Source organism: Lepidochelys kempii, chromosome 2 (genome assembly GCF_965140285.1).
Source record: "Lepidochelys kempii isolate rLepKem1 chromosome 2, rLepKem1.hap1, whole genome shotgun sequence".
Classification (NCBI taxonomy): domain Eukaryota; kingdom Metazoa; phylum Chordata; order Testudines; family Cheloniidae; genus Lepidochelys; species Lepidochelys kempii.
Genome location: NC_136381.1, coordinates 2,891,898 through 2,952,845, shown reverse-complemented (window position 1 = coordinate 2,952,845; position 60,948 = coordinate 2,891,898). Strand labels below are relative to the sequence as shown.

The 60,948-nt window shown below is 51.6% G+C and overlaps 1 protein-coding gene across 6 annotated transcripts; it reads left to right on the top strand.

Annotated features, from left to right (window-relative positions):
- Nucleotides 1–777: 777 nt before the first annotated feature.
- On the top strand, nt 778–47,594 carry ZFTRAF1 (zinc finger TRAF-type and ring finger containing 1). 6 transcript variants are annotated; one of them, XM_073329896.2, is made up of 4 exons: nt 778–1,175; nt 33,489–33,727; nt 36,182–36,393; nt 40,009–47,594. In XM_073329896.2, the coding sequence occupies exons 1-4, from the start codon at nt 849–851 to the stop codon at nt 40,398–40,400; spliced, it is 1,170 nt and encodes a 389-aa protein (XP_073185997.2). In that variant the 5' UTR covers nt 778–848; the 3' UTR covers nt 40,401–47,594. The 6 variants fall into 6 exon arrangements, with proteins under 6 accessions (XP_073185997.2, XP_078707519.1, XP_078707518.1 ...); XM_078851393.1 differs by lacking the exon at nt 778–1,175 and adding an exon at nt 2,550–2,573; XM_078851392.1 differs by lacking the exon at nt 778–1,175 and adding an exon at nt 3,354–3,378.
- The last annotated feature ends 13,354 nt before the right edge of the window (nt 47,595–60,948 follow it).

The following is a 60,948-nucleotide window of genomic DNA, read 5'->3' as shown; positions in this document are numbered from 1 at the left end:
TCCCCATTTAGCCCCGCCCCCTCCCCCTCTAGCCCCTCCCTCTAGCCTCTGCCCTTCCCCTCTAGCCCCCCCTCCAGCCTCTTCCCTTCCCTCTCTAGCCCCTCCCTTCTCCTTTAGCCTCTCCCATTCAGCCCCTCCCCCTTTAGCCCCGCCTCCTCCCCTCTAGCCCCTCCCTCTAGCCTCTGCCCTTCCCTCTCTAGCCCCTCCCTTCTCCTTTAGCCCCTCCCATTCAGCCCCTTCCCCGTTAGCCCCGCCTCCTCCCCTCTAGCCCCTCCCTCTAGCCTCTGCCCTTCCCTCTCTCGCCCCTCCCCTTCTCCTTTAGCCCCTCCCATTCAGCCCCTTCCCCGTTAGCCCCGCCTCCTCCCCTCTAGCCCCTCCCTGTAGCCTCTGCCCTTCCCTCTCTCGCCCCTCCCCTTCTCCTTTAGCCTCTCCCATTCGGCCTCCTCCCCTCTAGCCCCTCCCTCTAGCCTCTGCCCTTCACCTTATAGCCCCGCCCTACCGAGCCCCTCCCGCGAGCCCCGCCCCATCTGGCCCCGCCCCCGCTGTTTTGTTCCCTTCTCCGGGTTCGTGAAATTTTCACTGAAAAAAAGCCAGTGGGCGCGGGGCGGGGCCTCCCCAGGGGCGGGGCGACGACCTTTGTGCTGGTAGGTCGATGGCCCGCCGGGCCCGCCCCCGCTGCGCGGTGATTGGCGGAGGGCGTGGAAGGGGCGGGGCGGGGCGGACGAGGGAAGGAGGAGGAGGAGGAGGAGGAGGAGGCGGCGGCAAGCAAAGATGGCGGCGGCGGTGGCGGGGTGAAGCGGCGGCGGCGGCGGAGTCTGGGCCGGCAGCAGCGCGGGGCGGGCGGCGCCATGTCCGGGGCGGAGGAGCGGGAGCCCGGCGGCGGGGGCCCGGCCGCCGCCTCCTCCTCCGCGGCGGCCTCCTCCTCCTCCTCCTCCGCGGGGCTGGGCGAGGCGGCGGGGCCGGCGGCGGCGGCGGGGCCCGAGGAGCCGGGGCTGCTGCTCGGCGGGGCCCGGCCGCACGCGGAGCCCGCCGCCGACCCGGACGCGCCGCCCAAGAAGCGGCTGAAGGTGGCGGGGGCGGGCGGGGCCGAGGGCAGCGTCAAGCTGGAGGAGCGGCTGTACTCGGTGCTGTGCTGCACGGTGTGCCTGGACCTGCCCAAGGCCTCGGTCTACCAGGTACCGCCCCCCCGAACCCCCCCGGGGCCCCCCATGTCCCCTACAGTCCCCCGGGCCCCCCCACTGCCCCGCCCCGCACGGTGTGCCTGGACCTGCCCAAGGCCTCGGTCTACCAGGTACCGCCCCCCCGAACCCCCCCGGGGCCCCCCATGTCCCCTACAGTCCCCCGGGCCCCCCCCCACTGCCCCGCCCCGCACGGTGTGCCTGGACCTGCCCAAGGCCTCGGTCTACCAGGTACCGCCCCCCCCGAAACCCCCCCGGGGCCCCCCATGTCCCCTACAGTCCCCCGGGCCCCCCCCACTGCCCCGCCCCGCATGGTGTGCCTGGACCTGCCCAAGGCCTCGGTCTACCAGGTACCGCCCCCCCGAACCCCCCCGGGGCCCCCCATGTCCCCTACAGTCCCCCCGGGCCCCCCCCACTGCCCCGCCCCGCATGGTGTGCCTGGACCTGCCCAAGGCCTCGGTCTACCAGGTACCGCCCCCCCGAACCCCCCCGGGGCCCCCCATGTCCCCTACAGTCCCCCGGGCCCCCCCACTGCCCCGCCCCGCACGGTGTGCCTGGACCTGCCCAAGGCCTCGGTCTACCAGGTACCGCCCCCCCCGAACCCCCCCGGGGCCCCCCATGTCCCCTACAGTCCCCCGGGCCCCCCCCCCACTGCCCCGCCCCGCACGGTGTGCCTGGACCTGCCCAAGGCCTCGGTCTACCAGGTACCGCCCCCCCGAACCCCCCCGGGGCCCCCCCATGTCCCCTACAGTCCCCCGGGCCCCCCCCACTGCCCCGCCCCGCATGGTGTGCCTGGACCTGCCCAAGGCCTCGGTCTACCAGGTACCCGCCCCCCCGAACCCCCCCGGGGCCCCCCATGTCCCCTACAGTCCCCCCGGGCCCCCCCCCACTGCCCCGCCCCGCATGGTGTGCCTGGACCTGCCCAAGGCCTCGGTCTACCAGGTACCGCCCCCCCCGGGGCCCCCCATGTCCCCTACAGTCCCCCGGGCCCCCCCCCACTGCCCCGCCCCGCACGGTGTGCCTGGACCTGCCCAAGGCCTCGGTCTACCAGGTACCGCCCCCCCGGGGCGCCCCATGTCCCCTACAGTCCCCCGGGCCCCCCCCCACTGCCCCGCCCCGCACGGTGTGCCTGGACCTGCCCAAGGCCTCGGTCTACCAGGTACCGCCCCCCCCAAATCCCCCCGGGGCCCCCCATGTCCCCTACAATCCCCCCGGGCCCCCCCACTGCCCCGCCCCGCACGGTGTGCCTGGACCTGCCCAAGGCCTCGGTCTACCAGGTACCGCCCCCCCGAACCCCCCCGGGGCCCCCCATGTCCCCTACAGTCCCCCGGGCCCCCCCCCACTGCCCCGCCCCGCGCGGTGTGCCTGGACCTGCCCAAGGCCTCGGTCTACCAGGTACCGCCCCCCCGGGGCCCCCCATGTCCCCTACAATCCCCCCGGGCCCCCCCCCACTGCCCCGCCCCGCACGGTGTGCCTGGACCTGCCCAAGGCCTCGGTCTACCAGGTACCGCCCCCCCGGGGCGCCCCATGTCCCCTACAGTCCCCCGGGCCCCCCCCCACTGCCCCGCCCCGCACGGTGTGCCTGGACCTGCCCAAGGCCTCGGTCTACCAGGTACCGCCCCCCCCGAACCCCCCGGGGCTCCCCATGTCCCCTACAGTCCCCCCGGGCCCCCCCCCACTGCCCCGCCCCGCATGGTGTGCCTGGACCTGCCCAAGGCCTCGGTCTACCAGGTACCCGCCCCCCCCGGGGCCCCCCATGTCCCCTACAGTCCCCCCGGGCCCCCCCCACTGCCCCGCCCCGCACGGTGTGCCTGGACCTGCCCAAGGCCTCGGTCTACCAGGTACCGCCCCCCCAAACCCCCCCGGGCCCCCCATGTCCCCTACAGTCCCCCCGGGCCCCCCCCCCCCACTGCCCCGCCCCGCACGGTGTGCCTGGACCTGCCCAAGGCCTCGGTCTACCAGGTACCGCCCCCCTGAAACCCCCCGGGGCCCCCCATGTCCCCTACAGTCCCCCCGGGCCCCCCCCCCACTGCCCCGCCCCGCACGGTGTGCCTGGACCTGCCCAAGGCCTCGGTCTACCAGGTACCGCCCCCCCGAACCCCCCCGGGGCCCCCCATGTCCCCTACAGTCCCCCGGGCCCCCCCCCACTGCCTCGCCCTGCACGGTGTGCCTGGACCTGCCCAAGGCCTCGGTCTACCAGGTACCGCCCCCCCGAACCCCTCCGGGGCCCCCCATGTCCCCTACAGTCCCCCCGGCCCCCCCCCCACTGCCCCGCCCCGCATGGTGTGCCTGGACCTGCCCAAGGCCTCGGTCTACCAGGTACCGCCCCCCCGAACCCCCCCGGGGCCCCCCATGTCCCCTACAGTCCCCCCGGGCCCCCCCCACTGCCCCGCCCCGCACGGTGTGCCTGGACCTGCCCAAGGCCTCGGTCTACCAGGTACCGCCCCCCCCGGGGCCCCCCATGTCCCCTACAGTCCCCCCGGGCCCCCCCCCACTGCCCCGCCCCGCACGGTGTGCCTGGACCTGCCCAAGGCCTCGGTCTACCAGGTACCGCCCCCCCGAACCCCCCCGGGCCCCCCATGTCCCCTACAGTCCCCCCCGGGCCCCCCCCCCCACTGCCCCGCCCCGCACAGTGTGCCTGGACCTGCCCAAGGCCTCGGTCTACCAGGTACCGCCCCCCCGGGGCCCCCCATGTCCCCTACAGTCCCCCCAGGCCCCCCCCACTGCCCCGCCACGCACCGTGTGCCTGGACCTGCCCAAGGCCTCGGTCTACCAGGTACCGCCCCCCCGAACCCCCCCGGGGCCCCCCATGTCCCCTACAGTCCCCCCGGGCCCCCCCCCCACTGCCCCGCCCCGTACGGTGTGCCTGGACCTGCCCAAGGCCTCGGTCTACCAGGTACCGCCCCCCCGAACCCCCCCGGGGCCCCCCATGTCCCCTACAGTCCCCCCGGGCCCCCCCCACTGCCCCGCCCCGCATGGTGTGCCTGGACCTGCCCAAGGCCTCGGTCTACCAGGTACCGCCCCCCCCCGAACCCCCCCGGGGCCCCCCATGTCCCCTACAGTCCCCCCGGGCCCCCCCCCACTGCCCCGCCCCGCATGGTGTGCCTGGACCTGCCCAAGGCCTCGGTCTACCAGGTACCGCCCCCCCCGAACCCCCCCGGGGCCCCCCATGTCCCCTACAGTCCCCCCGGGCCCCTCCACTGCGCACGGTGTGCCTGGACCTGCCCAAGGCCTCGGTCTACCAGGTACCGCCCCCCGAACCCCCCCGGGGCCCCCCATGTCCCCTACAGTCCCCCTGGGCCCCCCCACTGCCCCGCCCCGCACGGTGTGCCTGGACCTGCCCAAGGCCTCGGTCTACCAGGTACCGCCCCCCCCGAAACCCCCCGGGGCCCCCCATTTCCCCTACAGTCCCCCCGGGCCCCCCCCCCCACTGCCCCGCCCCGCACGGTGTGCCTGGACCTGCCCAAGGCCTCGGTCTACCAGGTACCGCCCCCCCCGAACCCCCCCGGGGCCCCCCATGTCCCCTACAGTCCCCCCGGGCCCCCCCACTGCCCCGCCCCGCACGGTGTGCCTGGACCTGCCCAAGGCCTCGGTCTACCAGGTACTGCCCCCCCGAACCCCCCCCGGGGCCCCCCATGTCCCCTACAGTCCCCCCGGGCCCCCCCACTGCCCCGCCCCGCATGGTGTGCCTGGACCTGCCCAAGGCCTCGGTCTACCAGGTACCGCCCCCCCCCGAACCCCCCCGGGGCCCCCCCATGTCCCCTACAGTCCCCCTGGGCCCCCCCCCACTGCCCCGCCCCGCATGGTGTGCCTGGACCTGCCCAAGGCCTCGGTCTACCAGGTACCGCCCCCCCCGAACCCCCCCGGGGCCCCCCATGTCCCCTACAGTCCCCCCGGGCCCCCCCCACTGCGCACGGTGTGCCTGGACCTGCCCAAGGCCTCGGTCTACCAGGTACCGCCCCCCCGAACCCCCCCGGGGCCCCCCATGTCCCCTACAGTCCCCCCGGGCCCCCCCACTGCCCCGCCCCGCACGGTGTGGCTGGACCTGCCCAAGGCCTCGGTCTACCAGGTACCGCCCCCCCGAAACCCCCCGGGGCCCCCCATTTCCCCTACAGTCCCCCCGGGCCCCCCCCCCACTGCCCCGCCCCGCACGGTGTGCCTGGACCTGCCCAAGGCCTCGGTCTACCAGGTACCGCCCCCCCCGAACCCCCCCGGGGCCCCCCATGTCCCCTACAGTCCCCCCGGGCCCCCCCACTGCCCCGCCCCGCACGGTGTGCCTGGACCTGCCCAAGGCCTCGGTCTACCAGGTACCGCCCCCCCCGAACCCCCCCGGGGCCCCCCATGTCCCCTACAGTCCCCCCGGGCCCCCCCCACTGCCCCGCCCCGCACGGTGTGCCTGGACCTGCCCAAGGCCTCGGTCTACCAGGTACTGCCCCCCCGAACCCCCCCGGGGCCCCCCATGTCCCCTACAGTCCCCACGGCCCCCCCCACTGCCCCGCCCCGCACGGTGTGCCTGGACCTGCCCAAGGCCTCGGTCTACCAGGTATTGCCCCACACCCCCCCTTGGGGTCCCCAACACCCCCTTGGGGCCCCCCAACTCCCCCGCCTAGCATGGTGTGCCTGGACCTGCCCAAGGCCTCGGTCTACCAGGTATTGCCCCACACCCCTCCTTGGGGGCCCCCCACACCTCCTTGGGGGCCCCCTATCTCCCCTGCCTAGCATGGTGTGCCTGGACCTGCCCAAGGCCTTGGTCTACCAGGTACAGCCCCTGCATCCCTGGAGCCCCCCAACTGCCCCACCCCGCATGGTGTGCCTGGGCCTGCCCAGGGCCTTGGTCTACTAGGTACCTCCCCCTGGAGCCCCCCACATCCCTCCAGGGCCCCCCCAACTGCCCCACCCCCACACGGTGTGCCTGTACCTGCCCAAGGCCTTGGTCTACCAGGTACCCCCCGTGCCCCCAACCCTCCCCGGTGGCCCCCTACAGCCCCCCTGTACCCTTCCCAAGTCCCCTGCCCCACACGGTGTACCTGGACCTGCCCAAGGTCTCGGTCTACCAGGTACTGCCCCCCTGTACCTCCAAACCCCCCGGAGCCCCTCTGGGGCCCCCACATCCCCTACTGCCCCGCACGGTGTGCCTGGACTTGCCCAAGGTCTCGGTCTACCAGGTACTGCCCCCCTGTACCTCCAAACCCCCCGGAGCCCCTCTGGGGCCCCCACATCCCCTACTGCCCCCCTAGGACCTCCCAAACTCCCCCATCCCGCACGGTGTGCCTGGACCTGCCCAAGGCCTCGGTCTGCCAGGTACTGCCCCCTGTACCCCAACACCTCTGTGGGCCCCATGTCCCCTACACTCCCCTAGAACCCCCCAAACTCCCCTGCCCCGCACAGTGTGCCTAGCCCTGCCCAAGGCCTCGGTCTACCAGGTACCGTCCTCCTTTATCCCCCAACACCCCCGGAGCCCCCTTGGAGCCTCCATAGCCTCCTGGGACCCCCCCAAACTCCTCTCCTGCACACGGTGAGCCTGGACCTGCCCAAGGCCTCGGTCCAACAGGTACTGCCCCCTGGGACCCTCCCAATCCCCCACAGTCCCCCTGGAACTCCCCAAACCCCACCCTGCCCTGCACGGTGTGTCTGGACCTGCCCAAGGCCTTGGTCTACCAGGTACATCTCCCCTCCCCCGCACAGTGTCCCTGGACCTGCTCAAGGCCTTGGTCTGGCAGTTATCCCCACCCCCCCCGGGGACCCCCATAACTCCCTTGGGACCTCCAGGACCTCCCTGCACAGTATGCCTGGACCTGCGCAAGGCCTTGGTGTACTAGGTACTGTTCCCCAGGGCCTCCCACCCTTATGCTTTGACCTGCTTAAGGCCTTGGTCTATCAATACCATCTTGATTCCCCTGGGATCCCCCATTTGTGGTTTACCAGTACCACCATCCCACCCCGATTCCCCTGGGATCACCCATAGAATCATAGAATATCAGGGTTGGAAGGGACCCCAGAAGGTCATCTAGTCCAACCCCCTGCTCAAAGCAGGACCAATTCCCGGTTAAATCATCCCACCCATGGTCTACTAGTTCCAGGATCTCCAGGACACTCCTGCTGACATTCCCACACTGCATGGCATGACTGACTTGTCCAAGGCTTCAGTCTAACAGCTACCCGCATCCCCCCAGGATCCTTTCAGGATTCCCCTGGGAGCTTACCACCTTGCACGGTGTGCCTGGACCTGCCCAAGGCCTGGGTCTACCAGGTACCCCTAGGAACCTCCACCGCACTGATCCCTGAACTCCCCCATACCCTCTGTAACCTCTCTGTATGGTGTGCATGGACCTTCCCAAGGCTGATCTACCTGGTACTGGCCCCCTGGACCTTATCCCGGCTGGGATGAGACCCTCCCTTCCCCTGCATGGTGTGCCTGAGGGACTGCTCAATGCTTCTGTCTACATGGTACCCTCTACCTGTCCTCCCTTCACAGTATTCCTGGATCTGGCTAAGGCTTCATCTACCAAGTACCCTCAGATCTGATCCCCTATTCTCATACCCCTGCACAGCATTGCCTGCACCTGCCCATGATCTTGTTCAACCAGGTACCCACCCTTGGGACCTCAGTCCACTATATACCTTCCTGGGACCTCTTCTCCGTCTCTGCTACCACTGCATGGATCTGCCCATAGCATCTGTTTTCCTGGCCCCTCTCCCAAGCAGGACCTCCCCCGGCATCCTCTGGATGGTGTGCCTGGATCTAGACAAGCCTCAGTCTTCTACAGAACCCCTCTGCCAAGGGCTGACGCCTCCTGTACCCAGAAGACCTTATCTCCACCCCCCTCATGGTGTCTAGCCCTGCCCACGGCCTTGGTCTGCTAGCTTCCATTCTCCAGGGAATGGGACCATCACACTGCAACGCTGCTTCTGGGGAGAGGGGAGCCCCCTCTTGCTCTGGGGACTGTGCACTTGAGCCTGCCCAAGGCCTCTGTTTCACACCTGCACTCTGCCTCCGATTCCCCTTACCAAACCCAGCCTCCAGCCCTGTATCCTTGTCCAGCCCTGTTCTGGGTTATCGCTTCCTCTGCCTCTCTGAGGTTTGAGGACTAGGCTCTGCTACTGAGCAAAGTGATTCTCAAAGAGAAGATGAAGTGAGTCATTTCTTCCTCAGTCTGCTGATCACTAAGGGGGCAGGTGTTTTCCCATGGTTGCTCCCGAAGGGCCTTTCCCCAGATAGCATCTGAGATGTGCTCCTTGCTTTTTCTAGGTCACCTGGTACCAAAGTCAAGGCAACTTCACTTCACCCTCCTGCAGGGTGTATTCCCTCCCACTCCACGGCTCCTGGTCACCAGCTCCCAAAATACATAACATTCTGGGGAGGAATGGGCTTTGCAGAAGAAAACAGGGATCTAGTTGAACTCCTATTGAATGGAGCAGGCTACAGTGCCTCTCCCTGGGGATTGTCAGCTGGTCAGGGTTTGTTTGCTCCCTCTGGGAGACTTGTGTTCCATGGAGGGAGGGGTACCTTGTTTTAGTCAGGGAAGATCCCACCCTGTTTTGAATCTTAGTGAAATAACTTGATCCCATTGAATGGCTCCAGTGACTGGTCCCTTAGCCTGAAATAGCACCAGGCCAGAGAAAGAAGGCAAACTTCTATGGAATAGAAACAGAAATACTCGTAAAAAACCAAAACCCCATCTTACTTCCACCTGAGTGTGCTGGTGGCTGGGATTGGTGGAAAGCAATGATCGCGGGCTCGCTGCCAGCTGCATGTCCCACACAGAGACTCACATCACAGTGAGGGTTTCATTGAAACAGCACAAGTGGAGGTGCCAGAAACTCCAGGGCATTATGGGACCAGTTATGTAAAATATGTGTGGATATGTGTGGTGTTGACAAGACTCAGATCTGCTTTTTATTTTATCACCTCTTCTACAAGCAGACAGTTCTCTCTTCGCTCTGCAAAGCATACACTTCTCCTTGTAATCGTGCTGCAGGAACGTGCGCTAATCTGCAGACGGTTGTAAGTGGCCTCAGTATAGCCAGTGTCCATTTTGTGGGATGCTGACCTTCTAGCGCTTTTGAGGCTTCACGTGTAAGGCAGGGCTACCCATCACTTTCTAGATCTGAGGATGACTGAGAAGTGAAAGAGTTGGATAGCCCTGTCAGTTCATTCAAATCTATCTTTGAGCTGGGATAGTTGATCTTCCTGGGGTATGCTAACCATTCTGGCCTCTTCAGGCAAGCAAGAGGAAAAACAAAATGGACTTCGGCCTAGCCATTCCTCAGCTTACAGTTTCTATGCTGCACAGGCTGGCTGGTTAGAGGAATTTAGACATAGGGTTGCCAATTTTGGATGTATTCCTGGAGATTTCATCACATGACCATCTTTAATTAAAGATTAATCTTTCATTCCTGGAGACTTCAGGACAATCCTGGAGGATTGGCAACCCTGTGCTTTAATTCTCCTTCCCAGTCTGGTGTTTGGAAGGTTCATATGACTCGCATTTAATCACAGAGCTGAGCTGTGAAGCAGAGTGTGAGCTGAAAGCCCTGAAATGGTAGGAGTGAGAGACTTGAATTAGCCAAGAGCTTAAATGCAAAGGTCATTGCCTTGGTGATGTTACACTTTGCTGATCAGACCCTAATAATTTCGGCTGCACACTGTTGCTAATGTGAGAGTAGCCTAAGATGGCAGAGCTGTGCTGTCTCAAGGAAGGGAGCTATGTTACTGCGAGGTTTATTTCATGTGCAACTCTGTCATTCATGGTAAGGTTTACAGGCTCAAGGGATCGTGTAAAATGGCTGCTTGCTCTGAGGAAGCAGTGTTCTTAGGAGCAAATCTGTTAGCAGAAATGTATGGGTACGCACTTAAACTGAATCCGAATGACTGGTGATAAACCAATGGCTCTTGCCTTGGTATGTGTGCCTGCAAAAGAACTGGCTTTCTTTTCTGAGCCTTTGTAGGTATTAGGCTTCATTGGGAGAAAAGTGTTGTGGGAATTGGGGTCAGATGCTGATTCTAAAACTAACTGCCACTTTCCCTCCTCTGGGCCCTCTTCCAGTCATGTTTGTCTGGTGCCCTAGAATTTTTTTCCCTAAAAGAAGACGAAATAATTGAGTTTTAACTTCCTTCCCTGCAGAGAATAGGTAAACCAGGACAAGCTGCTGCTGGCTGCCATGCTGTGGGAGCTTTGGCAGCATCGCACAATGGTCCCATTATTGATGAGGGCACTCAAGGTTTTGGATTGCCACAAAATTACTGCTGCTTTTACAGGCTAGCAAAGCAAACATGATTGTGATTTTTGGAAAGGCTGGTGCAAGCCAGTCTGGCGCTTTGGTAGCTGTGGAATTCCCTGGGCAGATTCAATTAGGAGCATTTAAAATGTTTTGGGAGAAACGAAAACAGCCATGAATAGCAAGAGGTCTTCCTGTATCTGTAGAGACCCACAGAGTGAAATCGGTGCTTGCTTGTTAATGTTCTCTTGAGTGGAGCTTATGCGGTTTAGTTGCTGTTGCTTGATTTGCTTGTGCTAGCTTTGTATGTGCTGGCAAAGGCATCTAAATAGTGCCACAAGGAGCATATATGTTTTTTTTTATTCCTCTTGTATGCCCTCTTCCCTGAGGTGTGTCATACATCTCTCTAGCCGCCTGGCTGAATTTGAGGGAAAGGGTGACTTTGTGGTTGAGACAACGAACTGGGTCTCTGGTGGAGGTGGGAATTGAACCCATAAGCTCTGGATTTACTGTGACAACTTGGGCTAGCCCCTCGCTCTCCATGCCTTGGTTTCCTCATCTCTAAACTAGGAGTCCCTGTGTGATAGTGTTGAGCATACATTTATGAATGCTTGCAAGGAGCTCAGATGATGCAGTGACTTGGTACATGGGGAAAAGTTGGAGCTTTCTGACATGGAATGCCCAGATCTTGTCTAAATGTGGGCTGTATTGCAACTTACCAGGAAGAGCAGACTGCAGCTACCCTCAGTTCTGAGACCTGCAGGTAGCTGCTTAGGGATCAAGGTGGTGCATGGTCTGTGATTATAGACTGCTCCTCTATTAAAGGTGAAGGTTATTCTGAATGAGGAAGAAAGGTCTTGTGCTTAAAGCACTGGGCTGGGTCCGGGTCCTGGTCCTGGCAGTACTACCAGCTTTCTGTGTTATCCTGGGGAAGGCACTTATTCTTTGTGCCTCACTTTCTCCACCTGTAAAATGGGGATATCCACCTAGCAGAGTGTTGAGCCCTAATTCATTATTTGTAAAGAACTTTGAGGTCCTGGGTGGAAAGTGTTGTAGATGGGTGTCCTATGCAGTACTGTACAATTCTGTGGGTTCTCTTTGGCCATCCTTCGTTACAGTGTAATAAACTTGAAACCCTTATTAACCAACTAGACTTGGCAAAATGTCCTGCAAAGCAACTTTAGAAAAATCTACTCTCCCATCCTACCTGGTCCATTCTCTGCTTGCCTGGGCTGACTACCCTTATTTGTTGTAACTGAGGAGCAAGCTAGTCATTTGTAATCCCTGTTCGTGAGGGAGGTGGAGGGGAAGGATAGATATGCTTTGTGCCGAGGCTGCTGTAAGGATTCTTAGGGGGGACCTAATACTAGACGCAGGAAAGCCAGTGCAAACCTTCTCTTGGAGTTGATATGAGGTACACATTAATGTCTGAAGCTTTTTATTTACAGTGTGTCTTTGTTCAGGTGTATAGATGCTGATGAAATCTGATGAACAGGAGAATGAATGGAATTCCAGATACCTTGCTCTTCGGTGTTTTTATATATATAATTTTATATATATAAAAAAAAATTAAATAAAAGGTAGTTAGCCCAGGCAAGCAGAGATTGGAACAGGCAGGGTGGGAGAGTAGATTTTTCCAAGGTTGCTTTTTGCAGGACATCACAGGAGAGGTGTCTGGAGAAGGGAGTAGTGCGTCTGCCTTGAAACAAACTAACTGTAAGCAATAATAGTGTTAGCACTGATATGCAGCCACCCCATGTTCTGAGTGCCGCCCATCCCTTTGTGCATGTTGTGGAAGGCTGGGGTTCCTACAGGCAAATGAATGGCCTAGCAGGGTGGATAAGGTGGAGTGCTGCATGCGTTTTTCTTCAGTAATGGTGGCCCTGGGATGGCTGATTTTGTGGTTGAAAGCAGGAAATAGATTATCCTGAGTATTTTAGCTGCTGGTAATTTTTATAGTTCTCAAGGGTTTATCTACATGGGGATGATCAGGAAAGTTAGGATGAATTAACTAAAGGTGTGATGTTAAGTCACTTTAACCCAGGGGTCTCAAACACACAGCCCGCGGTGTTATTTGTTGTGGCCTGTCAAGCTCCCCCCGGAGTTATTTCCTGTGGCTGCCAAGGTGCTTCCCGCACCTCCAGGTGCTTCCCGCTGCCAGACAGCTGTTCGGTGGTGCTTAGCGCTTTCTAGGAGGGAGGAGCGGGGAGCTGTGTGCTCAGGGGAGAAGGGGCAAGGATTTGGGGGAGGGGTTGGAATAGGGGCAGGGAGGGGGCAGAGTTGGGGTGGGGACTTTGGGGAAGGGATTGGAAAGGGTGGAGTGGGGCTGGGGGCAGCGGGAGGGGGAGGAGACGGCTTTTGTACCTTTATACGAAAAGGTGTCAGTGATGCGACCCGCAGGCCAATGTACTAGTCCTCATGTGACCCTCATGGTGATTTGAGTTTGAGATCCCTGCTTTAACCTCTGTATGCATGCTTTCATTCAGGGAATTAAGTTAGAGTGAGCTCAAGTCCTTTTATGTCTGATTGAGAGGTCCACACAGGGGATAATGAGCTTGTACTCCACAGCTTTAGTTAATTCATCTTAACTTTCCTGTGTAGACAAGCCCCAAGCATGCTGATGCTTCATGGTATGAAGAGGAAATGGTCCCTCCCCTGAAGGCCTTACAGTCTAATTCTAGACATGTAACAACAAGCTGTGTAACCGAGTAGGGAGGGACGGGCTGAGGGGAAAAGCAACATCAATAAAATAATGCAGTTACTGTGTAGGGTTTACAGCTTGATGGTTCAGCAAGCTGTTTCCCCATAATTATTGGCTCACTTTGTGAGCATCCCAGGGGAGGTGTCTTAGGGAAGGAGTAATACAGCTGCCTTTAAACAAACTGATTGTATGCGGTTATAGCGTTTAGTGTCTATATGGAGCCATCGCCACGTTCTAACTCTGTTCTTTGCGCTGCCCGTCGCTTGTGCTTAATAGGAATCCCAGCCTTCCTTAAGTATCTAATCCATAAATACACAACAAGCAGGAGTTTCCTTAGCACACTGTCTCCAGTATACACTATAGGGTGCATTTCTAGTGTCTTGGTAATATGTTCTAGTTCTCTCTCCTTTCCCTTGCTGGATCATCTGCTGTTGGTTGGACTTTTTGAGGCCTACAATGAAAATCCCCAATAAGCTGCTGCAGGGCAGCCCGAACAGCTGTAATTGTACATTTGTACTTCTAAGGAATGTCACTTTCAGTGTTCTTAAGAGAATTTAGCTGTTTTGCCCACTCCTTTGGTTCAGTTGCCAACTATATCTGGCTAGTCAGTTTAACGATATTTTTAATATAGCAAAATAAGCCGTGGAAGCCATTTGCGGTCATGTTCCTTCACCAGACTCTGTAGTTGCACTGGTGCATTGTAAGTCAGCATGGATCACCTGTCCAGCCTCCATGTTCCCCTAATACGCTATAGGCAAACATTAAATAGGGGATCTGTACACTGCAGACTTGAGAGTTTTTAATTAGCACATTAATCTGGGATTGTGGTGTTAAACTGAGATCCTAAAATAAAACATCTAAAATCTTACACAGTTCTAAAGAGCTACGGGTTGAACGAATATGTATTAGTGTGCCCAGATAAAGCCTTAACATTGCTCAAGGGATATATATAAAGGTAATATTTACTGCATAACCAGCATTACCATTAAAAAACCCCAAACTTAAGCATTAACTCTGGAAACAACAAGTTAACAAAATATTTCTATAAATTACCTTATCTATAAATAAACTTTTGTATAGGTTGTCAACATGAGATGCTTAAGGTTAATGTTTGTTCATGATGACCATACATACTCCAGCTTTTGAGATCATTACTAATGTACTTTATATAGTTGGATGCACTCCTCGATGTGATGAGTTTATAAATAGGTATTTGTTCAGTTCGGTCTCTTGAGGATGTCTGTAAGGTAACAGTATCGGTAACTGAATGTACTGTTGAATGCATCCTGTGAAGTGAGTTGTAGCTCACGAAAGTTTATGCTCAAATTGGTTAGTCTCTGAGGTGCCACAAGTCCTCCTTTTCTTTTTGCGAATACAGACTAACATGGCTGCTACTCTGAAACCTGTTGAGAGTTGTTTCGGTGACTTTAGTAGAGCATTTCCATGCTTCAGTGCTTTGGTTTTTAACGGGGACTCTCAGATACTGTATAGCCAAACAGTCAAGCAATCGCTTGAACAATCTGAACTAAGTTAGTCTGGGGAGGGATTTCCTAGCTTTTTAAAGAAAAGGGAGGAGCAAAGTAGTTTCTAGCTGAGCTAGTTGCATGTTTAGACAACTGAGTCTGTAAATGTTGGTGTTTAACTGGCTCAGCTGTTAAACTGGTTTGGTTCTGGTTTTATGAACTCTTAATACCTCCATAAGGACCATGGCCACCCTCAGTTTAGTGCACCCCAGGTACTCCGCTCTCCTGACCCCGTGTGGTTTCATGCCTTCCTCAGAGAACTTCACAGGACAATGAGAACTAACAGGGTAGGGAGCCCAACAGCCCCCCTCTAAAGCACTAAGGGCAGCTGTACCTCGATTCAGCAGCTCAGTTGAGTGGGGCTTGAAGGAAATGCTTCCCAGCTGAGTCAGTTTAGTGCATATGTTTAACCCTTTAAATGCTTAGTCCCCTTTGGTGGCTTCTGTAGTAGAGAATGGTGAGTTAAAATCTAGTTAGACCAGTGCAAACCACTGGATTTTCATAGTTGAAAAACTGAAAACAAGTTAGGAAGATCCGTCCCAGGGTTCCCACAGACACTGACTAGGCTTTCCTGCGCTTACATGGTACACTGGGGTCCTGATCCTCATTGCAGCATCCAGGTGTTACTGAACTACGTGTGCTTAAAATGTAGTCTGAGACTTCTGGATTCCCAAGCCAGAAGGGACCACCATGATCGTCCAGTGTGACTTCCCGTGTAACACAGGCCTGAGCCCTGCCTCCAAATCATTCCTAGAGCAGAGCTGTTAGAAACACAGCCCATCCCAGTTTAAAAATGGTCTGCCTTGGAGAATTCACCACCACCCTTGGGAAATTTTCAGTGGTTAATTACTCTAAAACTGTGCCATCTTTCCAGTCTGAATTTGTCTTCCAGCCATTGAATCGTGTTATACCTTTCTCTGCTGTCTTTCTTACTATACCCAGGAACATGTGCATTTCCTAGATACGCGTTGTGGTTCAGTAAGCTTCTGTAGGGAGCTCTGGCTTTTGACATATTAACCCCTTCCCCCACTGCATTTTTTGCATTTTTTAGTCTAAAGTAGAAAATATTGGAGAACTTTAAATGTGATCCTTTTCAGCTAAACATCCTGAGTGTAGGAAATACTGACTGGTAAGCAACACTTCTTTTGAGACTAAGGGCTAGGTTTTCAAAGGTGTTTAGGCACCTAAAGATGCAGATATGCAGCTATATAGGTGCTCTGGATTTCAGGCACCCATTTGCCACCAGTGTTTTTCTGATACTGAAGATGACCCTGTGCCTGCATTTAGGAGTTTACAACCTAGAGGTCTGACCCATCAGCATCCAGACCTTGCTGCAGTACAGGTCTTGGATGGCCAGGGCTTTGGAGGTCAGGCCGTAAATTAGGTAAAGAAATGAGACCGTGAGGTAGAAGAGTGGTGGAAAGGAGAGCCATGCACCAGAGAAGAGTGCCCTTCTTGGGGACTGCATGTGTTTTACGTCCTCTGACTGGGCTTCATAACAGGTGTGGATTTATATGAAGGGTACATTTTTAAAGTTTAGACCATCTATCATTAACCTTTTATAAACAGGTTTAGATCATAGTATATTAGAGAATGTTGGACTCTAACAATCTATAACTATATTTAAATATCAATTTATTAAGCCTTTAACTATAAATGTAGTCTGATAATTTCAGAGAGGAAATCAGTGGTGGAAAGACGTTTGGAGGACGAGAGAACGGTGGTGGTGGTTGCAGAAGACAACTGTCTATTCATGATTTCTGTACACTGCAGGGGTCTCTTTGGTACATGGCTTTTTTTAGATGTCGTCTTTAGGGCAAGAGTCTCATGTTTTACAACACTCTCCTTCTGCCCTGTTGTCTGTGCTCTTGATCTACAGAAATAATATTTACAACCTTTCAGGGTTGGGACAATGATTTAAGCAGATATCACCAATCATCATTGTGGGATCAAGCCTTTCCAATCTCCCTTTCTGCTGTAGTGAAAGATTAAACTGCTTCCATAGCACTCATGTGATTGCTGTAGGCGAGAGCTTTAATTCCTCTTGGCTGACCCACTGGCTTGTGTCTTATTGTTGGCTCACTGGCTGAAACTTTAGAACTGCGTTCTTTACTCCCTGCCTTCATCCTCAGAGCTTACTTAGGAGAGAGCAATTCTTAGCAGGTGAGAGTAAGAGTGAAGGTTAATCTAGGTTGTCCAAACTCACTGCTGATGGCTCTTCTCATGAGGCCGTTTGACAGCTGTGAATATGATGCCTGCTTCCGCTTAAAGTTTGGAGAGCACCTATGGTGAAATGGGTACGCTTCTCCACAGTCTGCAGATGAGCTGGCAAGCTGCAGACCTACTCTTCATTACTTGCTAAGGTGCCACAAGTACTTCTTTTCTTTTTACAGATACAGGCTAACACGGCTGCTACTCTGAAACTCTTCACAGCATGTCTTTCTCTTGTCTCATGGATTCAGTAAGCGACTTGGTCTGTGCAGCTCTGAATATTTCACTGCTGTCACCAGGTGAGACAGCAGGACAAGAGTGAATGTGACTTTAAAGTGCTGCAAAAGGATTTACTCTAAACGGTGGTTACCCAGATACTTTTACAGACCGTTCCATAGATGATCCCTTGTGAGTCACTTCTAACCCTTAGCCACCCTCCCAACTGCTGATCCTCAGTGTCCTCTCTTACTGACCATTAGGGAGGACTCTATGGGTTACTAATCCATGGACCACAGTTCGAGAACCACTGCTCTAAGACCTTAGTGGTGTCTTCAGAGGGCTGTTCATGGCCTTGAGACTTCTTGAGTATTTGCCTTCAGGGGTGGTGTGGAGCGGAGGGAATATGGTGCAGCTGTAGCTGTATTGGACTTCACATTTCAGAAGCTTTGGCAGTGGGTGTGTGTGTTACCTGTCAAACCATAAATGCATCTCTCTCCACATTGATCCTTGTGTTGTTCAGGGCCTTTTACCAAACAGAAAATGCACCTGAAGGCCTGGGTGAGGATCAGGTCCCACTTCTCCTGTTAATGAACACTTCCAGACAAGCTGCCGTCCTTGGTAGACAGTAATGAAACTTGGGCTGTAGAGCCTGTTTCAGGGGTTTGTAGATTCCAAGGCCAGAAGGGGGACCATGGTGATCCTCCTGTCTGGTCTCCTGTGCAATACAGGCCAGAGACCTGCCCCCAGATCATGCCTAGAGCAGAGGAGTTAGAACATCCAGTCTTCGAGTCAGGGCTTTTAGAATTCTGTTACCTGGACAATGGCACAACTTTCACAGTGGACGTTTCCACACTTAACCTGGGCCCAGGCACTTCACTCTGTATTTGGACTTCGTTGCACAAGGCTGGCTGTTTGTCTCTACACCCTGTCCTGCCCCTGCCTGAGCCTGTAATGTAACCCTCCCTCTGTCATACCACCCATCCTGGCATCCCCCTAGATCTTCCCCCACCATATCCCCAGCCCTCACTTTACGCACAGAACACCCCACCCCTGCATCCCATGCACAGTGTGTGTAGGGGAGGGGGGGGTTGAGAGGGCTGTGATTTTTCAGGAGCTGTTAGCTTACCACCCCTCCCCTAGACCCATCTGCCCCATATTCTTCCCATAGCCCCTCCATTGCATCTGCACATTTCTCTGCCCCACGACTCCCCCTGCATCTGCCCCCATATGCTGGGGATGGCAGTTTTCTTTGGCCTCGGCTCATTGCCCTTCCCTGCAGTTGCTGGTGGAGAGTATTCCCTAGCTGGCCAGTGTCTATTATTTTAGCTCCAAGCCCCAACAGGGGTCCCTGGGGGGTGGAGCTTTGGGTCTGGGGCTGTCTCTGGGCTGCGCCAGGCCATCAAGGTTTAGAAATGGGTCCTGAATTAGAATGACTGTCGTAGTGTACTGATAGAGAATTGAACAACTAGCAGAGATGGGCATTGCCAGGAGCAGCAGGCAGTGCTGTTAAAAGGCAAATGGTCTTAAGGTCACAGTGGGAAACTTGCTCATTGTACAATGAACTGTATCAGATCTCTGGGACTGACTCTTCTGCCGAGCCTGATATGCTAATCCTTTTGGCCACAATGTTGCATTAAGATCTCATGTTCAGCTGGTTATTCACCCTGACCCCCAAGTCTCTTTCAGGGTCACTGCTTCCCGGGAAAGTATGGTTTACATTCTTGGTTCCTAGATGTTACTTTACATGTGGCCGTATCAAAATGCATTTTTTTATTTTATTTTTTTTTGCACCCAGCTTACTAAGAGGTCCAGCTCACTCCGTATCTCTCCTCTGTTGTTTACTATTAGCCCATGCTTTGTCATCTGCAAACTACCACTAATGATTTAACTCCAGGTCCCTAAAATGTTAAACAGCATAGGGCCAAGAACTGATCCCCCTGGGACCCTATAGAAACACACCTGCTTGCTGATGACTTCCTGTTCATGATTACAGCCTGTTGTTAGGCCCCTGAACTCAGATTCCTGATGGAGAGTGATTTTGTATTCTTGTTTCTAAGCAAATGGCGGCAGCACCAAGCAAAATCCTTACAGAAGTCTTAATGTCAATGCCCACACCATTCCCTTCATATCCTCATCTGCCTTATGGTTTTGTCAGAAGAACGCTGCTTAGGGGGCCTCTATACACCAAGGGAAGAGGTGATGGGGACTGGGGGAGGATTGAGTTTTGGGATCGCTTTGGGAGGGACCCAGAATCCTGAGATGTCAGCTGAGCCACTTATGCTTGAGGAAGAATTGGGGGGACAAAACACTTCAGCAGGCCTGCAGCTTTTTATTGTACAGCTGGGACTTATCATGCAAGTCCATGGAAGAACTGGGTGCATTCTGATGTATGCTGCCTGTGGTGTTGGTAATAGGGCCATAATACCACCTTGCCCCTGTTCTGCTGTGCCTGCAGACTCTCTCCCCCCTACATTCGCTGCTCCTGTTTCTTGGGCTGCTCTTAGCTGTCAGGGTAGAAGTGCCTGACTCCTTCACAGAGTATCTGTCTGAGCTGGGCCATGTGGTCAGACTTGATGATGAGAAGCCATCAAAGAAACAAACCTCCACTTCGCAGAATTACAGTGAGCACTAGGGGCAAAACATTGCTGTTACATGGTGTGCTTATCAGGCCATCTGCCTCCAAGGTGCACCTAGAGATCATGGTGCAGTGGGCCTTCAATCAAGTCTTTATTTAATGAAGTGCCGCCCCCCCCCCCTTCCCAAGTGTGTGTGAAGGGTAATGGATTCTAAGTAAGCAGGGGAAGTCAGTGCTGAATTGAAATTGCTTTGATCGCTTTCCCTGGGATTGAGGGGATGCGGCTGCGACCAACTCCCCTTGTTTTAAATTGTAGTCCTGCAGCCTGGACAGTCCATTGCAGGCACAGGGTGGGGGTGATGGCATTCCAGTTTTGGGACCTCTTAAAAATATGAGCTGAAGGAAGAGGAAAATCCCACCGGTTAGTAGCTGCATTGAGTGCTCCAGTCTCAGGCACACAAGAGGAGGGCTACTACTATACAGCAGGATGCAAAGTTTGGAAAACTCCTGGAAAGTCAGGGCTAGTGCAGGCAGGAGGGCCAGGCAGCAATGCGTATGGCGTACGAGGAAGATACCCAGCGAGGATAGACGATGCCAATGGGAGTTCTGTAACAAAAGGAGATACTGCTGCTTTGACCCTGAGACTGGCAGGAGCACCGCCTGCCCAATTGCTGCGTATCTGTTAGAGCAGTGGTTCTCAACCTTTTGTTCTAGTGCCCCCTTTCACTCAGCAAGCCTCGGAGTGTGATCCCCTCTTATAAATTAAAAACACTTTTTTATATTTAACACTATTATAAATGCTGGCGGCAAAGCGGGGCTTGGGGTGAAAGCTGACAGCTCGTGACCCCCTGAGAGGTCCTGACCCCTAGTTTGAGAACCCCTGAATTAGGGCAGAGCAAGAGCTATTACCCTTTCTTCTAAAGCATCCTCACAACTGCTTTTGCAGGCACCTTCTGCAAGAGCAGGGGAAAGAAAAGTGTGTCTGGAAGAAGTGCTCTTGCTCTCATGCATGTTAGGTTTTTTTGATATGGGGGCAGGCCTGCGAGCTTGTCTGTGTGTAATAAACTTTCTTGAAAACAAATCTTGTACCCTTTACATATCACAGTTACTGTTTACTGCCACTACACCTACACTTCAATCCTCTGTCAACTCCCTTGTACTAGAATATAAAGCCCACATCTGTGAAAAGTACAGCACCTCCATGTACTTTTTCCCATACAAATAATAAAGAATGTTTAATGCTTACAAAAACCCCTTTGCATCTCCCCATGGAATAAACTCCATTAAAGTTATTCATTTCACTGATGGGTGCTCCAGTCCCTCATGAGTTTAAAAGTGTGTTCTAACATGTGCTGTCTGTGCTAACAGCTTCATTGGTTAATGCCAGGCTGGCTGCCTTGATACTGAACTCTTCTGCCGTGCTGCATTCATTAGTTGTGGAACTGCCATGGTGGGTCAGGAGCTCTCTCATCCTGCTTTGTCTCATGCATGCTCACTCTCTCCATCTGCTGCGTATACATGGGAGTTGCTGTGTGATTGGGGTGGTGTCCCGACGCATCACGCTAACAGCAGACCCATCAATGTACCATGGGAATCGTCCTCTTTGGCCTGCACATGAAAGTTTAGTATCTCTGGTCTGTTAATAAACTGCTGGGTGGGGTTGAGGCTCATGGCTTCCAGCAGGGGCTCTGGACTAGTGGCCACCTTGATCACACACCCCATTAGCAGTATGCGTACTGCCCTGCATGACTCCCAACAGTTGTGTTTGCTGGGGTGTACTGACTGTGCCGAGGAGTTGGCCACCAGATAGCTCAGGCGTTCTCAATCAGCATTGGGACCCACAGGGGGTCGCGAGCAGTCAGCCTCCACCCCGCTTTGCCTCCAGCATTTATAACGGTGTTCAATATATAAAAAAGTGTTTTTAATTTATAAGGGTGGGCGGTCGCACTCAGAGGCTTGCTATGTGAAAGGGGTCACCAGTACAAAAGTTTGAGAACCACTGAGATAGCTGGTGTAGCCAGCTTCCACAGAGCAATCTCCACTCTTCTCTGGGGAGGGGAGCTCTCCTTGTCATGGTCTGCTCTAGTGGTGAGGCCAGGTGGGTTTGCTTCCTCGTTCTGAATGCGTGCAGCTGTTGGTCCTCATCTCTGCTGTTAAACGTCTCAGCCCACTACTCCATGGCTTACTGTCTGGAGCCAACATCAGCATTGCAGGAAGGGTGTGGAGACAGTTCCGGCAGCATCTGCAAGAACAGTAGGTGGACCTGGACAGCGGGGCTAGCGGGACGCTCTGGGTACTTGAACCCCTGAGAGAGCAGCACAGATGAGGCCTCGGAATGCACCCGTCAGGCATTCCAAATAACTCACAAGTCACCCAGGATCTGCTGGGAGCAGATTACCAGCTCCAGCCTCTCTCCATCTTCAATGGTTACACCCTTCAAATAACTACATTGGTCAGGTATCCTCTCTCCCTGAGTCAACAATTAACTAGTGCCCCAGAGTTTTCAAAGGATCCTTCGGGGGGTGAGGCACTCAACTCCCATTGAAATTCAGTGGTACATGGGAGCTTCTCTTTGGCTTCTGGTTTCAGAGTGGTAGCCGTGTTAGTCTGTATCAGCAAAAGAAACGAGGAGTCCTTGTGGCACCTTAGAGACTAACAAATGTGTTTGGGCATAAGCTTTCGTGGGCTAAAACCCACTTCATCAGATTCATGAAGTGGAAAATACAGTAGGGAGGTATAAACACACAGCACGTGAAAGGATGGGAGTTGCCTTTGGCTTCTTTGGTGAAAGGATGGGAGTTGCCGAGGTTTCAGCATGGATTCACCAAGGGAAGGTCATGCCTGACTAATCTAATCGCCTTCTATGATGAGATTACTGGTTCTGTGGATGAAGGGAAAGCAGTGGATGTATTGTTTCTTGACTTTAGCAAAGCTTTTGACACTGTCTCCCACAGTATTCTTGTCAGCAAGTTAAAGAAGTATGGGCTGGATGAATGCACTATAAGGTGGGTAGAAAGTTGGCTAGATTGTTGGGCTCAACGGGTATTGATCAATGGCTCCGTGTCTAGTTGGCAGCTGGTGTCAAGTGGAGTGCCCCAGGGGTCGGTCCTGGGGCCGGTTTTGTTTCATATCTTCACAAATGATCTGGAGGATGGTGTGGATTGCACTCTCAGCAAATTTGCGGATGATACTAAACTGGGAGGAATGGTAGATACGCTAGAGGGCAGGGATAGGATACAGAGGGACCTAGACAAATTGGAGGATTGGGCCAAAAGAAATCTGATGAGGTTCAATAAGGATAAGTGCAGGGTCCTGCACTTAGGACGGAAGAATCCAATGCACAGCTACAGACTAGGGACCGAATGGCTAGGCAGCAGTTCTGCGGAAAAGGACCTAGGGGTGACAGTGGACAAGAAGCTGGATATGAGTCAGCAGTGTGCCCTTGGTTGCCAAGAAGGCCAATGGCATTTTGGGATGTATAAGTAGGGGCATAGCGAGCAGATCGAGGGACGTGATCGTCCCCCTCTATTCAACATTGGTGAGGCCTCATCTGGAGTACTGTGTCCAGTTTTGGGCCCCACACCACAAGAAGGATGTGGATAAATTGGAGAGAGTCCAGCGAAGGCTCAGTGGTTTGAGCATTGGCCTGCTAAACCCAGGGTTGTGAGTTCAATCCTTGAGGGGGCCATTTAAGGATCTGGGGCAACAATTGGGGATTGGTCCTGCTTTGAGCAGGGGGTTGGACTAGATGATCTCCTGAGGTCCCTTCCAACCCTGATATTCTATGATTCTATGATTCATCTATGAAGGGCAACAAAAATGATTAGGGGTCTGGAACACATGACTTATGAGGAGAGGCTGAGAGAACTGGGATTGTTTAGTCTGCAGAAGAGAAGAATGAGGCGGGATTTGATAGCTGCTTTCAACTACCTGAGAGGTGGTTCCAGAGAGGATGGTTCTAGACTATTCTCAGTGGTAGAAGAGGACAGGACAAGGAGTAATGGTCTCAAGTTGCAGTGGGGGAAGTTTAGGTTGGATATTAGGAAAAACTTTTTCACTAGGAGGGTGGTGAAACACTGGAATGCGTTGCTTAGGGAGGTGGTAGAATCTCCTTCCTTAGAAGTTTTTAAGGTCAGGCTTGACAAAGCCCTGGCTGGGATGATTTAATTGGGGGTTGGTCCTGCTTTGAGCAGGGGGTTGGACTAGATGACCTCCTGAGGTCCCTTCCAACCCTGATATTCTATGATTCTATGATTCTGACAGTCCCAGCCATAGCTCTGCTTGCACATGGGCTTGCTGTGGTTCTGGGATCTTTAGCCATAGACGCCTGCTGAGGAGGGCAGTATAGCAGTCTACTGCTGGTGGGTAGTTTGGCAGTTTTGGTTGGGGCCTTGTCAGGGAGTGAACAAACCATTTATTTCTGCCTTACATCATGTTGACGGTCCTATGTCCTCCACAGCCCAGTCAATCTAAGCTTTGCAGCAAAAGGCCAGGAACCACGGCCCTACTGCCAGTTCAGTACAGCATCCCTTGTGTGAACGTAACATAACAAATGTATTTTGCTCCACATACAAATGTTTGGTAACTGCAGAAACTGTTTGGGGCAGGGAGGCGGCTGGGTGCTTTGAAAGCCTTCTCCTGTCTTATGGGTGGGGGCTTTGGGTGTCCAGAAGTGAGGGAGGTAGGCATCTGTTTGGGGTGTTGTGGAACACAGTAGGTAGGTGAGGTTTTTTTCTTGCTGCTGTTTCTCAGCATTACAATGTATGTTTCCCTTTCCCACAAGGGTGGGTGTGACTTTAAATGTGCTGGGGAGGGGAAGGTTTGTTCCTCATTCCTCTCCCTGGTGACTCTTGCCAGTAACTAGCCCTTGCCCCATCACTGCACTTAGCAATGGGTAAATGTGTTAGGTTAATGTTTATCCCAAAGTGCTCTAGCCAGGGCTAACATGTGCCCTTTGTCATAGCTGTTCTGGGCTGTCTGCAGACCCACAGAGATATAACGTGAGTTTAAATCTGCTTCAAGGCTTGTTTTCCCCAACCAAAAGGACTAGAGACTCTTTTACAAAACTGGAAGCATAGTTACTGTATTGCAGTTAGGCAGCCTGTATTTAAAAGGGGAGTGATGTGGCTATTTTTGCAGCCAATAATCACATTATTCATGGGGCTGTGGTCATGTTTGACTCGAAGTGCTTGTGAACCTAGGTTCTGGCTTCCCCTCCCTGTCCTGTGGGTTTAGTGTTGCTATTAATTGTGCTGCTCCTGACCTCTGTTTAGTTTATTGCTGTGATGCACTGCATAATGAATAGGGCTGGGTCACGGAGCTCCGGCATGCTTGCCTTTCCCCCGACTGTTAATTAAAAAAATTTTAAAAAGTCAAACTTTTCCTGAGGTTTGCTGAAGCTTTCCAGGCTTTTTGGAAACTTTCATCTGAGCCTTTTAGTGCTGCCCCTTCTGCAGAGTGCTGCCCGTGGTTGGTAACTGTTCCACTTGAGCTCTAAACCCTGGGGTGAGTAAAGACCAGTCCTTTGAGAATTACCCAACTCCTGGTGATTTTTGAGCTGCCTGCAGTTTCGCAGGCTACTCCCCAATTCCCAGTATTTTTGACATATCAGTGGAGAGCTAGACCCTGCCTTGAGCTCTTTGCACTGTTCTATCACAGCTGTTGGTGTGGAATGAATGAAGAGTATGTTGCACACTGGGATTAACAGGAATGTCAGTTTCCTGTGTTTTAAGCGTTCTCCTGGGAAGTGGAAGAGAAGCTCCCCTGACTTTTGATCAGCTGACCTGAGCACACTGTGGGGATAGGCTCCGGGTGTGGAATCTGAAGGAGCCCTTCTCTTCTGGATTCATAGCTAGAGCTTATGTTCTGAATCAATCCAAACGATCCATGTCTATGAGCCCAGCAACCTGAGTGATCAATGGGAAGTGCTTTGTCGGACTCAAATTCCAGTTAATATCGAGAGTGAATGACTTGGAGGAGAATAGATTTCTCCTGTCTAAAGTGTTCTTGTGTCAGCAGCCTTTCTGTCAGGCTCCTGCCCAGGAAGACAGGATATGGGTGTCTGGAGATTGTGGAAAGAGTTTATCACCTTGGAATGCAAGTGTTAGAGTTTGTTTCCTTAGAAGACCACACTCGTAAACTCTTTACCTTCTGAATAGTGTGCATTTCAGTGGGGGGGGGGCAGTGTCCAAGTTCTGAGACTGTCTGGTATCTGCTCACCGTGGTATCTGAGCACCTGCTTTGCCACACACCATTCTTGGGATTGGCGAGTTTTTCCGAACGGTGTCTTCAGCTCTTGTCCTAAACAGTCAGGCTTGGGCTCAGTCTTCTCTCTTCTGGCAAGGAGTTCCAGACCCAGTAGGCCTGCTGCAGAGACTGCTCAGCCAGAGCTGGGCTTACTTCCACAGGGCTTTTCAAACCTACCCCCTCTGTTGCTACAAGCCTGCCCTCCAACCTGTCTGCACAATGATCACATCACTATGCACCGGGGGCGGGGCAGCCTTAGGGCATGGGGGAGGTTCAGAGAGGATTCTTTGAGAACCACACCTCAAATGTTATTGATTCCTCTTACCATTCGTATGGATCATTAGGTCTCTCCCAGTGTCCTGTTGTAGAAATCGAGGCCAACTGGTTGTGCAGCATAGTTACAAATATCTAGAAAACTTCTTGCAAAGTCCTCAGGTTCTTGTTCTGTGCTTGTTGCCATGTATGTAAGCGGTATGGAAAACCTTTTGGATGGGGTTGAGGGTAGTCTTGATGGCTTATCCTTGTTGGAGTGGGTCTGAGTGACTGGCTTCTCCCTGTTTACATTGGTTCCGCTGGCATGGTCCAGCAGGATCCTTAGAGTATTTGGGATATACATAGGGTTATTCCTGTCTTTGATCCTTCTCCATTTGTGTTATGTGTGTGTGAAAGAGTTCTGATACATTTGTAGTGTTCTGTTCTTGGGGATCGATCTTCCACACAGGCGTGGCTGTTTTGTCTTTATTCCATGACAACTTTTAATTGGAAGTCGCAGACAGAGGAGTGATGCCAGCTACAGCAAAGCAGCGCTGAGCGGTATCCTGTTTCTCAGCCTGCGAATGCTGCAGTGTAGAATTCCTAGTGGATTAACCACATAGCTGGTTCCACTCAAACTCCATTCACTGAGAAGATCATGTGAGTCGTTATAGTTCATGATGCTACATGCTTTTCATGAAAGCAGGAAGTTGTATTATGTTACACAGTCCTGTTTCTGAACACAGTGGAGCTGCAGATTTGTGAAACATGTTTTTTTGTATTGGTGAACCCAAAAGTGCCTTGCAAAAAATAGTGTTTTTTTTCCCTCTCTGATTTATGACATATAAGGCCTGATAGGGTCACCTTTTTAGGAACTGTAGGAGTTGCCAGACTGCATAAGACCTGAGGTCATCTAGTCCAGTATATATCTGTGACAGCGGCTAGCATCAGATGCTTCAGAGGAAGGAGCGAGAAACTTCCCATGAGGCAGGTGTGGGATAACTTGCTCCCCACATTAGGTCTTGTCCTAATCCCCAATAGTTACAGATTCGTTTCAGTGTGAGTTTTAATCTCTTCCAGAATGTGGACGCATTAACTCTGGATACTTGTGTTATGCGTATGACTGTCCACTCCGTTTTGAACCTTGCTAAGTTCTTGGCCTCATCCTTTGTAATGAGTTTGTATGGGTTTCGAATTTCCCACCTTTTAAAAAAATTTGTTGACTGTCCCCTTATTCTTATGTTTGAGATGGAGACCAGCAGCTCCCGGTCTACCCACTACAGCAGGGGGGCCTCAGCCTTTTTCTTTCTGAGGCCCCCCCAATATGCTATAAAAACTCAACAGCCCACCTATGCCACAACACCTGTTTTTCTGCATATAAAAGCCAGGGCCTGTATTAGGGGGTAGCAAGCCGGGCAATTGCCCAGGGCCCCATGCCACAGGGAGCCCCATGAAGCTAAGCTGCTCAGGCTTCGGCTTCAGCCCCAGGTGGCAGGGCTCGGGGTGGTGTGGCTTAGGCTTTCTGCCCTGGGCCCCAGTGAGTGTAATGCTGGCCCTGCTTGGCGGATCCCCTGAAACCTGCTTGCGGACCCCCAGGGGGCCTTGGACCCCTGTGTTATAACGCTCCTCTAGACCACTTGTTTTATGTGCTTTTAACATATCCCCTCTTACGAGTCTCCTTTCTGAGGTAACATTTACTCTTCATAGGAGAGATTTTCCAGGCTTTTGAATGGTCTTTTTGCTCTTCTCTGAACTCCCTCCAGCTCTGCAATATCCTTTCTGAGATGGGGTGACCCCTACTGCACACAGTATCCAGACAAAGCCTCGCCATTGACTTATATAAAGGCTTTATAACGTTAATCTTTATTCTACACAATCCCAGTCCTGATACCTTGTTTTCTTTTGAGCTCAGCGCTTCCTTGATCTGTCTACACTGATGTCTTTCCTGAACTGGTTGATAGGTTAGACGCTTGTGTGGTGTGTGAGTAGTTGGATTTTTTGCCCCCAGTGTGCCTTACTTTGCGTTTATTAATATTGAACTCTGTTTCACATTATGTTGTGCATTCACCTAGCTTGGCTAACTTTCTCTGGAGCTTAGCATGGTCCTTTTCTAGTCGTTTTGTGTTAGATGTATCAGCACTCAGCTTCAGCTTCCCTGGTTTTGCGGGCAAAATTGGAATGAAGGTTATTACAAGGTGAGACTGAACCCAGGATAATGGGAAGAGAAATGTTTTTTTTTTAGTCAGGCAGTTTACAACTTAAAACAAAAAACAACCCCGGGGAGAAAAACTCTTTGTGAATGATCCAAACCCCGTTCCCTTCTGAGTGCTGAGAAAACTTCCACCAACATTTTGCTGAAAGAGTGTTTGGAGCAGGGTGGACAAAAATCGATGATTTTAAAAAATAAAATAAATCTGATTTTTTAAAAAAATTGAAATTAGATTTTCTGATTTGTTGAAATTATAAGTTTTTAATTTTTAAAAACAAACCTGTTTAAACTAAATAAATGAACATGCTGAATCCATGGGCCTCTATTAAAAACTTGGAGTTAAAGGCTGCTTTTCTATATAAAGAAAGAATGGGGGGAAAACATGTAATTTTTGAAGTTAGTCTTTATAAATCTGGCATAGCAGGTCATGTACTGCATTAAGGGCTTGTTTTGTTTAACAAAAATAAATTGTATATGCTGTTTTGTGTGTTTAATTAAATTCTAGTTACCATCCTCATGCAGCTTGACATAAACCATGAGCAAAAAGTTAATAATCTAGTTAATAAGCAATATGTCATTCACTATTTTCTAACATACTAAAATGTACAATTAGTTAATAAGAATCTGAAAATATTAAGCTATGCAATTGCTTAAATAAATATATATTGTTCTAATGTACGCTCCTAGTAATAACAAGATGTACCAAATCTAGTGTAAAGGCTCTGGTTAGTTGTAATTGTAGTTGTAACATGGTTCACTGGTTATATTAACCAGTGAGAATGCACTTTTCTTTAGAAAATAACTGAAGTGCAAATGGAAAAATTGATTAAAATGGATGATTGAAATCGAGGCTTTCCACTTGGTGATTAAATCATGATTTAAATTGCTTCTTAAATCACCTTGATTTAAATCAGTCTGCCGTGATTTGGCGGATTAGAGAAAACGGTGACTCCCAATATTGCTAATGTAAGAAACAAGCAGAAAAGTGTCAGCGTTAGCCCTTTATCTACCACGCAGGAGCAAAAAGGGCACAGGCACAACTTGTATTTGTAGGTCACTCTTACATCAGAACGAGTGCTTAGAAGTACCTTGCTGAAACAAAGGCCTGTACCTTAAGGAAGATGAGATATAGGGCATGTTAAAACCTGATGCAGAACTGACCAGCTGTTGAGCAGGGCTCAGAGAGTCGAGGAATTCATGCAGTTTTTAGCCCCAGGGGAAATTGGGGGGCTTTGGCTGCAGAGGCTTCATGTTCCATTATTTCTGTTGCAAATGACACTCTTTGGCATGTAGCTCCTCAGCTCTTGTGGACGGTGGTTTTAGAACTTTTGTCACAGTTACGCCCTTATATTTTCTGGAACGTGGGCCATTGCTTGAGAAATATCTTTGCTGTCTTTAGTATAGAACAAGCCAGCAGCATGTTGTAGTGAGCAGAGTCTAGGAGACATGTACTTTTTCCTATGGAAAGTCGGGGCAGAGAGGAAAAATGACCCTCAAAGGCAAATCTGTAACTAAACTTTGTGTAGAAACATTGTGACTTCCTCATCAGCACCCTGACAGTCAGAGGAGAGCCCTCATCTGAGAGTCCATATACTCTAGGCTTGGAAAACTGGCCAGAAGCAGACAAACGGCGGTTTAGAATTTGGTCACTCAGTGTCATTGGTTGGGTCACTCATCTTTCCAAGTGCAATGATGCAAACACAGGATGGGGCAGGTTTTAAAAATGCCCTTGTTACTGGAAATTGGGATGCTTTGCCAAGGAGGGGAGGGAGGAGTAGCTAAGCCATCAGTTTCTGCAGCCGCCTACATGACAGCTTTAAATGAGCCTGGATAATGAAATTGCACAGTATTAACTGTGGGTTTGATTGTGCCATTGTTCTCCTACATTAATGTTTTCCTGATAATGGAGGCAGCTGCAGATTGAAACTCACGAAGACTAGTGAATTTTATATTGTTTCTACCACAAGGAAACTACCTGTGGGCAGGAACTCAAGTACTAACTGTCAGGCTATGCAAGGCTCCCAGTGCTATTGGCAATCTGATTATTTACAAGCATGTTAAAACAGGCTTCTTCCCCTCCCCACCCCAAACCAATTATTTGGGAGTCATTTTCTCTTCCCTGGACTGAGGGTGGGCGGTAGGTAAGGGTTGCCCTGCCACAGACAATTAAACTACAAACCTGCCGAATCCAAGCACTCATGGGCTGGCCAGAATGCAGTCATGTGTCTCTGCTTTAAAGTAAGCACCGGACACCCTGGAGAAACTAGTCCTGTCTCTTGTGACCTTTGACTTGCTAGTTTCCAACCTGCTTTGCACTGGGTTAATAGAATCAGGGCTGTGTCAGCTGGTTGTTGTCGGAACTCCACCCAAAAGGAGTATAAGGTTCTCCTTGGACGATCTTTCTCTTCTGCTGATTGGCTGCTTGCTCGGACTACGTTTTGGTCTCATTCCCCTTGCCCTGTGTGGGTCCCCTTCATCCTTCCCTGGCCTCAGTGCCCACTCTTCCTGCCTTTGTGGTGGTTGCTGTTCAACTGACCCCTTTGTGGCTTCCCTCCTCTCCCAGCCCCCTTGAGAAACACTTACTATAATAAATAAAAATAAAGGAGGACAAACTAAGCCCACTCATTTTTACATAAAAATAAATCATGGCACTAACATGCCATTGAACTGTCCCTTGGTTCCCTCTGCTTGCAAGTTACACCCCACTTTTGACTCCATGTCTGTCTTGTCTGTTTTGATTAGGGACACTCTTTTATTCTGTCTGTGCAGTGCCCGGCACACTGCGGCCCTGATCTTTTTGTGGCCTCTAGGTGCCTCTCAGATAATAAATAACGTGCAAGAGCAAGGGGTAGGTGAGAACCTACTCTGGAGACTGCTTGACCTCCTGCCTAGCTGTAACACTATGCGGCCAAGGCCTGTCTAAAATAATTTTCCACATAGGCTGCATTTCTTCAAGGGAATTGGACTTACGAAGGAAAACAGAAAATTGTGACGTGGCAGCTCTCCGGCAGCGCCGGGACAGAGGCTGCCTTGCTGGTAGTGCAACAGCCTCTGGCTCGCTGGAGTTTGTTTTTTTCCAGTGTGTTTTTACATAGCGGGTGAATAGTTGCTTCGTAGTAGCTCTTCCATTTCACCTCTGTGCAGGACAGCTCTCTCCGCCAGAGCTTTCAGTCTTCCGAGGACGAGCCACGGGTCAGTTGAACACGACTCTGCTAGTCTAAAGAATTTTACACCAGGACTTGCACTAATAAAATTTCTCAAAATCTCGAAAACTAGACTCCTGCTATGTTCATCTTGCCCGGCTAACATGTTAACATACAAGTTGCCTTTGGTTGGTTGGTTGTCATTGACGTGCTCTTTGCGGACAGTATAGGACTCACTGGTGGAAATCTGGCCTGCTCTAGACAGAACAATGCAGCTGTACAGCCCGCATGCCTCGGGGCATCAGTTTATCACTAAATGAGGCCAAGAAGACACGTCCTCCCACTGTGCAGCATTGCACAAGTAGATGGTTTGTGGTGGGGTGTGGTTCTGCTTTTGGGATGTTGCCGTCATCCAGCGAGGATAAGGGGCTCAGTGCGACTGGCCAAGGGATGTCTCCTTGGCTTCAAGGGTAGAAGCCTGTGGGGTTTTATTCTTGAGGTAAGGACCAGTATTCTTCTGGTGCTGTGTGTGCTTTGTATAATAACTGTTGCAGTGCATGGCTCAGTCTGCGGGTTTCACGTTCCTATTCACATGGGAAAGGGACAATTTACTGGAAGCTCTCTGGCATGGTTCAGACTCAAGAAACTATTTTCAAAAACACTTTTTGTAAAGATGTTGAAAACAGTTTCATCCTGTCTACGCAAGGCGTTGTATTGTCTTCAGCACCAGCCCAAGGAAACCAATAGTTAACTGACCTAGCGCTGAAAATAGTGTCTCCCGGTGTAGTAGGGCTACAGGGTGTTGGAAAGTGGGAAACGAAACTCAATAGTGGTCAGGAGTGCTATTTAGTCCACTGTGAACAGGCTTCAGTAGACAAGCTGTCCAGAGGTCTCCTCCGTCTTACAAGGCTCATAAATCGCTAGGTAAGCATGTGATACAAAGGTTGGTTGGGAATGGCGTATGCCTGGATTCCATTCAGTCTATAGTTGAGTAAAGGAAGAGTAAGACTGTCTGTGCTGAAATGAGCTATCGTCCTTTTGCTGTGCCAAAGGAGAAAGCAGGCCTTCCTCGGCAGCGCTGGGGTGTCACCTGCAAGGCAGTTACAAAGCAGACTTTCACTAGAAGGAAGGGGTGGGGAGTGCCATTCACTTTCTGTTGTTGAGCTACAAGAATAGTGCCAGTAAAAAGGGCGCTGGCTGCCTGGCCAAATCCTGGGTGCCATGTGCGGTTTTTCAGCATGTTGGCTAGTCAGTCATTTGTTTGTTCCCTGTTTGAAGCTGAGCCTTGTTTAAACAAAGCAAAAGCAGTAAGTCTTTCTGCCAGGCTATAGGATTGTGGGTGCGGGGAAAATCCAGCCTTGGGATTTAACCCCTAAGGTTCTATCCGTTGTCTTTAAACAGATGGGCAGACCCAAGATAATAGCACCTCCAAGGCAGAAATTCGTGTTATTTAGCATCTTTCCTTCCCCTCCTGCATTGTTTGGTTTGAAGCCCAAGTGCTGATGAGTCAGAAGTGAAAATTTCTTACTCTCTAGTTTCTGATCTTTACCAGGGGTACAGTCCAGGATTGTTCTTATCAATGTGGAAGAGTTTTGACAAGTTTGCAATATGGGCTCCCATCTCTTATTACTCAAGATGGTAACTGACTGCAGGGAATTGCTGTTTCTGTGTCTCTCTCAAGACTACAGTGGAACAAACCAGATTCCTTTGCTTTATTTAAAGATGAAATGTTGCAATGTTAATTTAAGTGGCTAGGTCTGTTTCTTGTTTACCTGTCACCTTTCGCACATTTGTGCATTTAAAAAAAATTCTCCTTATGTTACTCTCTTGTCTAACACGTCAGTGGACCAGAGAGCTACAGTACATATATGTATGCAGCAAAAATTACATATGTTTATAATCAAAATATAAGGGAGACTAGAGTGCAAACATGGCGGAAGTGTAGAGTGAACCTCTGGTACGTCATTTCCCACAAGGTCTTTGAAGCTTCATTTCCCTTTCCTTCTTCGCAGTGTACTAATGGTCACTTGATGTGCGCTGGCTGTTTTATCCACCTACTAGCCGATGCCCGGCTGAAGGAGGAACAGGCTACGTGCCCCAATTGCCGTTGTGAGATCAGTAAGAGCCTCTGCTGCCGAAACCTGGCTGTGGAAAAAGCAGTGAGTGAGCTGCCATCAGAGTGTGGCTTCTGCATGCGGCAATTTCCTCGCTCCCTTCTGGAGAGACACCAGAAAGAGGAGTGCCAGGACAGGTAAACAGTCTCACCTGCTGTTCAGTGAGGCACGAGGTGCTTTCGTAACCCCTGAAGGGCAGCCCGCCTTAGGCCCCTCAGGCTTCTCCGCTGCACTGGGTGTTAGTGGCTGCTCCTCAGACGGCACTGTCCGAAGCAGAGCAGGCGGCGCCAAGAGGAGTGCGGTTTAAAACACCGGGCTTAGTTGGAGTGTGAATTTTTTATGGTGCTTCTGAACTGTGATTCTGAACCCTAGCGAACAAGACGCACCTGCAGTGTGAGTTTCAGACGGGAGTGTTAGCTTGGGTGGCAGCAGGTACAGCTAATGGGAGGCAGTTGGGTTGGGCAGACTTGCCCTGTTCCACACTACGGAAACCGAGTCCTACTTCAAGAATACGAGCTACCAAGTGAACTCTTACGTACACAGTCATGACAGCTCTCCACCTTCTCCTGGCCGTCCAGAGACACTAGCACAGGCAGATTCAGAACACCCGAGCTAAATGGTTGGATTGCCCTTCTGCAGTATTTAAAGGGAACTGAGTGACCCCTAGTGACGATTATAAAAGCGGCAGGAGGAAGGAACCACATGGCCAGTGGTCTTCTGCTGGAAAATAGCCTTCCAAAGCTTGTAAAACAGCAAGAATGGCATTTTCCTGAGAAATCGTCACCGCTGTAGGTCAGGCCAAAAGGTAGCTGGACTGCCTCTTGCTTACAGCTGAGGCTGTTTTGAGAGTTCTCACTTGCTTCCCAATTGCTGTAGAATCTTCAGTGAAGGGCGTCTCCTCTGGGCTCGTGGCAAGGTGGGGAGGAGGATTTCTCCAGTCTTACAGACCATCTTCCTTAAGGCTATGGTGGGATAACCACATTGAATGTAGGTAACCCTAAACGGACAGATGTTACAAAACCCCAGGGAGGACAGAAAAATGGAGAGCCAGAGAGACTAGGAACATGGGCAGCAAGTAAAATGAGATTACATTTGAGAAAAATATATCAGAACAATAATACCCTAACAGTGAGATGTGTTAGGCTGCAGAATAGTCTTCAAAAGAGGTGCTGTGAAAGGTCTATTGCTGAGGCATCTAAAACAAGGAAACAATGTGTGCTGGCCCCGTGACGTGGGGCTGGAGTAGAACACCTTAGCAGGCTCCCTCTTCTAATGATTGTTGTTTGTAAGGTGGTCTGGCTGCAGGTCACACTCGGTGAGACTGGAAAGTGAAGCTTTTGACTGGCTTGGCCACAAGTTGCTTTACTTCCATAGAATTGTAAAGCAGCACTGAGAGCACAGAGATTTGCACATGATTGTTTTCTATTGCTTCTATCTCACAGCCTACTGGCAGAGGCAGTGCATTGTCCGAGCCTGCGGCATGCACCCTACCTCCCATCCTTATCTCGTGTAGTTGTGAGCAGCCAGAAGCCTGTGGCATGCTTCTCTCGGGCAGAGCCCACTAGCCCAGAGAATACTGGCTAGACTGCAGCATGTCAGCTGGGGCAGAAGCTCCGGTTACACAGCGCTGTTGGGAATTCAGACTTACTGAACTGCCTGTCCACATGAGCGCTCCAGCTGTACTGCGATCAAGTGAAATCTAATAAACCAGCCAGGGTTGAGTGTCAGGATTTGGCTGGGAGGCCCCTGGCAGGAAGCTGCTTGTGTGCCCTCTCCGGTAAAATGGCACCTTTCCCATCTCCCCTACGGGAGCTATGCCCCAGCTTGGCATTACAGGGCTATGCTGTTGTAGGGGCTTTTTCAGTGTAAAATCCTGCCCACGCGTGGTCGCTGAAAATCCATCGCACTCATTGCAGTGAAAAGGGAGTCAGCGCTGACGTCTTTTCAAACTCCATTTCAAATTCAGTCCAGAAGGCACCTCCTGTCACTTCAGTGTATGCTCTGTACTTTACGCAAGTGCTTTTAAAAGGGAGTGGTGCTGGTATGGGATAGTTGCTACTTTACTACTCCACAGAGGGTGCCGCATTTCAGCGGTGGGTGAAGAGAGCCCTGCAAACGGTCCATAGAGTTCTTTGGCATCGCATAAAATGACAGGTGCTAAATAAATCCTGGGGAAGATTTATACTGCAGTAGTGCCCAGAGGCCCCACTGTGTCTGGTGCTCTACAAGCAACACACTAAGATGCCACCCCAGTTTAGGATTACTGACCCCATTGCTGGGACCAGCTGTTTCGTTTGAGCATGAATGACTGCAGCCAAACGTGCTGGCTGGCAAAAGCCTAGGCCTCTTTGGCACGGATGGAGGTTCTGGGATGCCGAGGCCCAGAGGTTTAGTGATGAATTCTGGTAGCCAGTGACGTAGTTACTGTTCCGCCAGGTTGGTCGGGTTTTGCTTTCAGAGGCTGTATTCTGATCAGACAATAAGTGTCCTCATTCATGGAGTGTCATTTGCCATTTGTGCATCTCATTCTGTGGTGCAGTGTCTGTCTACAGAGCAGACAAGTACTCCTGTTTGTGCTCTCTTTGTAACAGGGTGACTCAGTGCAAATACAAGCGGATTGGGTGCCCGTGGCAGGGTCCATACCATGAGCTGACTGTTCATGAAGCGGAGTGCACTCACCCCACAAAGACTGGGAATGAACTGATGGAGATTCTGGATGAAATGGACCAAACCCATAAAAAAGAAATGCAGCTGTATAACAGCATCTTCAGCCTGCTCAGCTTTGAGAAGATTGGCTACACAGGTAATCACTCAGACAGGGCAAAACCAGCCACCACCCAATATTTTCAGTGTCTTGCTTTTGGCACTCCTGTTCTTGACGTACTGATGAAGCCTGTTTTTCTTATGTAATGCACAGTGCCGGTCTGTAGATCAGAAGAGCTGGGCTTTGCTGAGCAGACAGTGGCCGCAGTGCGTCTGTCCCAGTAGTGCTCTCCGAGAAAGCTTCCCTGTCTGCTTGGCCGTTGGGTTAGCTCGTGTCAGTGTTCCTTGCTTGGTGCTGGGCGGAGATGGAGGGGTAGTCAGCCATGTTAAGAGTTGGCTCAGCAGCAGCAGATTTCATTGTCCTGGCGTCAGGTGGGGTTTGGATTCAGGAGGCGAATGCAGGATTTCGGGGCCTCGGAACTGGTGAAGACTGGACCTGTTTCACAGGCTATGTGCTTGGGCTCTGGACAGGAGCTGACCTCAGTTCTTATGGCGCTGCTTCCCTTGATGGCTAGTCCACGGAGCAGCACTTGTGTCGAGTGGGGAGGAAGGCCACTTCCTAGCTGCAGGTAAGGTGCTGTAGTTGCATCCACTGGATTGATGAACAAGACCAGAATAATAAGAATATAAAACCAGTGTTGCCTGTACTGTTTCTTTGTTTTACTGCAAGTGAAAATGAAATTTGACAGCATCCAGCTAACAGACCCCTTATCTGTCATCTGACACATCCTTCCACCTGGAGTCCAGTGTATTAATAACTGCAGTGACCTGCCCACACACACTGACCCTACGTGATAGGCCTCTTGTTTCCACTGCATGAGAATTACAGCTCCTCACATTCCGTTCTGGTTCCTGTTGTTGGGTCACACACAATTGGTGAGCTATTCAGAAAGCTTAATTTATCTTTCACGGGGGTCTCCGTGCTGTTGGTTTTGTACCCATCTCCTGGAGAGCGCTCTTTGTAATACATAGTCATTTCTCATATTTGAGTTCCTCCTGTTCTTGGTTTTCCTTTGGGTGAAGAAAAACCCCAGTGCAGAGCTATCTATTGTCTGCCTCAAATGGCAACTCATGAGGGTAGGGAGGGGGGAAAGAGGGATACAAATTAACTTTGAATTAACAACTAAACAATGCAATGAAACATGCAGGGAAGCTGGTTACTTTATTGGCACATCAGTGCTAAAGTCGGGCCTGGAGAATTGCTCTTTAAGATTTGTTTGTGCTTGAGGTACTTGCAGGCAAATAATATGGAAGAGAAACTCTGAAGAGGGTATGGAGGGGAAAGGGTGTGGGTGGGGAAAACACATTTCCCTTACCATAAATATTTAGCAGCCCCACAGAGAGGAGCGTAGAGGGAAGATCTCCTGGTCTCGGCTGGCTTTCCTCCTCCATTCTGAGGAGCAATGGATGCTCTGCTGTCCCAGAAGGGAGCCGCAGGCAGAAGCATGTGATAACCTCGTACTGCTCAAGGTCTCTGCTTGCCTGTCCCATGTGAGGCAGAAAGGTGATTTTTGTAGTTGCAGTGATAGCCACTCTAGCGTCCTGCTGCATTGATCACTTTGTTTTTTAAATCTGGAGCTGAGTCCTTAGTGAAACTTACCGAGGCCGGCGTGTGGCAAATGGATTGTGCTGGGAGCTCAGATCATGAAAAACAGAGCAGTCTTGTTAGCTGATCCACTTAGCCCGGATTCTGGTTTTTCCCAGCATTACATCCGTTGCTGCCAGTGGATACACGTAAGTAGTTGGCGCTGAGGAGGGGAGCGAAGTTCTGTAGCGTCTGCACTTGGAGCACCAGGCTGAGCTAGAATAGTTGGCTAGGGAGTGAGATAGTCCAGCTTTGCTCTGCTGCTGCTTTCCGGGTCCAGCCCTTGTAGGATAAGTTAGCTCAGGTGGGCACCTTCGAGAGCAGGGCAAAGCAGTAGCATTCTGTGCTGCAGTGCATGGCACTGGAGAGGCAATCGAGACACTACACCCCTATGCCTAAAGCAGTTACTTCCTAGGAAAAATGTCTTCTCTGTGTAGAGATGTGTGTTAGAAATAATACCTCTTGATCCCTGAAGATACAGCTGGACTCTTGGCTCTTTTATTGTAGGATTCTGTAGTAAAATGATGGTGTATGTCAAAGCACTGAGTTACCAATGCTGTGTAGCTTGAATAACTGATCACCTCCTTTGTCCAGGTGTTGCCTGCTGTGCTTTCCTAATTCTTCTGGAAACTTTGAAGAATATGTAAACCTGTATGAAATGCACCCAAAGGGTTATTGTACCTGTAGTTATGCTGTGAGCTTCCATGGTTTGTACAGTAAAGACTTCACTGGAACGATGTGTTTGTCCAAAAGTGATAGAGTTGACAAAGTCTTTGTGCTGGCAAAGAGTTTATTGGACTGACAGCGGACTGTGCCTTGAAACGGGGGCTGGATTTCAGATTTTAGAGTGCATTTGCAAAAGTAAATTTGGACCACTTCCACCCAATGTATTGTTATTTCTTTATGTATCTGAACCCGGAATTTTCTGTACCTTTGAACCCTGAAGGTCTGTGTTTCATATGCCCTGTTTTCTGGTTTTGCACTGTGGTAATGCATAATTGTGCCTTATTACCTTGATTACAGATCTGTATGCATAATCCCAATAAAATGTGCTTTGTTATCTGACCCGTACCCTGTCTGCGTGTGATGCTTGTTTTTATGCACTCCAGACCTCAGTTCGGGCACACCCAAGATTTTATACCTAGGATCCAGCTACAGCTTCCCACAAGACTGACCTCACTACACACTTATTGCCTGTCCCCCTGCTCTTTCTCCATCAACAGACCACAAAGAAACAGGTGTCCATCTTGCCATTCTTGACGGCATGGTTTATAACCAAATTAATGTAGATCATTTGCATCAGTCAGACCCACTTAGGCAACTGACTGATTCTGTGTAATTGTGTGCTGTGTGCACCACCCACTCACCACAAGCTAACATTAGCGTGTCATTTACCTTGTAACAACAAATTCAGACTGATATAGGGAAATACTTCTTTACACAACAATCAGCTGACTTGTGAGACTCTCTGCCACAAGATATTACCGAGGCTAAGAATTCCGAAAAGGATTAGACATTGATACTCAGAATAGCTACAGTTACACTAAATATGCAAATATCTACAGCATATAAACCCTCATGGCTCCAGACCTAAACCCATCAGAGACTGGGGATTCACTGTCTACAGATGGGGTTACTTCAGCCTTCCTTGCAAGCATCTGATTCTGGCCATTGTCAGAGAGAGGGTGCTAGACTAGATGGTCCAACCCAGTTTGGAAATCCCTATGTTTATAAGGTGGTGTATTCAATGGATTTGATTAACCTTGTTTGTATTTTATTCTCCCCTCTCCCTTTCCCTCCCCTCAATTTTATGCATCTTAAAAGTGCTTCCTGTATTTACTATTTTCGATGGACTGTTAAAGTGCATTGAGTTCCTTCCCAAGAAGTCCTATTTGTCCTGACACTGGCTTGGAGTGGTCACCCCCAACCCCAATTGCCTCCTTATGCCATGTCAAGAAAGGTCCTGCACAATAGCTACAGGTAACGTGAGCTCGATTGTTCAGGCTGCCAGCTGCTCTGGTTAATTGTCTGTCTGTGTTTTCTCCCCCGCCCTCTTTTGTTGTGTTGCAGAAGTTCAGTTCCGTCCCTATAGAACCGATGACTTCATCACCCGCCTGTACTATGAGACGCCCAGGTTCACCGTGCTCAACCAGACCTGGGTGTTAAAGGCCCGAGTCAACGACTCCGAACGCAACCCCAACCTGTCCTGCAAGCGCACCCTCTCCTTCCAGCTCATTCTGAAAAGCAAGATCAGTTCCCCCATGGAGTGTTCCTTCCTGCTCTTGAAGGGGCCCTACGACGACGTGAAAATCAATCCCGTGATCTATCACTTCGTCTTCACCAATGAGAACAATGAGACGGAGTATGTGCCGCTCCCCATCATCGACTCTGTGGAATGTAACAAACTGCTGGCTGCCAAGAACATCAACTTGCGGCTTTTTATATTCCAGATACAGAAATAGGCAAGGCTGAGTTATGCTGGAAGTTACCAAGAAAGCACCACTGAACCATAGTTACCTCGTACGGCTGCCTGTGCCCGTTGTGATTTCACAGTAATTTGATCATTTTAAAAGAAAAAAAAACAACAAAACGTCTGCATGTGTATGCAACAGCGTAAGCAGTCACAGCCTTCCTTCCCTTCCCTTCCCCCATCTTCCCCAGGGACAGACAAGAATGGAGCCAGGTCCGGGTCGAGGACTGGCACGTGGGGGTGACAGCTGTGAAACCTGCAGGTGCTGGCAGCATACCAAGAGCTCTTTGGCATGCTGTGGCGAGGGCAAGTTGGGGAGCCAGCGATCCAAGCAGTTCAGTATATGTGAATAGACAGAGTTTTGTTGTCCTGGTACAGTGCACAATCTGCATGTGGCAGCTGGGGGGGCTGTAAGGGAGGCAGTGGTGTTATTTTCTCCCCCTCCTTTCAGATCTCATGTGGCTTGAATGAACTGGATACATTTCAGTTTCCTGTTTTGCTTTTGGGATGGGGAGCACAGAGACAAGTCTAGCTGATTTAGGGCTTGGGAGAGCCTAGTTCATTATTACTTGTGCTGTCTGGTCCTCTGTCTATTGTATCAGTAGAATAAAACAAACGGGGATTCCCACCCTCCCCTTCCAAAAACAAAGCAAAACCCTAATGAGGTGTTTGGGGGAGTTTGTGGCACTTGTGCTGGCTGGGCTGACGCTCCACTCTTCTGTGGGAAGAGGATGGAAGTGGGGAGAAATGACGGAGCTGTAGTGCATTGCATATGAAAGTGCTCCAAAGAACCAGACTCCCCATTTGTGTCTAGTCTGTGTAAACTAACCCTTTGTTCCACGTCCTTTCGCCCCAAGCTTTTGGTCCAGTGGAGTTAACCATTGCCATGGTTTGTAAATGGAAGTTTAAGATGCAGGGTGAAGACTATGAAAAGCAGACACGCTGAGCATCGCATGATCTCTCACGGGATTGTGACATGAACCTCCTGGATTGAGTGGGCTTTCCTGGTAATTCCCAAGCGAAGATGCTCTTGTTCTTGAATAACTTAAGAACAGGTTATTGGAGCATTTTTGTCAGGACTGTGCTAACGGCGAATGGATCAGAACGGTTCAGTGTCCCCTCTCCTTCCCTTCCCCCACAAACACCACCTGGACTGCTGCAAACAAAATACTGTATCTCTAGTTTATTTTGTATTGCACATCATGAAGAAACAATCCCAAGGTCATTTCTACAGTTTCATGCTTCCTCCAGCCCTGCAATATAGCACAGGTTGAGATTTTATCTAGACAAGATGAGGACCTATGTAGAAACCAAACCTAAATTCTTGCAGACTTTTCGGAATGCAGGGTGAAATTCTGTCCCTTTGCAGTTTTGCCAAAACTTGAGTTTCTTGTGAAACAAGAAAAAAGAAACGAGTTGCAGGCTCTTCTAGTAATTATGCAATTTTACAGTGTGAGAATATTTTTTATATATGAATATATACAGCATGTTTATGGACAGGGATAGTGCAGCCAGTCACCAAATTGTGAAGAGATCTACAGGGATGTTTCACTCGACACTATTTTTAAGAAATGTAAATGTGGGATATTACTGGTGGTGGATGAAAACACTATCACAAGCTCATTAATGCCGTGTATTCAAGACCAGCCACCCAGTAACTATGCCCACTGATGTCAGGCTATCTAATTTTATTTTTAAGGAATAACTGGATTGGGTATGATGTAAATCATGGAAACCTCTCGCAGATGCTGCCTACAATGAAGCTATTACTGTTTTACTTTCTGTCATGAAGCTTCTTCTGCCCTGGGTTTTCATTCTGAATCATGTCAGCTTTCCAGCCTAGCTTTTTCACCTCCCACTGGCCGTTCGAGCCCTTTTATTGGTAACTTGATGAGTCTTTCTGCTGTGCCCCGTGGAATAGGAGAATGTTTATAGCATGAAGCCTAGTTAATAGTCTTAATAGTGTCTTGAAATCTTAGTGATGTCTTCTAAAGAGGCATCGAGTTTCATAGAGTGACAGTATTACGGCCAGGTTAAAACTTGCTTGTTGAAAATGCTCAGTTAGAGAGGGTGTGAGAGTTACAAAGGGAAAATCACTCTCCATTAGCTGCTGCCGTGGAGGTTGGAGTCTGAGGTTATGTGCTACAGGTGCAGCCCTGTCCTTCACGTCTCCCCTCTCACACCTTGCGAGCGGGATCTCCGCTGCCAGAGCCCCAGGTGTGTGGAATGTCTAACACTGACTTGCTAGAATTGTGAGCCGTCATTTTACAGAGGCGTCTCCGTCGCTTCAGAGGGATAACACCTGTTATAGCTTTCTTTTGATTCAATACCAAAGAGCCATTTTCCCGTTAGCCCCGTTACTCCTCGTTACTCTCACATGCTACATGTTAGACTGACAGACTAAATAGCATGCAAATGGCCAGTCTATATTCGGTGACTGTTTTGAGTGTGTCAGAATGACCCCAACACTACAGTGCCCATAGAGCAGGTCAGACCACCTTGGAAAACTTCAGAGGAACTTTTTTGTGATGAATGTAAATTTTTTCAAAATGGATAGTGTCAGGGTTGCCTGTCTTCTGTGTTAGCAACACTGAAGGTATCCCCAAAGGCTGACTCCATTTAGTGCTGTTTCCTGAGATCTAGTCGCTTACAGGATAGATTGGAAGCCAGTTCAGGAAAGATGGTGCCCTCAGGAAAAGCCATTCAGAACAAGCTGGCCACGATCAGAGTCCCTTGCTTGGAAAAGTCTAGAGTGGAGTCAAACACCAGGGGCAGACTGAGACTTCCCCTTGGTTATGGTAAGGGAACTTGCATCGCAGTTGTCTTCCCATTGCCCCAACCTGCAGTTGTTCAGTTTGTAGTGCAGTTTGTTCCTTTGTGTCAAATGCACAAAGGCTTGTCAAGGAAACAGAAATTCCCCTCACCAGGGGCCGTTGTGTGGTAGCTGACTGGCTCAGGCAGTGCCACGTGAATAGAGCTTGTTTTTTTACGAGGTGGAAGAACTCCAGTGCAGTCTGGTACAGGCCACTACTTCCTTCTGTGACTACCAATAGCTCTTTGAACCTGTCCTTGTTAACTGTTTTGAACAGGACTAGGTATCCACTGGATTATTGATCCTACTGGAATATGGGGGATTCCAATGTTCTGCAGACCTTCCAGGAGAGGATGGCCAGGTGTGGGTAATGTCAGCATGACAGAGCATGTCATGTTGGATTACGTGGACACTTAGTGCTCTGTTCACTTTACACAGAGTACGGCGGCACTGTGGCACGTATCTTCAGAGTAGCATCGTTGGAATGACCAAAAGTGATCTAGAAGTGTCTTGACTATAACCTTTGGGAAGTGAAGACTACCAGCTTTGGCATTTGTGAAACTTAGACTTGCCTTCTCCTAAGGCTCTAAGAAGCTCACAAGTGAAGAGTTGAGTCACCTTAAGGAAGGATTTGCCTATCCTAGTGTAACTGGAAAATACCACGTGCGGCAGATAAGCACAGTGCATCTATCAGGAAGGAGTTGCTACGTTAAGTCCTGTAATAGAGTATGAGAATTTAGTTAAAGCCACCATGCAAACTGATCAGTGCACAAGGTAGGTATATTTCCCATGTACCAGTGCCCTTTTCCCACTGTTGCAAAGGCAGGAGGGTGAGTATTTTCTAGAGTCATTAAAGGTCACCCTAGGAATGTTCTGCAATACCTGACACTTTCCATTTAGTGTAGCCTGGAAGGCATTGATCACTCTCTAACCAGTGCCACTGGTTTGCTAATACACCTGGTATGTTCATGTGCTTTCTACTGAGGCAACTGCCTCTTAACCCGGTGACCAAAGAAATCCAAGTTCTGGTATCAGCCGTGCGAGTGGTAGAACTTCAGTAACGGCTTCATGGGACGGGCTACTGAGAGGCACAGAAGCGAAACACAAAGGCGCTCTGCATTAATATGAGCTGTTGGAGGGAGGGTGAGAACTATGCATGGCTTCAAGACCTAAATTAAGGGGTAAAACTTTCCAAAGTAAATGGAGCATATGAGAAACATGTGCTTGGAAATAAACTTCAACAGAAGAAATCCTGTCCCTGAGGAGTTCCCCTTCCATCCTGAAAGCTTAGAGCAACTTGGGGCTTAGTTCAGGGGGAGCCTCTTTCCCAGGAGGCTTGAGAACCCATCAAGAGATGGCAAAGAGACGTCATTCCATTAGGAAGCTTTGAAGATTCTCCTAGAGAACTTCAGGCAAATCCTCTGGAGAGTTCATTCTGCTGCTCTGAGGATGGGCAGCTGCAGAGATCTTTGTACAGCTTTGTTCTAATGATTCACTTTTTAAAAAATTGGAAATGTTCAACCCCCACGTGCCCCTGAAAAGGAAAGACTCATTTTATATTTCTTAATACCGGCTCTTGACGCTTCTGGGTTTGATCCATGTGTAGTTTGCATGCTGGGTTTTCCCCACGCCAGCTTCTTCTTTCAGAAGGTTACCTGGGGACTCACTCATTTTCTAGTACATGGGGAGAATTTGTGGCAACCTCCAAACTTTTCAGGGTAGAATAATTTTACCAGGTCACTTCCCCAATTCCACCCCCGATGATTTTAAAGCTAGTAAAATCCTGCAGGTCTGAACTTGTTTGTGGCCTAATCTTAGTACAATAGTCCAGGTTACTATGTTTTCATCTCTGAGAGTGTTTCTCCAGTTCCGTGAGTGTGTAGGGTGAATGCTGGTGAGTTTCTGAGGGTAAATTGTTTTGTATTTGGTAACTCTTGTCCCAAGCAACTGGCTCCCATGGGAGGAGGTAGCTTTGCTTATCTTCATTTGGTTGTTGGGAAGAATCTGGCTGTTTTCTGTGCACTTTGCTTTAGATGATGCCCAGTGACAGTGGAGTCTTCCTGTGCTGCTGTCAAAGGGGGGTGCTCCCGGGCTTGCCCAGCTGAGCACCACACTGGCTACGTTGCAGGGGTTGGGGTCCCCACCTAATTAGTAAGTAAAACGGATGCAGCCGTCCTCATCTCTTTAATTGAGGGATGCAGCTTGGGTAGGGTGGTTGCCAGTGCACAGTGCTGCTGCTTAGATCAAAGTGTAGCCCTGTAATCTCCATGGCCCGTCTTCCCCATGAAGATAAGGGAAGCCACAGGCATTTTATGCAACACAGGGTTAATCAGTGTCGGAATATTAGTCTTCTCTCCAAAGACAACTCCAGTAGGCCTTGAATTCAGATGGAACAGATTTTTTTAATGCAACTCTCTTCTGTAGATTCAGGCAGGAACCTCCAGTTTGCACATTTAACGAGATTCCTTTAGTCTCTGTGTGATAGTTGCATGAGTTGAGCAGAAGATGTCGTCAGACAGCAACTTTGAGTGAAACGGGCACAATCTCTGAGAGTTCCCAATATTAAGGCAAATTGAGACCCAGCCCGTCAACTGTGATTTAATGCAACTCTGCGTCTCCTGCACCATAGGGTGCTTCCCAATAGCATGCACAGTGCCATGGGCTGCACATGACAAACCTGTCTGGGCAGAGACCCCTTACTGTCATCTGATCCTCCCCTGTGTGTGTAGATCTCTCCCTACTCCTCTTTTGTGTCATACTGTTTTACATACTGTTTGCTATGTGCCTTTAATATCGGCCACTGTTTTCAAAGGATGGCTATGGGAAAAGTGGAACCCTTTCCCAGGAATGTTCCTCTGCAGCCCTCAGCAGATGCTAGTTGAATGAATGTGTCTGCAGGTCTTCACTAAAGAGGTATTGCCTCTTCCTCTTTCTCTTCTCTTGTTGCCACTGAATGTTTCTGTCCCCTTTTTTTGCCTCTAGATTCCTCTCTCCTGTAAGCGCAAGGTGTTGTGCTTTGGAGTAGCCATGTGTTTCCCGTTTCTGAAAGGTGGGACTGAGATTATTGGTCAGATGCAGACTTAAATTTGCGTAAGCCTGGGCCAGTCTTTGTGGCCCAGGCCTGGGGAGTGATGTGACCAAATTGTGTCTGAATGGGACTGAATGCACAGTCTTCCCCTGTGGTTACTGTTTGTACTGCTTCACTAAGACAATGGCAGGTAATCTCTTTGGAAGCCAAAAGACAGGGCCCTTGTACAGTATTACAAAAGTTCTTGTATATTAGTATTAGTTCTAAAAGGGCAGAACGAAGGGAGAAGCAACTATATATCCACATCCGACCGAAGCATTAGACTGAGAAAAGCACATTGCAGTGAGGGGGAGGACCTGGTAAAGTGGGGACTCCAGCTGGGGTTACTCATCAGAGTCCAGCTGCTAGAGTTGGCATTCCATAAGAGCTGTGTCCATTGCTCCCTTTGGGTTTGCGGTTTTAAAATGCCTTCCTGAATCAGTGGCTGTGTCCGGGAGTCCCTGGCCAGCTGCTAGCCAGACTCAACGGATTTCCTGGGTGTGATGGTCAAAAAATTCTAAATTATCAAATTTTTTTGCAAAGCTGTTCTCTCTCTCCTCGCCCTCGTCCCTCAACTCCTTTGCATAGGTCACCCTGTCCTTACTGGACATTGGAAAATTCATACACAGTAGCTGAGCCTTACATGTCTAGTTCAGTACTAGACAAATAAAGATTGTAGCACGTCTCTTCATGCCAGGGCTGAAGACTGGCAGACCACAAACCTCCTTACAGTATTTACTGTGGGTAATTTATTTAACAGTGAATGTAGAATTAAAATAATTTAAAAGCTAACGGTTTGTTTGCGGGATCGTATGTCCTCTCTGTAATTGGCCTGGTTTTATTTGTGTTCTCGTTCCTTTAGTTCATTCTATATAGCAGGGCTAGAACGGACAGGGTGGGGCGCGGGGGGGTGAGAGGGTTAATTCTAACTCTGGGATTCAGCTTGAGGCTGGTGTTCAAAGTAGATGAGGGTGGGTGGGTCTCAGTCTGGCCTCTGGACATTTGTCTCGCAGAACCAGCCCGCAGCTGGCAGGCGAATCAGGGCGGCGTGGGACTGGACTAGTGGGGACTGCCGTAAGTCAGGGCTGAGAAGCGCTGCTAGGGCGTTGTCAAGAGAGCACGTGCAGCCCCTGGCTTGGTTACCGCTACCGCTCGCCTCCTCCCAGGGCCTGAGCACTACACGTGGCGACCCCCGTCTGAGAGGGCTGGTTCTGACGCTGTCGGGAATGATTTCTTCTGTTCCTTTTGTGGTCTGCGTTCTGTTTGAATAGTTTCTGTATGTAACTGTAGTAAAAAACCAAACCAAACCACTTGTGTCTGTGTTTACTTGACCAAACCGTGCTGCCAGTCATCCTCCCTGCTCTCTGGAAGATCTGCCAGCGCCGTGGGGTGCAGAGTCTCTGTTCCGTGGAGCAGGCCCACGGGGCAGGTCAGCTTTGCTGCTGGGGCAGCTCCTGACCATTCTAGGTCTGGTGCACTTTGTCCTGTCTCCGCGCAGGGAGCTGGACTAGATGACCTCTCAGGGTCCCTTCCAGCCCTACATTTCTGTGACTCTCCCTGGAGGAAACTTGAGCCCCACAAGATCCCATACTTTATCAAAGGAGTTGATTCCATTTGTGCCGTTACAGTAGCCAAGAATGGTGAGAACATTGGAAAGGGACCTCTTCGAATCCCAGCCAAAGCATGCTAGGCATGGCCCAGTTCTGCTCCTGGCTTGGGTCTGCATGGTCAGGACCCCAGCAGCCAGACTGCACGCAGTGACAGCCCTGTGTAATGTTCCTGACCAGTCAGAATGGAGGCACCACAGTGTGGAGAACGAACAGCCACGCCACCCAGTAACCCAAATATGGCTACTCCCCTCTCATCCCTGCTTCACCTGCCCAGTGTCTGGGTCTCTGAATCTCAGCATGTCCTAGGCCCCACAGCCCAAGTCTGTGGGGGAGAATAGGACTGTGGGAGTGAGGAACCCAAAGTTAAGTGGTTAGGCAGTGTGATGGCAGAGAGATCAGGGTAATAACAGGAATTCCTCATGCATAGTGCTGGCTTCTAAATTAAGGGGGGCCGAGGGGTTACTGTGGATAGTCCAGTGATGTCATCTGCTCAGTGGGAGTCAAAAAGCAAACGACCTCAGGATATAGAAAATAATAAAAATAGCTCTTCTTCTATCTCCATGGCGGGGCCTTAACCCAAATGCTGGGTTCAGGACTGGTCACCTTCTCTCGTTCATGGCCCAGCAGCAAGCGAAGGGGTCAAGGGGTGGGTAGTGAAAAGGGTTAGAGTTATGAACTCTTCAGCACGGGGAAAATGAGAAGGCCTGGGGCTGTTTCGAGGGGGAAGAGGAGGTGTGATGTAGGGGTCCAAAATAATCGAATAGAGAAGGTGACTCGTGCGCTTCTAGTTATCTTTTCTGATACAAGAACAAGGGGACGGTCTGAAAGGCAACAGAAACTGAAAAAAAACATTTTTGGCATGATGCATTGCCTGTGAAACTCTCTGCCACAAGCTTGCTGAGTCCAAGAGCTCAGCAGGATTCAGAACAGGATTGGACATTTGTAGAGGTAACAGGAACACCCAATTTAAAAATAAAATTGCTCGTTGGGGTTGCGATTGTATCTCTTTAAGTTGTTTGTACGACACCTTTACACTGGGGCCCTCATCCTGACTGAGCCTCTGAAGTTTTGTAGTAAAAATAGCCAAGATCATGATGTTTCAGATCCTAGCTCAATGTCGGGGAGTTAGGACGAACTCGGAGCAGATTATCCCAGAATTGGGCATTCTGGACGTTCTGGCTCCTTCCCCTGAAGCCGCCAGTCCCAGCCACTCTCAGCACATCGGACTAGATGGAGCCGTGCTCTGAGCCGGTAGGGCAGTGCCTGCGTTTCCTGCTTTTATCTCCCTTTCTTTGTACCTCTTGTTGCACCCTGGACCTTCCACCTTTATTCTCCCTGGCGCCCTCTGGAGATACTGAAGTCGTGTAGTTGCCTTTGGCTTTAACACAAGTCAGTGTCGTCAGGCGAAGTAGCTGAAACATTGACTTTGTTCATTACTTTACCTGCTTTGTGAAGTGCTTTGAGCTCTGCTGATGAAAAGCGCGAGATGAGAGCGAGGTAATATTATTACTCGCTGATATTGGGAGTGCTGTGTGTAGAGGTTAGGTTTTCCATATGCTCTTTTTTATTAGCAGCAGCAGCCTTTGTGATGGATGGTCCGTGCGTTTGAATAACACACTGTCATTGTGATGTTAGACTTGGTACAACACTGTAATCCTCTGGCCGGTGACTATTGAAAACTAGTTTGCCAACACGTTACTTGTTGGTACAGTGTGGCCTATTTCTGTAGGCCCCCTCCATCCCGCTCAGCTGGGGTGTGCTCGGGGTATAAGCCCACGCAGCGGGATCCCTCACACTACAGCAGCACAATCCTGATTCACTGCGTCTGATCGTGAGTCCCACTGATTTCTTTCTATTTAATTTCTCTGGGTACTGGGTGTCACTCAGACTGTCCAGAGCAGCCATTTTATGTATATCCTCTGTGCATAAAACCTCACCGGGATCCATCATCCTATCAAGCAGAAGAAAATGTGAACCCACCCCCAAAAAACCCCTCTCTAGCTATATGGTCGTCCTGCACCATAGGACGGGGGTGCCTTCTAAACTCCCCCTCTCTCACCTCCCAGAGCCGCAGAGACGTAGCTGGGGTTTTCTGTAGGTGACATGAGTTGGTTGGGGTTTGTGTGTCTGTTGAAGCACTGCGTGAAGGCACGTGCAGTCTCCGATGTAGATCTGGGCGTGGTGAGGTGGATGGAGTACGGAAGGGTGGTTCAGTTCAGCTGTGTCAGCTCCTTCTCCCACGCGTCAGGGTCCTCTTGGTTGGCAGGTGAGAACAGAACCGCGCTGGGCGGTAGCGGTTGTGTGGGGAGAAGTGACTATTTGGGTGGCTAGTGCCATGGAGAGCTCTGCATCTCGGGACAGACATTTTGGCCTGGAGTCTGGGGAGCCAGTGCGGACAGCGGACACCCCGTGGGGGATGTGCTGCCAGTGACCTGTGGAGCTCCTGTGTGTTGTGCAAGCTGGAGGGTTTTTCAGAATGTTTCTAGATAGCCGTCGTGATGATCAAACCTGGAGGCCACAAACACACAGATCCCGGCCAGGTCTGTGGCCTGCTGGAGGGGAGCGATCCTCTGGCCAGCCGCGGAGACAAGTGGGCGTCTCTTGCTGCTGTGGCTCTTTCGGACTCATGACCACCAAGTGTCCAAGGGACCCCAACGTGGTGGACTGAAAAGGTGGGGGAGGAATATAATTTATTGGACTGACTTCTGTTGGTGAGAGAGACGAGGTTTTGAGCTACACAGAGCTCTTCTTGCCAAAGCAACTTCCTCAAAGGACTTCCTGTTTCTGACAGCAGCCCCTCAGTCTGACGTGGATTCACCTTTAGCCAGGGGTTTGCTCCACTTCCAGAGGATGGGCACAGTCAGGGGGCTTGGCCCTCCTGAAATGGAGCGTCTATAATAGGGCCTCCCTTCTTGGCTACGTGAGGCCGAGAACCTGATGCTCAAGCACTGGCTAAGCTCGGAAACTTCTTGCTCCTGATCTGTGGAGGGGATTCAGATCTGCCAGAAGGAGCCAAGCAAACCCCAACGGCCCCCGGCTCCTCTGCACCCGAACCCCAACGGCCCCCAGCTCCTCTGCGCCCAGGATGCCCCCTGGGCAAGACGACTGTAATTGTTAGGTGCCGTGTGGAACTGCACTAGAGACAATCAGATTTTGTAATGAAATACACATTGGCAAGTTTTCTCAGGCTGAGAGTTTTGATTTTCCTCCCCCTTCTCTGCTCCAAGAGACTTTTGTACGTTCCCTGACTAGACACTTTCACTCTGCCCTGCAGAGAACTGACCCACCGGCCCCCGGGAGCAGCCCCCTCGGCGTGTCAGGTTACAGTTCACCTGCCTTCCCTAATACCTACTTAAAATCCCTTCCCCCTTGTGAAGTCGAGCCAGCGTTTCTTCTCCAGGGCATATCCTCTTCCTACCAAGGGTGTTCAGACCTGTGCGGCCAGCACGGACCCAGGCCCTGCAATCCTGGCACTACCCTGGATCCTGAGAACTGGCAAGAGGCTCTCAGATAACCCCATCCCTGTGTCAGTCTGTGACACTGGCCCTTTTCTGCCTCCTGGAAAGCCTGTCCAATGAGGCCTGCTGGTTTCCCACGCCACGGGGGCTAGCGGGGGCTGCTGAGGCAGGTATTGTTTAATCTGGTCTCTTCTCCCAGAGCAACTTCCACTGCTCTCAGAACTTGGGGCTGCAGAGGCGGAAGGATGGCACCGGCGAGAGCTCAGCGCTCCCTAACGCCATGGTGGAGCGTTCCTTCCGTCGTGACTCAGAGCAAAAAGCTGCCCCCCGAGCTCCCTGTGCGTCCCGTCCAGTGAACTGCCTGGTGCTGCTTCATTTGGAGAGATCTGACAAGGCCGCGGGCTGAGGGCAGTAACGCTGCAAAGCCCAACACGAGTGGGGCTGTTTTCTCCACGTTCCTTCTGCAGCTGTGTGTTCAGTGGGGCCTACATCTTAACCCCCCCCCCACAACTATGGGCTAAAAATATACACCGGACCCCTGTCGTCCTACAGGTTAAACCTGTTTGCTGGGGTGGGAAATACCTGCTCTACTCTGCCCTTTGGCCAGCCTCGTGCTCCCCAAGCCACACCTGGGCCTGGCTGGGGAAGGGGCATAGAAGCTGGCAGATCGTGTATTCCACATGTAGCAGGATGTTTGAGTTTGGTTTGACGGGCGGCTCGCTGCTGCTGCTGTTTATTGCAAAGAAACGTGCGAGAGCCCGTGAGGAAGAGAGACGTGGCTGGCAAAAGAACAGAAAGAAGGCAGTGCCAGTCCGCCTCCATCCCCGGTTTCTGCCTGACCTCTGTCCTCTGACCTGAAAGGATCCAGCTCCTCTCTAGTAGCAACAAAGAGATGCCATGTTCCCCTCTTTAATCCTGGCACCTGCCACCTCCACTTTGCTCGTCGCCCGTTCCCCGGAAAGGCCTCGTGCCCATTGCTGATGGTGCCAGCAGACACGCGAGGTGCCGCCGATGGATGATGCGAACACAGGGTGAGGGGAGAGTGCTACCTCGTGCAATAGGACCTCGGGGGGGATAGCTGCTGCTGTTTGGCTTCATGTGACCCTTCGAAACAGCCTCCTGAAGAGTTCTGCGTGCGTGACCGAGCGGCTCGCGGGGGCCGCACGGGACACCCAGCGGTGCCGGAAAGACCTCAGCCGGGGGAATTCTGGCACAGACGTCACCATCTGACAATTCTGGCACAGACGTCACCATCTGACCAGTCCCGCAGGAAACCGTGCGGCTTGCACTCCACGCCGTGCGTGCCGGCCTGAGCGCTGTGGGGCGCGCGCCGGAGAGAGCTCGACGTTGAAATGTCGTGCCAACGGAGGAGGGCGCTGGGTGTGAGTGACTGAGCATGGAGAGAGGAGGTGAGCCAATGGGCAGGCTCCACTTCGGAGTCACATTTGAAAGTTGAAAGTAAACGAATTAACGCACCCCTGTCTGCTTGGGGAGATGGAAGCGTGCTGCGGCTCGGTCCATGCGGCCCACCAAGCCGGACACGCCTTTCGTCAGGCGTTTGGGGGATGGACACTGATGCCTGGAGCATTTCTCGGCTTGGCTGGAATAGCAGGTGGGTTCAAACCAGCCCTTCCTGGGCTGTACTGGGTGAGTGCGCTGCTTTGAAAGGGCTTGGTCCCTTTCCCACAGGGAAGTCGCCCTGACTTCCTGCTCCTGTGCCCTCTGCTGGGGTTCTGCGGGACCGTGAAGGCCAGAAGGGACCATGGTGCTCAGCTAGTCTGGAGAGACCCCCCCCCCCCCCGTTCTGAGACGATCACAGCCTGGGGGTGTGGCTCTGGTTCCCTGAACGTTGGGTCCAGGTTCCTGGGGCAGAGCCCAGGCCACAGCAGGACTTGAGCCCTATTCATGCAGGTCATTGCCTCATGCCTCCTCTGCACCCAGGTCCTGTGGGGTCTGGCACCGGCTGTGCTGTGGCTTGAGCTGGGCAGCCTGGAGACCTGGGTTGCAGGCTGCCCTCCCCGAGCTCTCTGCCGGCCACTGGCTTCTGGGTGCAAGCAAGGATCCTGGGCCAGTAAGCCTCACTTCAGTCCCTGGAAAAAATCATGGAGCAGGTCCTCAAGGAATCAATTCTGAAGCACTTAGAGGAGAGGAAAGTGATCAGGAACAGTCAGCATGGATTCACCAAGGGCAAGTCATGCCTGACTAATCTAATTGCCTTCTGTGACGAGATAACTGGCTCTGTGGATGAGGGGAAAGCAGTGGACGTGTTGTTCCTTGACTTTAGCAAAGCTTTTGACACTGTCTCCCACAGTATTCTTGCCAGCAAGTTAAAGAAGGATGGGCTGGATGAATGGACTATAAGGTGGATAGAAAGTTGGCTAGATTGTCGGGCTCAACGGGTAGTGATCAATGGCTTCATGTCTAGTTGGCAGCCGGTATCAAGTGGAGTGCCCCAAGGGTCGGTCCTCGGGCCGGTTTTGTTCAATATCTTCATAAATGATCTGGAGGATGGTGTGGATTGCACCTTCAGCAAGTTTGCAGATGACACTAAACTGGGAGAAGAGGTAGATACGCTGGAGGGGAGGGATAGGATACAGAGGGATCTAGACAAATTGGAGGATTGGGCCAAAAGAAATCTGATGAGGTTCAACAAGGACAAGTGCAGAGTCTTGCACTTAGGACGGAAGAACCCAATGCACCGCTACAGACTAGGGACCGTTCTGCAGAAAAGGACCTAGGGGTTACAGTGGACGAGAAGCTGGATAGGAGTCAACAGTGTGCCCTTGTTGCCAAGAAGGCCAATGGCATTTTGGGATGTATAAGTAGGGGCATTGCCAGCAGATTGAGGGACGTGATCGTTCCCCTCTATTCGACACTGGTGAGGCCTCATCTGGAGTACTGTGTCCAGTTTTGGGCCCCACACTACAAGAAGGATGTGGAAAAATTGGAAAACGTCCAGCGGAGGGGAACAAAAATGATTAGGGGTCTGGAACACATGACTTATGAGGAGAGGCTGAGGGAACTGGGCTTGTTTAATCTGCGGAAGAGAAGAATGAGGGGGGATTTAATAGCTGCTTTCAACTACCTGAAAGGGGGTTCCAAAGAGGATGGATCTAGACTGTTCTCAGTGGTAGCAGATGATAGAACAAGGAGTAATGGTCTCAAGTTGCAGTGGGGAAGGTTTAGGGGTGGGATATTAGGAAAAACTTTTTCACTAGGAGGGTGATGAAACACTGGAATGTGTTACCTAGGGAGGTGATGGAATCTCCTTCCTTAGATATTTTTAAGGTCAGGCTTGACAAAGCCCTGGCTGGGATGATTTAGTTGGGGACCTGTCCTGCTTTGAGCAGGGGGTTGGACTAGATGACCTCCTGAGGTCCCTTCCAACCCTGATCTTCTATGATTCTAAGGAGTCCTCCTGCATGCCCCTGGCTGCTGAGTTCTCTCGGGGGTCTGCCCCTCCTGCCCACTGGGGTGGTTGCCCCCCTTTCTGGCACTTGCCTGCTGGGGTGGGTTGCCCCACTCAGTCCCCCTTTCCATCCCCTCCCCCCCACCCCATTCTGAGGTGATCCCACTTTCCTTCATTGGGGGTCCCCTCTCCTGTGGGTCAGTCCCCTCTGGTTGGCTTGGCCCCTTTCCCAGCGCAATCCCCTCAGCCCTCAGGTGACCACACTCTGGCCCGTGTGGCCCGTTCACCCTGCCAGACAGGAGCCACATCCTCTCGCCCAACCCCCCCTGCCATCCTTCAGCTTGATCCTCTAGCGATGGACTCCCCCGTCCTGCGGGGAGAGAGATGCTGGGGGGATGGTGTGAGGGGGCAGGGAGAGCAGGGAGGGAGATGGGAGGGATGTCTGAGGAAATAGGTGGGGAGGGCAAGCCGTGAACCGGGGCAGAGGAGACGGGGGCAAAGGACCAAAGGCTGAGGACCAGAGCGAGGGGCCGTCAGTGTGTGGGAGGGGAGAGGAACCAGCCAGAGAGGCAGGACAAACCCCACAGACCCATGAATTGGAGCAAGCCCAGGAGGTGCAGGGGCTGCAAAAGATGATGAGAAAAATTCTCCCATCTCCAGCGGGCAGGGGAAAGGAGCGAAACACTGGGGGCAGCTGCAGTGGGGGCCGGTTTCGGTGTCTCGGGGTTGCTTTTAACAGTCCAAAAGAGGCGCGCCTGCCCAGAAATCTGGGACAACTGACCCCCCCACAGGCGACGATTCCCCGCTCGCAGGGCTGAAGCCCTTGGGCTTTGGCCCCCCAGGGTGGTGGGGCTCAGTCGTTTTCAGGTCTGGGGTCGTGTAGTAATTTTTGTTGTCAGAAGGGGGTCCCGGGGCAATGAATCGCTAGGCCTTTTAAACTGCCCTTCCAGGTAGAAACACCTGTCCCCTCCCCCCTGCATTAGGCTTAGGGCGGGAGGTTTAGTGGCTGACCCCCAGCCCCGCAATAAGGGCACATGAAGCGTCGGGCTGACGCGAGGAGCCGCAGGTGCAGCGTTTCCCCGGAGCACTTTCCCTGCGTCAATTGTCCACTCGCTGCTGCATCAGAGCAACATTGTAATGTCACAGCCAGGACGGAGATCGGGGGGCATTAGGGGCATTGCCCCCCCAGACTGCAGCTTTCCACTCCCCTCCCGGCCCTGGCCCTTCAGTGCAGCCCCAGGGCACACAGCCACTTGCCCGGCCTGGCAGACCCTGCGTTTGGGGGGGCAGGGTCTGGAACAGGGGAATTTTGGGGGGTGGGGGAGCCTGGGTCAGAGGCGCAGAAGAGGCGCAGCTGGAAGGTTTCCTCCTCCTGCCCTCAGCAGCTGGCTTGCAGGCGGGGGGTCAGGGGTTGCTATTTCACTGTGGAGAGTATCGGGGAACCCCCATGCACTGAACTGTCCCCTCCATCTCGGGTGTTGGTGGTGGGCTGTGGGTGGGCTGTTTTGCAGTGAAGGGCTGGGGGATCCCCCTCCCCAGGGCACTGACCTGTCCCCTTCCCCCCTCCTGTCTCCCCTATCCATGCGGGAGCCCTCCCCCACCATTATAGGCTGCGCCCTCCCCAGCCAGGGTGGGGCACGAAGCTGCCAGCAGCAGCATCCTCAGCCTGTCCCCACCACTGGGCTTGCTCAGCCGTTTTGCTGACTGGGGGCTCCCCTGCCCCATTCCCCCCACGCTCAGCCCCCTAACTCCCCTCCCAAAACATGACTGTCCCACTCCTTAACTCGTCATATGCCTTTGCTCGAATGGCACTCCCCACAACCGCAACAGTTCCTAGGGCTCGGGCGTGACCTTGCACGTGGCAGGCTTACGGGGTCTTTTCCCAGAGAAAGAGCCTCACACAGTAATAACCCTAACCTCTGTTGATTACCAGTCACCACAACAGAACACACATGCTGAGCACACAACGCTCCCCGCTCCCAAGGAGACCGGAGCTTTCCCTGGTGGCCAGTCAGGATCAGGTCATCCGGGGACTCCAGTTTCTGCCCGGTGTCACGGGCTGGGTGCCGAGGTCTGGCACCTCTGCTCTTGGGCTGTGTCCTGGAGTTGGTCCCAAAGCACTTCCTTGTGGACCCCAGTTCATACAGCGAAACTTGAGTCCTGCGTAGCTGGGCCTTCACCCGTCATTTTAAAGTACAAGACAGTACTTCTCACCAGTCCTAGCCCCTTCAGACCCCACCACCTTAGCTGACTTACACCTTGCAAGACTAGCCACGCAACAGACAGAACCAAGCAAGGAACCAGCCAGCCAGACCCTACAGAGAAACCCTGGAGAAGTGGGGACCGTGAAGGCAGAACAATAGAAGGGGGGATTTGACAGTCACAGCTGGTGAGACGTGAGTCCTTGCCAGACAGGAGGCTTCAAACAACGTTTTCTTTAACCAGCTTAAGATCTGTTTCTTTAGCTGGTGCTGGTGGGTGCTACGGGGACAGGAGCCGCTTACCAGCCTGATAGGCTGTGACTTCCTGCTTCTTCTTTGCTCATGGCTGCTGCTGCTTACTCAAGGAAAAGACCTCAGACCTGACAATATGGCTACAGAAAGAGACCTTATCCTTACAGCTGGGCACCTGGGCAGAGCTAGGACACCAGTGCAAATAAAGCCTGTTCTGGGCGGCTTTCCCCCATGCCATCAGTCGCTAGCAGGGACGAGTGTGGTCACCTAAGTTCCCTCTAAGCTGCGCGGCTGTGCAGCAGCCTATAAAGGGCCGCGCAGTCCTCTCCCCCAGCCCCAGAGCTGCTGCAGGGAGAGAGATCTGGGGGGAGCTCCCTCCTGCACCCCAACCCCCTCATCCCCATCCCAGAGCCCGTACGCTCCGCCAGAGCTCTCACCCTGCCCCCACACCCCAACCCCCTGCCCCAGCCCTGAGCCCCCTCCCACATGGTGAACCCTCATCCCTGGCCTCACCACAGAGCCTTCACCCCCAGCCGGAGCCCTCACTCCCACACCCCAACCCTCTGCCACGGCCTCACCCAGGGATCTGATCCGACCGTGACACCCACGGGTTAGTTGCTCCAGACCGGGGGGACGGTTTCCACATTAAGTGTCAGCGTGGTGCCTAAGCTGTTCTCTGCATTGCCCCGCCCCGCCCCCCAGTCTAAACGTGACCAGGTTTCCAAGGGTAGCTGCGCCCTGGCTTTGCTGCACCGGCCCTGCTTGGGCCAGCGTTGCGGTGTGGGAGCGTCAGGAGCGCTCTGCCTCCAAGGCCTTTCGAAGCCTGGGCCCTTGGCCTCCCATTCTGCTACTGGCCATGCTGATCTCCTCCAGAAGTGGGGCCCAGAGGCTATGCCCACAGATGCTGCAACTCGGGGTGGGGGGCTGCAGCACCTCCACACTTGAAGGGGTTTCCATTAAATCCAGGGTTCACAGTTTGGCTCAATGGCTCTCAGCACCCGCCACCAGATGCGCTGTTCCAGTGCCCCTGGCTGCACCACTCCGTCATTTCCCTGGACACCAGGCTTGGCGGCGCTGAGAGTTTCTTTCATTAGCCCCTGCCCCCCCCCAGACTTTAGCTGTATTGCATGCAACTAAGATAACACCAAGTGCCGGGGCGCCCACAGGGAAACAGACTGCACAGCAGGTGTGGCGAGATTACTTCCAAGCAGAAAGAAAAGGTCAATTAATGGATGATGCCCCAGCTCTGCGAAAGACTGAATTTTGATCTATGAGCCACCATGACAGCTGTGTCTGAGACAACGCAGATCACCCAGCACGGGACAAAGCATCCTCTGCTAGGGAGCAAACTTCCAGAAGCAATCAGGTGAATCTAAAGTCTTGAGTTGGTAGGAAACACAGCAAAGCCTCTTCAAAAGGGCTTTTCCAGCAAAAGAATGACTCATAACGACACTCCCTTCTACCCAATGAACCCGACCAACCTCCCAGATGCGACAAATAAAGAGAGAGAAACAAAATCCCTACCCTAAAATCCCTTCCTTTGACCCCGAAAAGAGCAATGTGCCAGATACTCCATGAAGTCAACTCGGGTCTTCACTATTGCTATAGATGTTTGCTTGAAAGTTGCTGAGAGGGTGGTAATGGGCAGGACTATAAAACCAGACAGTCACAAAACACTTTTGGGGACCTAGTTCGGGGTCCTCTTTTGATGTTGAAAGTCTTGTACAGCAGAAATAAAGAATCATGGAACTGAGGTCAGACAGTTCTTTACCCTCAAGGAAGGAATTCTGCGGCATTTTAAGTCTCCTGTATAAATCCCTTCACACACACACACCCGCCTTTGGTCCCCCGGTTTGGGTCTGGATCCTATGTAGTTGGTTCAGAGGGGTGGGCAGCAGCTTTTGTATATACTTGGGAAGGGTGATTCATCACAGAGGTTTGACTTTGGCATCCCAATTTCAGGTCAGCAGGCTGCGAAGTCACGTACCATACAATTTGCACCATGTAACACAACTGATGCATCTTAATCTGTATGGGTTTTAAGTGTTTATCTCACAAAGGTAGTAAGATCTGTAGTGAATGTGTTGTCTCAGACAATGGAGAGATGCACTTTCAAGGGCAAGTGGGAAAGGACAATGGGCAGGAGAATCAAGCCCCAGAACTCAACAGCAGTGTGGATTCCTCCATCTCGCACTCCAGAAGGAGAATGGGGAACGGATGGCTGTATCGAGTCCGACATTCCAACACAGGGAATCATTGTGTTCCCATTCCCCCGCCTCAAGATTTGGGATCAGTGGCTTACCCATCCTTGGGGAAGGAGACCTGAGAGCACTCGTGTCTTTGCTGGGTCACTGATGGTCTTGAGGGTTTGTGCTGTTTGTCACTAAGTCTCCCAGCGTTTGGAGAGCTCTGTTTGGAGAGCCCGTTGCCAATTGTGCCCACATATCTATTCAGGGGACACCATCACAGGGCCTAATAACATCAGCCACACTATCAGAGGCTCGTTCACCTGCACATCCACCAATGTGATCTATGCCATCATGTGCCAGCAATGCCCCTCTGCCATGTACATTGGTCAAACTGGACAGTCTCTACGTAAAAGAATAAATGGACACAAATCAGATGTCAAGAATTATAACATTCATAAACCAGTCGGAGAACACTTCAATCTCTCTGGTCACGCAATCACAGACATGAAGGTCGCTATCTTAAAACAAAAAAACTTCAAATCCAGACTCCAGCGAGAAACTGCTGAATTGGAATTCATTTGCAAATTGGATACTATTAATTTAGGCTTAAATAGAGACTGGGAGTGGCTAAGTCATTATGCAAGGTAGCCTGTTTCCTCTTGTTTTTTCCTACCCCCCCCCCCCAGATGTTCTGGTTTAACTTGGATTTAAACCTGGAGAATGGTCAGTTTAGATGAGCTATTACCAGCAGGAGAGTGAGTTTGTGTGTGTATGGGGGTGGGGGGGATGTGAGAAAACCTTGATCTATGCAGGAAATAGCCCGACTTGATTATGTAAAGAGTTGTCACTTTGGATGGGCTAGCACCAGCAGGAGAGTGAATTTGTGTGGGGGGGTGGAGGGTGAGAAAACCTGGATTTGTGCTGGAAATGTCCCACCTGTTGATCACTTTAGATAAGCTATTACCAGCAGGACAGTGGGGTGGGAGGAGGTATTGTTTCATGATTTCTGTGTGTATATAAAGTCTGCTGCAGTTTCCACGGTAAACATCTGATGAAGTGAGCTGTAGCTCACGAAAGCTCATGCTCAAATAAATTGGTTAGTCTCTAAGGTGCCACAAGTACTCCTTTTCTTTTTGTATTCTGTACAGGAACCCAACAACTCTTGGGCCAGATGTTTAACTTTCCCTAAGGCTCTCCCTGAATTCTCCCTTGTGTTCGGATGAAGGACAAGGGGTGGGAATAAAATCACAGTTGAATATTGATTGAGTTACAAATAATTGCCCAGCTGCGAGGTCTCCTGTCTTCCTTTCCTTGGGCAGGATGTGAGATCCCTAAGCCTGGCATCCTGTCCACGAGGGGAGGACACATGCCGGCTGCTGTGGTCATGAGTGGCCGTAGTAATGCTGCTTGACTCCTGGCAGTTGCTCCCTGGGCCGGTAGCTTAAGGGAAGGATCTCGTGGTTTCTCATCTTTCTGAAAGGCCCCATGGTGCCCCCCCATATGGTCCCCAAGGGCCTGGGAGCACCGGAGCCAGCTATTCAG

What these genes read in the sequence shown, in the direction of transcription:
- ZFTRAF1 (XM_073329896.2), top strand. Translation starts at nt 849, where the DNA reads ATGTCCGGGGCGGAGGAGCGGGAGCCCGGCGGCGGGGGCCCGGCCGCC. An exon ending in AAAGAGGAGTGCCAGGACAG is followed by an intron (nt 33,728 to 36,181) that starts GTAAACAGTCTC and finishes TCTTTGTAACAG; the next exon opens with GGTGACTCAGTGCAAATACA. An exon ending in TGAGAAGATTGGCTACACAG is followed by an intron (nt 36,394 to 40,008) that starts GTAATCACTCAG and finishes GTTGTGTTGCAG; the next exon opens with AAGTTCAGTTCCGTCCCTAT.